The sequence below is a fragment of the Chiloscyllium punctatum genome, unplaced genomic scaffold, assembly GCF_047496795.1.
Source record: "Chiloscyllium punctatum isolate Juve2018m unplaced genomic scaffold, sChiPun1.3 scaffold_405, whole genome shotgun sequence".
NCBI classification, from domain to species: domain Eukaryota; kingdom Metazoa; phylum Chordata; class Chondrichthyes; order Orectolobiformes; family Hemiscylliidae; genus Chiloscyllium; species Chiloscyllium punctatum.
The window spans coordinates 42,791-114,879 of record NW_027310139.1 but is presented as its reverse complement, the minus strand read 5'-3'; positions in this window follow the sequence as shown (position 1 = coordinate 114,879).

The following is a 72,089-nucleotide window of genomic DNA, read 5'->3' as shown; positions in this document are numbered from 1 at the left end:
GCTGCACTCCCTCCACACTGACCCTCTGACAATGCTGCACTCCCTCCTCACTGATCCTCTGACAATGCTGCTCTCCCTCCACACTGACCCTCTGACAATTGTGTTCCCCCTCCACACAGACCCTCTGACAATGCTGCACTCCCTGCACACTGATCCTCTGACAATGCTGCACTCCGTCCACACTGATCCACTGACAATTCTGCACTCCCTCCACACAGATCCTCTGACAATGCTGCAATCCCTCCACAGTGATCCTCTGAGAATGCTGCACTCCTTCCACACTGATCCTCTGAAAAGGCTGCACTACCTACACACTGACCCTCTGACAATTCTGCACTCCATCCACACTGATCCTCTGACAATGCTGCACTCCCCTCATACTGATCCTGTGACAATGCTGCACTCCCTCCACAATGACCTTCTGACAAAGCTGCACTCCCTCCACACTGATCCTCTGACCATGCTGCACCCCCTCCATACTGAACCTTTGACAATGCTGCACTCCCTCCACACTGATCCTCTGACCATGCTGCACCCCCTCCATTCTGACCCTCTGACAATGCTGCACACCCTCCACACTGATCCTCTGACAATGCTGCACTCCCTCCACAGTGATCCTCTGACAATGCTGCACTCCGTCCACACTGATCCTCTGACAATGCTGCACTTCCTCCACTGTGATCCTCTGAGAATGCTGCACTCCCTCCACAGTGAACCTCTGACAATGCTGCACTCCCTCCAGACTGATCCTCTGACAATGCAACACTTCCTCGACACTGACCCTCTGACAACGCTGCACTCCCTCCACACTGATCCTCTGAAAATGCTGCTCTCCCTCCACACTGACTCTCTGACAATTCTGCACTCCCTCCACACTGATCCTCTGACAATGCTTTACTTCCTCGACACTGACCCGCTGACAAAGGTGCACTCCCTCCATACAGATCCTCTGACAATGCTGCACTCCCTCCAGACTGATCCTCTGACAATGCAGCACTTCCTCGACACTGACCCTCTGACAACGCTGCACTCCCTCTACACTGATCCTCTGACAATTCTGCACTCCCTCCATACTGACCCTCTGACAATGCTGCACTCTTTCCACAATGACCCTCTGACAATTCTGCACTCCCTCCATACTGATCCTCTGACAATGCTGCACCCCCTCCACACTGATCCTCTGACAATGCTGCACTCCCTGCACACTGTACCACTGTCAATGCTGCACTCCCTCCATACTGACTCTCTGACAATGCTGCACTCCCTACACACTGATCCTCTGACAATGCTGCACTCTCTCCACACTGATCCTCTGACAATGCTGCACTCTCTCCACACTGATCCTCTGACAATGCTGCACTCTCTCCACACTGATCCTCTGACAATGCTGCACTCCCTCCACACTGATCCACTGACAATTCTGCACTCCCTCCACACTGATCCTCTGAAAATGTTGCACTCCCTCCACAGTGATCCTCTGACAATGCTGCACTCTCTCCACAGTGAACCTCTGACAATGCTGCACTCCCTCCACACTGACTCTCTGACAATGCTGAATTCCCTCCACACTGACCCTCTGATAATGCTGCAATACATCCACACTGTTCCTCTGACAATGCAGCACTCCCTCCACACTGATCCTCTGACAATGCTGCACTCTCTCCACACTGATCCTCTGACAATGCTGCACTCTCTCCACACTGATCCTCTGACAATGCTGCACTCACTCCACACTGATCCTCTGACAATGCTGCACTCCCTCAACAGTGAAACTCTGACAAGTCTGCACTCCCTCCACACTGACCCTCTGACAATGCTGCACTCTCTCCACACTGATCCTCTGACAATGCTGCACTCCCTCCTCACTGATCCTCTGACAATGCTGCTCTCCCTCCACACTGAGCCTCTGACAATTCTGTACCACCTCCACACTGACCCTCTGACAATGCTGCACTCCCTGCACACTGTACCACTGTCAATGCTGTACTCCCTCCATACTGACTCTCTGACAATGCTGCACTCCCTCCACACTGATCCTCTGACAATGCTGCACTCCCTCCACACTGATCCACTGACAATTCTGCACTCCCTCCACACTGATCCTCTGACAATGCTGCACTCCCTCCACACTGATCCTCTGAAAAGTCTGCACTACCTCCACACTGACCCTCTGACAATTCTGCACTCCATCCACACTGATCCTCTGACAATGCTGCACTCCCTCCACAATGACCTTCTGACAAAGCTGCACTCCCTCCACACTGACCCTCTGACAATGCTGCACTCTCTCAACACTGATCCTTTGAAAAGGCTGCACTCCCTCCACACTGACCCTCTGACAATGCTGCACCCCCTCCACACTGACTCTCTGACAATGCTGCACTCCCCTCATACTGATCCTGTGACAATGCTGCACTCCCTCCACACTGATCCTCTGACCATGCTGCACCCCCTCCATTTTGACCCTCTGACAATGCTGCACTCCCTCCACACTGATCCTCTGACAATGCTGCACTCCCTCAACAGTGAAACTCTGACAAGTCTGCACTCCCTCCACACTGACTCTCTGACAATGCTGAATTCCCTCCACACTGACCCTCTGATAATGCTGCAATACATCCACACTGATCCTCTGACAATGCTGCACTCTCTCCACACTGATCCTCTGACAATGCTGCACTCACTCCACACTGATCCTCTGACAATGCTGCACTCCCTCCACACTGATCCTCTGACAATGCTGCACTCCCTCCACACTGACCCTCTGACAATGCTGCACTCCCTCCTCACTGATCCTCTGACAATGCTGCTCTCCCTTCACACTGACCCTCTGACAATTCTGTACCCCCTCCACACAGACCCTCTGACAATGCTGCACTCCCTGCACACTGATCCTCTGACAATGCTGCACTCCGTCCACACTGATCCACTGACAATTCTGCACTCCCTCCACACTGATCCTCTGACAATGCTGCAATCCCTCCACAGTGATCCTCTGAGAATGCTGCACTCCTTCCACACTGATCCTCTGAAAAGGCTGCACTACCTACACACTGACCCTCTGACAATTCTGCACTCCATCCACACTGATCCTCTGACAATGCTGCACTTCCTCAACAGTGAAACTCTGACAAGTCTGCACTCCCTCCAAACTGACTCTCTGACAATGCTGAATTCCCTCCACACTGACCCTCTGATAATGCTGCAATACATCCACACTGATCCTCTGACAATGCTGCACTCTCTCCACACTGATCCTCTGACAATGCTGCACTCACTCCACACTGATCCTCTGACAATGCTGCACTCCCTCCACACTGATCCTCTGACAATGCTGCACTCCCTCCACACTGACCCTCTGACAATGCTGCACTCCCTCCTCACTGATCCTCTGACAATGCTGCTCTCCCTTCACACTGACCCTCTGACAATTCTGTACCCCCTCCACACAGACCCTCTGACAATGCTGCACTCCCTGCACACTGATCCTCTGACAATGCTGCACTCCGTCCACACTGATCCACTGACAATTCTGCACTCCCTCCACACTGATCCTCTGACAATGCTGCAATCCCTCCACAGTGATCCTCTGAGAATGCTGCACTCCTTCCACACTGATCCTCTGAAAAGGCTGCACTACCTACACACTGACCCTCTGACAATTCTGCACTCCATCCACACTGATCCTCTGACAATGCTGCACTCCCTCAACAGTGAAACTCTGACAAGTCTGCACTCCCTCCACACTGACTCTCTGACAATGCTGAATTCCCTCCACACTGACCCTCTGATAATGCTGCAATACATCCACACTGATCCTCTGACAATGCTGCACTCTCTCCACACTGATCCTCTGACAATGCTGCACTCTCTCCACACTGATCCTCTGACAATGCTGCACTCACTCCACACTGATCCTCTGACAATGCTGCACTCCCTCCACACTGATCCTCTGACAATGCTGCACTCCCTCCACACTGACCCTCTGACAATGCTGCACTCCCTCCTCACTGATCCTCTGACAATGCTGCACTCCCTCCACACTGATCCTCTGAAAAGGCTGCACTACCTACACACTGACCCTCTGACAATTCTGCACTCCATCCACACTGATCCTCTGACAATGCTGCACTCCCTCCACAATGACCTTCTGACAAAGCTGCACTCCCTCCACACTGATCCTCTGACCATGCTGCACCCCCTCCATACTGAACCTTTGACAATGCTGCACTCCCTCCACACTGATCCTCTGACAATTCTGCACTCCCTCCACACTGACCCTCTGACAATGCTGCACTCCCTCCACACTGATCCTCTGACCATGCTGCACCCCCTCCACACTGACCCTCTTACAATGCTGCACTCCCTCCACACTGATCCTCTGACAATGCGGCACTACCTCCATACCAATCCTCTCACAATGCTGTACTCCCTCCACACTGATCCTCTGACAATGCTGCACTCCCTCCACACTGACCCTCTGACAATGCTGCACTCCCCCAACACTGACCCTCTGACAATGCTGCACTCTCTCCTCACTGATCCTCTGACAATGCTGCACTCCCTCCACACTGATCCTCTGACAATGCAGCACCCCCTCCATACTGACCCTCTGACAATGCTGCACTCCCTCCAAACTGATCCTCTGACAATGCTGCACTCCCTCCACACTGACCCTCTGACAATGCTGCACTCCGTCCACACTGATCCTCCGACAATGCTGCACTTCCTCCACAGTGATCCTCTGGCAATGCTACACTCCGTCCACACTGATCCTCTGACAATGCTGCAATACCTCCACACTCTTCCTCTGACAATGCTGCACTCTCTCCACACAGACCCTCTGACAATGCTGCACTCCCTCCATACTGATCCGCTGACAATTCTGCATTCCCTCCATACTGACTCTCTGATAATGCTGCACTCCCTCCATACTGATCCTCTGACAATGCTAAACTCCCTCCAGACTGTTCCCCGGACAATGCAGCACTTCCTCGACACTGACCCTCTGACAATGCTGCACGCCCTCCACACTGATCCTCTGAAAATGCTGCTCTCCCTCCACACTGATCCTCTGTCAATTCTGCACTCCCTCCATACTGACCCACTGACAAAGCTGCACTCCCTCCACACTGATCCTCTGACAATTCTGCACTCCCTCCACACTGATCTTCTGACAATGCTGCACTCCCTCCACACTGACCCTCTGACAATGCTGCACTCCCTACATCCTGACCCTCTGACAATGCTGCAATACCTCCACACTGATCCTCTGACAATTCTACACTACCTCCACAGTGATCCTCTGAAAATGCTGCTCTCCCTCCACACTGATCCTCTGTCAATTCTGCACTCCCTCCACACTGATCCTCTGTCAATTCTGCACTCCCTCCATACTGACCCACTGACAAAGCTGCACTCCCTCCACACTGATCCTCTGACAATGCTGCACTCCCTCCATACTGACCCACTGACAAAGCTGCACTCCCTCCACACTGATCCTCTGACAATTCTGCACTCCCTCCACACTGATCTTCTGACAATGCTGCACTCCCTCCACACTGACCCTCTGACAAAGCTGCACTCCCTACATCCTGACCCTCTGACAATGCTGCACTCCCTCCACACTGATCCTCTGACAATGCTGCACTCCCTCCACACTGACTCTCTGACAATGCTGAATTCCCTCCACACTGACCCTCTGATAATGCTGCAATACATCCACACTGATCCTCTGACAATGCTGCACTCTCTCCACACTGATCCTCTGACAATGCTGCACTCACTCCTCACTGATCCTCTGACAATGCTGCTCTCCCACCACACTGACCCTCTGACAATTCTGTACCCCCTCCACACTGACCCTCTGACAATGCTGCACTCCCTGCACACTGTACCACTGTCAATGCTGCACTCCCTCCATACTGACTCTCTGACAATGCTGCACTCCCTCCACACTGATCCTCTGACAATGCTGCACTCCCTCAACAGTGAAACTCTGACAAGTCTGCACTCCCTCCACACTGACTCTCTGACAATGCTGAATTCCATCCACACTGACCCTCTGATAATGCTGAAATACATCCACACTGATCCTCTGACAATGCTGCACTCTCTCCACACTGATCCTCTGACAATGCTGCACTCCCTCCTTACTGATCCTCTGACAATGCTGCTCTCACTCCACACTGACCCTCTGACAATTCTGTACCCCCTCCACACTGACCCTCTGACAATGCTGCACTCCCTGCACACTGTACCACTGTCAATGCTGCACTCCCTCCATACTGACTCTCTGACAATGCTGCACTCCCTCCACACTGATCCTCTGACAATGCTGCACTCCCTGCACACTGTACGACTGTCAATGCTGCACTCCCTCCATACTGACTCTCTGACAATGCTGCACTCCCTCCACACTGATCCTCTGACAATGCTGCACTCCCTCAACAGTGAAACTCTGACAAGTCTGCACTCCCTCCACACTGACTCTCTGACAATGCTGAATTCCCTCCACACTGACCCTCTGATAATGCTGCAATACATCCACACTGATCCTCTGACAACGCTGCACTCTCTCCACACTGATCCTCTGACAATGCTGCACTCCCTCCTCACTGATCCTCTGACAATGCTGCTCTCCCTTAACACTGACGCTCTGACAATTCTGTACCCCCTCCACACTGACCCTCTGACAATGCTGCACTCCCTGCACACTGTACCACTGTCAATGCTGCACTCCCTCCATACTGACTCTCTGACAATGCTGCACTCCCTCCACACTGATCCTCTGACAATGCTGCACTCCCTCCACACTGATCCACTGACAATTCTGCACTCCCTCCACACTGATCCTCTGACAATGCTGCACTCCCTCCACAGTGATCCTCTGACAATGCTGCACTCCCTCCACAGTGAACCTCTGACAATGCTGCACTCCCTCCACACTGACTCTCTGACAATGCTGAATTCCCTCCACACAGACCCTCTGATAATGCTGCAATACATCCACACTGATCCTCTGACAATGCAGCACTCCCTCCACACTGATCCTCTGACAATGCTGCACTCTCTCCACACTGATCCTCTGACAATGCTGCACTCACTCCACACTGATCCTCTGACAATGCTGCACTCCCTCCACACTGATCCTCTGACAATGCCGCACTCCCTCAACAGTGAAACTCTGACAAGTCTGCACTCCCTCCACACTGACTCTCTGACAATGCTGAATTCCCTCCACACTGACCCTCTGATAATGCTGCAATACATCCACACTGATCCTCTGACAATGCTGCACTCTCTCCACACTGATCCTCCGACAATGCTGCAGTCCCTCCTCACTGATCCTCTGACAATGCTGCTCTCCCTCCACAATGACCCTCTGACAATTCTGTACCCCCTCCACACTGACCCTCTGACAATGCTGCACTCCCTGCACACTGTACCACTGTCAATGCTGCACTCCCTCCAAACTGACTCTCTGACAATGCTGCAGTCCATCCACACTGATCCTCTGACAATGCTGCACTCCCTCCACACTGATCCACTGACAATTCTGCACTCCCTCCACACTGATCCTCTGAAAATGTTGCACACCCTCCACAGTGATCCTCTGACAATGCTGCACTCCCTCCACAGTGAACCTCTGACAATGCTGCACTCCCTCCACACTGACTCTCTGACAATGCTGAATTCCCTCCACACTGACCCTCTGATAATGCTGCAATACATCCACACTGATCCTCTGACAATGCAGCACTCCCTCCACACTGATCCTCTGACAATGCTGCACTCTCTCCACACTGATCCTCTGGCAATGCTGCACTCTCTCCACACTGATCATCTGACAATGCTGCACTCACTCCACACTGATCCTCTGATAATGCTGCACTCCCTCCACACTGATCCTCTGACAATGCTGCACTCCCTGCACACTGTACCACTGTCAATGCTGCACTCCCTCCATACTGACTCTCTGACAATGCTGCACTCCCTCCACACTGATCCTCCTACAATGCTGCACTCTCTCCACACTGATCCTCTGACAATGCTGCACTCTCTCCACACTGATCCTCTGACAATGCTGCACTCCCTCCACACTGATCCACTGACAATTCTGCACTCCCTCCACACTGATCCTCTGAAAATGTTGCACTCCCTCCACAGTGATCCTCTGAGAATGCTGCACTCCCTCCACAGTGAACCTCTGACAATGCTGCACTCCCTCCACACTGATCCTCTGACAATGCTGCACTCCCTCAACAGTGAAACTCTGACAAGTCTGCACTCCCTCCACACTGACCCTCTGACAATGCTGCACTCTCTCCACACTGATCCTCTGACAATGCTGCACTCCCTCCTCACTGATCCTCTGACAATGCTGCTCTCCCTCCACACTGAGCCTCTGACAATTCTGTACCCCCTCCACACTGACCCTCTGACAATGCTGCACTCCCTGCACACTGTACCACTGTCAATGCTGCACTCCCTCCATACTGACTCTCTGACAATGCTGCACTCCCTCCACACTGATCCTCTGACAATGCTGCACTCCCTCCACACTGACCCACTGACAATTCTGCACTCCCTCCACACTGATCCTCTGACAATGCTGCACTCCCTCCACACTGATCCTCTAAAAAGTCTGCACTACCTCCACACTGACCCTCTCACAATTCTGCACTCCATCCACACTGATCCTCTGACAATGCTGCACTCCCTCCACACTGACCCTCTGACAATGCTGCACTCTCTCAACACTGATCCTTTGAAAAGGCTGCACTCCCTCCACACTGACCCTCAGACAATGCTGCACCCCCTCCACACTGACTCTCTGACAATGCTGCACTCCCCTCATACTGATCCTGTGACAATGCTGCACTCCCTCCACACTGATCCTCTGAACATGCTGCACCCCCTCAATTCTGACCCTCTGACAATGCTGCACTCCCTCCACACTGATCCTCTGACAATGCTGCACTCCCTCAACAGTGAAACTCTGACAAGTCTGCACTCCCTCCACACTGACTCTCTGACAATGCTGAATTCCCTCCACACTGACCCTCTGATAATGCTGCAATACATCCACACTGATCCTCTGACAATGCTGCACTCTCTCCACACTGATCCTCTGACAATGCTAAACTCCCTCCAGACTGTTCCCCGGACAATGCAGCACTTCCTCGACACTGACCCTCTGACAATGCTGCACGCCCTCCACACTGATCCTCTGAAAATGCTGCTCTCCCTCCACACTGATCCTCTGTCAATTCTGCACTCCCTCCATACTGACCCACTGACAAAGCTGCACTCCCTCCACACTGATCCTCTGACAATTCTGCACTCCCTCCACACTGATCTTCTGACAATGCTGCACTCCCTCCACACTGACCCTCTGACAATGCTGCACTCCCTACATCCTGACCCTCTGACAATGCTGCAATACCTCCACACTGATCCTCTGACAATTCTACACTACCTCCACAGTGATCCTCTGAAAATGCTGCTCTCCCTCCACACTGATCCTCTGTCAATTCTGCACTCCCTCCACACTGATCCTCTGTCAATTCTGCACTCCCTCCATACTGACCCACTGACAAAGCTGCACTCCCTCCACACTGATCCTCTGACAATGCTGCACTCCCTCCATACTGACCCACTGACAAAGCTGCACTCCCTCCACACTGATCCTCTGACAATTCTGCACTCCCTCCACACTGATCTTCTGACAATGCTGCACTCCCTCCACACTGACCCTCTGACAATGCTGCACTCCCTACATCCTGACCCTCTGACAATGCTGCACTCTCTCCACACTGATCCTCTGACAATGCTGAATTCCCTCCACACTGACCCTCTGATAATGCTGCAATACATCCACACTGATCCTCTGACAATGCTGCACTCTCTCCACACTGATCCTCTGACAATGCTGCACTCACTCCTCACTGATCCTCTGACAATGCTGCTCTCCCACCACACTGACCCTCTGACAATTCTGTACCCCCTCCACACTGACCCTCTGACAATGCTGCACTCCCTGCACACTGTACCACTGTCAATGCTGCACTCCCTCCATACTGACTCTCTGACAATGCTGCACTCCCTCCTCACTGATCCTCTGACAATGCTGCACTCCCTGCACACTGTACGACTGTCAATGCTGCACTCCCTCCATACTGACTCTCTGACAATGCTGCACTCCCTCCACACTGATCCTCTGACAATGCTGCACTCCCTCAACAGTGAAACTCTGACAAGTCTGCACTCCCTCCACACTGACTCTCTGACAATGCTGAATTCCCTCCACACTGACCCTCTGATAATGCTGCAATACATCCACACTGATCCTCTGACAACGCTGCACTCCCTCCATACTGACTCTCTGACAATGCTGCACTCCCTCCACACTGATCCTCTGACAATGCTGCACTCCCTCCACAGTGATCCTCTGACAATGCTGCACTCCCTCCACAGTGAACCTCTGACAATGCTGCACTCCCTCCACACTGACTCTCTGACAATGCTGAATTCCCTCCACACAGACCCTCTGATAATGCTGCAATACATCCACACTGATCCTCTGACAATGCAGCACTCCCTCCACACTGATCCTCTGACAATGCTGCACTCTCTCCACACTGATCCTCTGACAATGCTGCACTCACTCCACACTGATCCTCTGACAATGCTGCACTCCCTCCACACTGATCCTCTGACAATGCCGCACTCCCTCAACAGTGAAACTCTGACAAGTCTGCACTCCCTCCACACTGACTCTCTGACAATGCTGAATTCCCTCCACACTGACCCTCTGATAATGCTGCAATACATCCACACTGATCCTCTGACAATGCTGCACTCTCTCCACACTGATCCTCCGACAATGCTGCAGTCCCTCCTCACTGATCCTCTGACAATGCTGCTCTCCCTCCACACTGACCCTCTGACAATTCTGTACCCCCTCCACACTGACCCTCTGACAATGCTGCACTCCCTGCACACTGTACCACTGTCAATGCTGCACTCCCTCCATACTAACTCTCTGACAATGCTGCACTCCCTCCACACTGATCCTCTGACAATGCTGCACTCCCTCCACACTGATCCACTGACAATTCTGCACTCCCTCCACACTGATCCTCTGAAAATGTTGCACACCCTCCACAGTGATCCTCTGACAATGCTGCACTCCCTCCACAGTGAACCTCTGACAATGCTGCACTCCCTCCACACTGACTCTCTGACAATGCTGAATTCCCTCCACACTGACCCTCTGATAATGCTGCAATACATCCACACTGATCCTCTGACAATGCAGCACTCCCTCCACACTGATCCTCTGACAATGCTGCACTCTCTCCACACTGATCCTCTGGCAATGCTGCACTCTCTCCACACTGATCATCTGACAATGCTGCACTCACTCCACACAGATCCTCTGATAATGCTGCACTCCCTCCACACTGATCCTCTGACAATGCTGCACTCTCTGCACACTGTACCACTGTCAATGCTGCACTCCCTCCATACTGACTCTCTGACAATGCTGCACTCCCTCCACACTGATCCTCCTACAATGCTGCACTCTCTCCACACTGATCCTCTGACAATGCTGCACTCTCTCCACACTGATCCTCTGACAATGCTGCACTCCCTCCACACTGATCCACTGACAATTCTGCACTCCCTCCACACTGATCCTCTGAAAATGTTGCACTCCCTCCACAGTGATCCTCTGAGAATGCTGCACTCCCTCCACAGTGAACCTCTGACAATGCTGCACTCCCTCCACACTGATCCTCTGACAATGCTGCACTCCCTCAACAGTGAAACTCTGACAAGTCTGCACTCCCTCCACACTGACCCTCTGACAATGCTGCACTCTCTCCACACTGATCCTCTGACAATGCTGCACTCCCTCCTCACTGATCCTCTGACAATGCTGCTCTCCCTCCACACTGAGCCTCTGACAATTCTGTACCCCCTCCACACTGACCCTCTGACAATGCTGCACTCCCTGCACACTGTACCACTGTCAATGCTGCACTCCCTCCATACTGACTCTCTGACAATGCTGCACTCCCTCCACACTGATCCTCTGACAATGCTGCACTCCCTCCACACTGACCCACTGACAATTCTGCACTCACTCCACACTGATCCTCTGACAATGCTGCACTCCCTCCACACTGATCCTCTAAAAAGTCTGCACTACCTCCACACTGACCCTCTCACAATTCTGCACTCCATCCACACTGATCCTCTGACAATGCTGCACTCCCTCCACACTGACCCTCTGACAATGCTGCACTCTCTCAACACTGATCCTTTGAAAAGGCTGCACTCCCTCCACACTGACCCTCAGACAATGCTGCACCCCCTCCACACTGACTCTCTGACAATGCTGCACTCCCCTCATACTGATCCTGTGACAATGCTGCATTCCCTCCACACTGATCCTCTGACCATGCTGCACCCCCTCCATTCTGACCCTCTGACAATGCTGCACTCCCTCCACACTGATCCTCTGACAATGCTGCACTCCCTCAACAGTGAAACTCTGACATGTCTGCACTCCCTCCACACTGACTCTCTGACAATGCTGAATTCCCTCCACACTGACCCTCTGATAATGCTGCAATACATCCACACTGATCCTCTGACAATGCTGCACTCTCTCCACACTGATCCTCTGACAATGCTGCACTCTCTCCACACTGATCCTCTGACAATGCTGCACTCACTCCACACTGATCCTCTGACAATGCTGCACTCCCTCCACACTGATCCTCTGACAATGCTGCACTCCCTCCACACTGACCCTCTGACAATGCTGTACTCCCTCCTCACTGATCCTCTGACAATGCTGCTCTCCCTCCACACTGACCCTCTGACAATTCTGTACCCCATCCACACTGACCCTCTGACAATGCTGCACTCCCTGCACACTGATCCTCTGACAATGCTGCACTCCGTCCACACTGATCCACTGACAATTCTGCACTCCCTCCACACTGATCCTTTGACAATGCTGCAATCCCTCCACAGTGATCCTCTGACAATTCTACACTCCCTCCACACTGACTCTCTGACAATGCTGCAATACATCCACACTGATCCTCTGACAATGCTGCACTGTCTCCACACTGATCCTCTGACAATGCTGCACTCACTCCGCACTGATCCTCTGACAATGCTGCTCTCCCACCACACTGACCCTCTGACAATTCTGTACCCCCTCCACACTGACCCTCTGACAATGCTGCACTCCCTGCACACTGTACGACTGTCAATGCTGCACTCCCTCCATACTGACTCTCTGACAATGCTGCACTCCCTCCACACTGATCCTCTGACAATGCTGCACTCCCTCAACAGTGAAACTCTGACAAGTCTGCACTCCCTCCACACTGACTCTCTGACAATGCTGAATTCCCTCCACACTGACCCTCTGATAATGCTGCAATACATCCACACTGATCCTCTGACAATGCTGCACTCTCTCCACACTGATCCTCTGACAATGCTGCACTCCCTCCTTACTGATCCTCTGACAATGCTGCTCTCCCTCCACACTGACCCTCTGACAATTCTGTACCCCCTCCACACTGACCCTCTGACAATGCTGCACTCCCTGCACACTGTACGACTGTCAATGCTGCACTCCCTCCATACTGACTCTCTGACAATGCTGCACTCCCTCCACACTGATCCTCTGACAATGCTGCACTCCCTCAACAGTGAAACTCTGACAAGTCTGCACTCCCTCCACACTGACTCTCTGACAATGCTGAATTCCCTCCACACTGACCCTCTGATAATGCTGCAATACATCCACACTGATCCTCTGACAACGCTGCACTCTCTCCACACTGATCCTCTGACAATGCTGCACTCCCTCCTCACTGATCCTCTGACAATGCTGCTCTCCCTCCACACTGACGCTCTGACAATTCTGTACCCACTCCACACTGACCCTCTGACAATGCTGCACTCCCTCCACACTGATCCACTGACAATTCTGCACTCCCTCCACACTGATCCTCTGAAAATGTTGCACACCCTCCACAGTGATCCTCTGACAATGCTGCACTCCCTCCTCACTGATCCTCTGACAATGCTGCTCTCCCTCCACACTGACGCTCTGACAATTCTGTACCCCCTCCACACTGACCCTCTGACAATGCTGCACTCCCTCCACACTGATCCACTGACAATTCTGCACTCCCTCCACACTGATCCTCTGAAAATGTTGCACACCCTCCACAGTGATCCTCTGACAATGCTGCACTCCCTCCACAGTGAACCTCTGACAATGCTGCACTCCCTCCACACTGACTCTCTGACAATGCTGAATTCCCTCCACACTGACCCTCTGATAATGCTGCAATACATCCACACTGATCCTCTGACAATGCAGCACTCCCTCCACACTGATCCTCTGACAATGCTGCACTCTCTCCACACTGATCCTCTGGCAATGCTGCACTCTCTCCACACTGATCATCTGACAATGCTGCACTCACTCCACACTGATCCTCTGATAATGCTGCACTCCCTCCACACTGATCCTCTGACAATGCTGCACTCTCTGCACACTGTACCACTGTCAATGCTGCACTCCCTCCATACTGACTCTCTGACAATGCTGCACTCCCTCCACACTGATCCTCCTACAATGCTGCACTCTCTCCACACTGATCCTCTGACAATGCTGCACTCTCTCCACACTGATCCTCTGACAATGCTGCACTCCCTCCACACTGATCCACTGACAATTCTGCACTCCCTCCACACTGATCCTCTGAAAATGTTGCACTCCCTCCACAGTGATCCTCTGACAATGCTGCACTCCCTCCACAGTGAACCTCTGACAATGCTGCACTCCCTCCACACTGATCCTCTGACAATGCTGCACTCCCTCAACAGTGAAACTCTGACAAGTCTGCACTCCCTCCACACTGACCCTCTGACAATGCTGCACTCTCTCCACACTGATCCTCTGACAATGCTGCACTCCCTCCTCACTGATCCTCTGACAATGCTGCTCTCCCTCCACACTGAGCCTCTGACAATTCTGTACCCCCTCCACACTGACCCTCTGACAATGCTGCACTCCCTGCACACTGTACCACTGTCAATGCTGCACTCCCTCCATACTGACTCTCTGACAATGCTGCACTCCCTCCACACTGATCCTCTGACAATGCTGCACTCCCTCCAAACTGATCCACTGACAATTCTGCACTCCCTCCACACTGATCCTCTGACAATGCTGCACTCCCTCCACACTGATCCTCTAAAAAGTCTGCACTACCTCCACACTGACCCTCTCACAATTCTGCACTCCATCCACACTGATCCTCTGACAATGCTGCACTCCCTCCACACTGACCCTCTGACAATGCTGCACTCTCTCAACACTGATCCTTTGAAAAGGCTGCACTCCCTCCACACTGACCCTCAGACAATGCTGCACCCCCTCCACACTGACTCTCTGACAATGCTGCACTCCCCTCATACTGATCCTGTGACAATGCTGCACTCCCTCCACACTGATCCTCTGACCATGCTGCACCCCCTCCATTCTGACCCTCTGACAATGCTGCACTCCCTCCACACTGATCCTCTGACAATGCTGCACTCCCTCAACAGTGAAACTCTGACAAGTCTGCACTCCCTCCACACTGACTCTCTGACAATGCTGAATTCCCTCCACACTGACCCTCTGATAATGCTGCAATACATCCACACTGATCCTCTGACAATGCTGCACTCTCTCCACACTGATCCTCTGACAATGCTGCACTCTCTCCACACTGATCCTCTGACAATGCTGCACTCACTCCACACTGATCCTCTGACAATGCTGCACTCCCTCCACACTGATCCTCTGACAATGCTGCACTCCCTCCACACTGACCCTCTGACAATGCTGCACTCCCTCCTCACTGATCCTCTGACAATGCTGCTCTCCCTCCACACTGACCCTCTGACAATTCTGTACCCCATCCACACTGACCCTCTGACAATGCTGCACTCCCTGCACACTGATCCTCTGACAATGCTGCACTCCGTCCACACTGATCCACTGACAATTCTGCACTCCCTCCACACTGATCCTTTGACAATGCTGCACTCCCTCCACAGTGAACCTCTGACAATGCTGCACTCCCTCAACAGTGAAACTCTGACAAGTCTGCACTCCCTCCACACTGACTCTCTGACAATGCTGAATTCCCTCCACACTGACCCTCTGATAATGCTGCAATACATCCACACTGATCCTCTGACAATGCTGCACTCTCTCCACACTGATCCTCCGACAATGCTGCAGTCCCTCCTCACTGATCCTCTGACAATGCTGCTCTCCCTCCACACTGACCCTCTGACAATTCTGTACCCCCTCCACACTGACCCTCTGACAATGCTGCACTCCCTGCACACTGTACCACTGTCAATGCTGCACTCCCTCCATACTAACTCTCTGACAATGCTGCACTCCCTCCACACTGATCCTCTGACAATGCTGCACTCCCTCCACACTGATCCACTGACAATTCTGCACTCCCTCCACACTGATCCTCTGAAAATGTTGCACACCCTCCACAGTGATCCTCTGACAATGCTGCACTCCCTCCACAGTGAACCTCTGACAATGCTGCACTCCCTCCACACTGACTCTCTGACAATGCTGAATTCCCTCCACACTGACCCTCTGATAATGCTGCAATACATCCACACTGATCCTCTGACAATGCAGCACTCCCTCCACACTGATCCTCTGACAATGCTGCACTCTCTCCACACTGATCCTCTGGCAATGCTGCACTCTCTCCACACTGATCATCTGACAATGCTGCACTCACTCCACACTGATCCTCTGATAATGCTGCACTCCCTCCACACTGATCCTCTGACAATGCTGCACTCCCTGCACACTGTACCACTGTCAATGCTGCACTCCCTCCATACTGACTCTCTGACAATGCTGCACTCCCTCCACACTGATCCTCCTACAATGCTGCACTCTCTCCACACTGATCCTCTGACAATGCTGCACTCTCTCCACACTGATCCTCTGACAATGCTGCACTCCCTCCACACTGATCCACTGACAATTCTGCACTCCCTCCACACTGATCCTCTGAAAATGTTGCACTCCCTCCACAGTGATCCTCTGAGAATGCTGCACTCCCTCCACAGTGAACCTCTGACAATGCTGCACTCCCTCCACACTGATCCTCTGACAATGCTGCACTCCCTCAACAGTGAAACTCTGACAAGTCTGCACTCCCTCCACACTGACCCTCTGACAATGCTGCACTCTCTCCACACTGATCCTCTGACAATGCTGCACTCCCTCCTCACTGATCCTCTGACAATGCTGCTCTCCCTCCACACTGAGCCTCTGACAATTCTGTACCCCCTCCACACTGACCCTCTGACAATGCTGCACTCCCTGCACACTGTACCACTGTCAATGCTGCACTCCCTCCATACTGACTCTCTGACAATGCTGCACTCCCTCCACACTGATCCTCTGACAATGCTGCACTCCCTCCACACTGACCCACTGACAATTCTGCACTCCCTCCACACTGATCCTCTGACAATGCTGCACTCCCTCCACACTGATCCTCTAAAAAGTCTGCACTACCTCCACACTGACCCTCTCACAATTCTGCACTCCATCCACACTGATCCTCTGACAATGCTGCACTCCCTCCACACTGACCCTCTGACAATGCTGCACTCTCTCAACACTGATCCTTTGAAAAGGCTGCACTCCCTCCACACTGACCCTCAGACAATGCTGCACCCCCTCCACACTGACTCTCTGACAATGCTGCAATCCCCTCATACTGATCCTGTGACAATGCTGCATTCCCTCCACACTGATCCTCTGACCATGCTGCAACCCCTCCATTCTGACCCTCTGACAATGCTGCACTCCCTCCACACTGATCCTCTGACAATGCTGCACTCCCTCAACAGTGAAACTCTGACAAGTCTGCACTCCCTCCACACTGACTCTCTGACAATGCTGAATTCCCTCCACACTGACCCTCTGATAATGCTGCAATACATCCACACTGATCCTCTGACAATGCTGCACTCTCTCCACACTGATCCTCTGACAATGCTGCACTCTCTCCACACTGATCCTCTGACAATGCTGCACTCACTCCACACTGATCCTCTGACAATGCTGCACTCCCTCCACACTGATCCTCTGACAATGCTGCACTCCCTCCACACTGACCCTCTGACAATGCTGTACTCCCTCCTCACTGATCCTCTGACAATGCTGCTCTCCCTCCACACTGACCCTCTGACAATTCTGTACCCCATCCACACTGACCCTCTGACAATGCTGCACTCCCTGCACACTGATCCTCTGACAATGCTGCACTCCGTCCACACTGATCCACTGACAATTCTGCACTCCCTCCACACTGATCCTTTGACAATGCTGCAATCCCTCCACAGTGATCCTCTGACAATTCTACACTCCCTCCACACTGACTCTCTGACAATGCTGCAATACATCCACACTGATCCTCTGACAATGCTGCACTGTCTCCACACTGATCCTCTGACAATGCTGCACTCACTCCGCACTGATCCTCTGACAATGCTGCTCTCCCACCACACTGACCCTCTGACAATTCTGTACCCCCTCCACACTGACCCTCTGACAATGCTGCACTCCCTGCACACTGTACGACTGTCAATGCTGCACTCCCTCCATACTGACTCTCTGACAATGCTGCACTCCCTCCACACTGATCCTCTGACAATGCTGCACTCCCTCAACAGTGAAACTCTGACAAGTCTGCACTCCCTCCACACTGACTCTCTGACAATGCTGAATTCCCTCCACACTGACCCTCTGATAATGCTGCAATACATCCACACTGATCCTCTGACAATGCTGCACTCTCTCCACACTGATCCTCTGACAATGCTGCACTCCCTCCTTACTGATCCTCTGACAATGCTGCTCTCCCTCCACACTGACCCTCTGACAATTCTGTACCCCCTCCACACTGACCCTCTGACAATGCTGCACTCCCTGCACACTGTACCACTGTCAATGCTGCACTCCCTCCATACTGACTCTCTGACAATGCTGCACTCCCTCCACACTGATCCTCTGACAATGCTGCACTCCCTGCACACTGTACGACTGTCAATGCTGCACTCCCTCCATACTGACTCTCTGACAATGCTGCACTCCCTCCACACTGATCCTCTGACAATGCTGCACTCCCTCAACAGTGAAACTCTGACAAGTCTGCACTCCCTCCACACTGACTCTCTGACAATGCTGAATTCCCTCCACACTGACCCTCTGATAATGCTGCAATACATCCACACTGATCCTCTGACAACGCTGCACTCTCTCCACACTGATCCTCTGACAATGCTGCACTCCCTCCTCACTGATCCTCTGACAATGCTGCTCTCCCTCCACACTGACGCTCTGACAATTCTGTACCCCCTCCACAATGACCTTCTGACAATGCTGCACTCCCTCCACACTGATCCACTGACAATTCTGCACTCCCTCCACACTGATCCTCTGAAAATGTTGCACACCCTCCACAGTGATCCTCTGACAATGCTGCACTCCCTCCTCACTGATCCTCTGACAATGCTGCTCTCCCTCCACACTGACGCTCTGACAATTCTGTACCCCCTCCACACTGACCCTCTGACAATGCTGCACTCCCTCCACACTGATCCACTGACAATTCTGCACTCCCTCCACACTGATCCTCTGAAAATGTTGCACACCCTCCACAGTGATCCTCTGACAATGCTGCACTCCCTCCACAGTGAACCTCTGACAATGCTGCACTCCCTCCACACTGACTCTCTGACAATGCTGAATTCCCTCCACACTGACCCTCTGATAATGCTGCAATACATCCACACTGATCCTCTGACAATGCAGCACTCCCTCCACACTGATCCTCTGACAATGCTGCACTCTCTCCACACTGATTCTCTGGCAATGCTGCACTCTCTCCACACTGATCATCTGACAATGCTGCACTCACTCCACACTGATCCTCTGATAATGCTGCACTCCCTCCACACTGATCCTCTGACAATGCTGCACTCTCTGCACACTGTACCACTGTCAATGCTGCACTCCCTCCATACTGACTCTCTGACAATGCTGCACTCCCTCCACACTGATCCTCCTACAATGCTGCACTCTCTCCACACTGATCCTCTGACAATTCTGCACTCCCTCCACACTGATCCTCTGAAAATGTTGCACTCCCTCCACAGTGATCCTCTGACAATGCTGCACTCCCTCCACAGTGAACCTCTGACAATGCTGCACTCCCTCCACACTGATCCTCTGACAATGCTGCACTCCCTCAACAGTGAAACTCTGACAAGTCTGCACTCCCTCCACACTGACCCTCTGACAATGCTGCACTCTCTCCACACTGATCCTCTGACAATGCTGCACTCCCTCCTCACTGATCCTCTGACAATGCTGCTCTCCCTCCACACTGAGCCTCTGACAATTCTGTACCCCCTCCACACTGACCCTCTGACAATGCTGCACTCCCTGCACACTGTACCACTGTCAATGCTGCACTCCCTCCATACTGACTCTGACAATGCTGCACTCCCTCCACACTGATCCTCTGACAATGCTGCACTCCCTCCACACTGATCCACTGACAATTCTGCACTCCCTCCACACTGATCCTCTGACAATGCTGCACTCCCTCCACACTGATCCTCTAAAAAGTCTGCACTACCTCCACACTGACCCTCTCACAATTCTGCACTCCATCCACACTGATCCTCTGACAATGCTGCACTCCCTCCACACTGACCCTCTGACAATGCTGCACTCTCTCAACACTGATCCTTTGAAAAGGCTGCACTCCCTCCACACTGACCCTCAGACAATGCTGCACCCCCTCCACACTGACTCTCTGACAATGCTGCACTCCCCTCATACTGATCCTGTGACAATGCTGCACTCCCTCCACACTGATCCTCTGACCATGCTGCACCCCCTCCATTCTGACCCTCTGACAATGCTGCACTCCCTCCACACTGATCCTCTGACAATGCTGCACTCCCTCAACAGTGAAACTCTGACAAGTCTGCACTCCCTCCACACTGACTCTCTGACAATGCTGAATTCCCTCCACACTGACCCTCTGATAATGCTGCAATACATCCACACTGATCCTCTGACAATGCTGCACTCTCTCCACACTGATCCTCTGACAATGCTGCACTCTCTCCACACTGATCCTCTGACAATGCTGCACTCACTCCACACTGATCCTCTGACAATGCTGCACTCCCTCCACACTGATCCTCTGACAATGCTGCACTCCCTCCACACTGACCCTCTGACAATGCTGCACTCCCTCCTCACTGATCCTCTGACAATGCTGCTCTCCCTCCACACTGACCCTCTGACAATTCTGTACCCCATCCACACTGACCCTCTGACAATGCTGCACTCCCTGCACACTGATCCTCTGACAATGCTGCACTCCGTCCACACTGATCCACTGACAATTCTGCACTCCCTCCACACTGATCCTTTGACAATGCTGCACTCCCTCCACAGTGAACCTCTGACAATGCTGCACTCCCTCAACAGTGAAACTCTGACAAGTCTGCACTCCCTCCACACTGACTCTCTGACAATGCTGAATTCCCTCCACACTGACCCTCTGATAATGCTGCAATACATCCACACTGATCCTCTGACAATGCTGCACTCTCTCCACACTGATCCTCTGACAATGCTGCACTCACTCCTCACTGATCCTCTGACAATGCTGCTCTTCCTCCACACTGACGCTCTGACAATTCTGTACCCCCTCCACACTGACCCTCTGACAATGCTGCACTCCCTGCACACTGTACGACTGTCAATGCTGCACTCCCTCCATACTGACTCTCTGACAATGCTGCACTCCCTCCACAGTGATCCTCTGACAATGCTGCACTCCCTCAACAGTGAAACTCTGACAAGTCTGCACTCCCTCCACACTGACTCTCTGACAATGCTGAATTCCCTCCACACTGACCCTCTGATAATGCTGCAATACATCCACACTGATCCTCTGACAATGCTGCACTCTCTCCACACTGATCCTCTGACAATGCTGCACTCCCTCCACACTGACCCTCTGACAATGCTGCACTCCCTCCTCACTGATCCTCTGACAATGCTGCTCTCCCTCCACACTGACCCTCTGACAATGCTGCACTCCCTGCACACTGTACCACTGTCAATGCTGCACTCCCTCCATACTGACTCTCTGACAATGCTGCACTCCCTCCACACTGATCCTCTGACAATGCTGCACTCCCTGCACACTGTACGACTGTCAATGCTGCACTCCCTCCATACTGACTCTCTGACAATGCTGCACTCCCTCCACACTGATCCTCTGACAATGCTGAACTCCCTCAACAGTGAAACTCTGACAAGTCTGCACTCCCTCCACACTGACTCTCTGACAATGCTGAATTCCCTCCACACTGACCCTCTGATAATGCTGCAATACATCCACACTGATCCTCTGACAACGCTGCACTCTCTCCACACTGATCCTCTGACAATGCTGCACTCCCTCCTCACTGATCCTCTGACAATGCTGCTCTCCCTCCACACTGACGCTCTGACAATTCTGTACCCCCTCCACACTGACCCTCTGACAATGCTGCACTCCCTGCACACTGTACCACTGTCAATGCTGCACTCCCTCCATACTGACTCTCTGACAATGCTGCACTCCCTCCACACTGATCCTCTGACAATGCTGCACTCCCTCCACACTGATCCACTGACAATTCTGCACTCCCTCCACACTGATCCTCTGACAATGCTGCACTCCCTCCACAGTGATCCTCTGACAATGCTGCACTCCCTCCACAGTGAACCTCTGACAATGCTGCACTCCCTCCACACTGACTCTCTGACAATGCTGAATTCCCTCCACACTGACCCTCTGATAATGCTGCAATACATCCACACTGATCCTCTGACAATGCAGCACTCCCTCCACACTGATCCTCTGACAATGCTGCACTCTCTCCACACTGATCCTCTGACAATGCTGCACTCACTCCACACTGATCCTCTGACAATGCTGCACTCCCTCCACACTGATCCTCTGACATTGCCGCACTCCCTCAACAGTGAAACTCTGACAAGTCTGCACTCCCTCCACACTGACTCTCTGACAATGCTGAATTCACTCCACACTGACCCTCTGATAATGCTGCAATACATCCACACTGATCCTCTGACAATGCTGCACTCTCTCCACACTGATCCTCTGACAATGCTGCAGTCCCTCCTCACTGATCCTCTGACAATGCTGCTCTCCCTCCACACTGACCCTCTGACAATTCTGTACCCCCTCCACACTGACCCTCTGACAATGCTGCACTCCCTGCACACTGTACCACTGTCAATGCTGCACTCCCTCCATACTGACTCTCTGACAATGCTGCACTCCCTCCACACTGATCCTCTGACAATGCTGCACTCCCTCCACACTGATCCACTGACAATTCTGCACTCCCTCCACACTGATCCTCTGAAAATTTTGCACACCCTCCACAGTGATCCTCTGACAATGCTGCACTCCCTCCACAGTGAACCTCTGACAATGCTGCACTCCCTCCACACTGACTCTCTGACAATGCTGAATTCCCTCCACACTGACCCACTGATAATGCTGCAATACATCCACACTGATCCTCTGACAATGCAGCACTCCCTCCACACTGATCCTCTGAAAATGCTGCACTCTCTCCACACTGATCCTCTGGCAATGCTGCACTCTCTCCACACTGATCATCTGACAATGCTGCACTCACTCCACACTGATCCTCTGATAATGCTGCACTCCCTCCACACTGATCCTCTGACAATGCTGCACTCCCTGCACACTGTACCACTGTCAATGCTGCACTCCCTCCATACTGACTCTCTGACAATGCTGCATTCCCTCCACACTGATCCTCCTACAATGCTGCACTCTCTCCACACTGATCCTCTGACAATGCTGCACTCTCTCCACACTGATCCTCTGACAATGCTGCACTCCCTCCACACTGATCCACTGACAATTCTGCACTCCCTCCACACTGATCCTCTGAAAATGTTGCACTCCCTCCACACTGATCCTCTGACAATGCTGCACTCCCTCCACAGTGAACCTCTGACAATGCTGCACTCCCTCCACACTGATGCTCTGACAATGCTGCACTCCCTCAACAGTGAAACTCTGACAAGTCTGCACTCCCTCCACACTGACCCTCTGACAATGCTGCACTCTCTCCACACTGATCCTCTGACAATGCTGCACTCCCTCCTCACTGATCCTCTGACAATGCTGCTCTCCCTCCACACTGACCCTCTGACAATTCTGTACCCCCTCCACACTGACCCTCTGACAATGCTGCACTCCCTGCACACTGTACCACTGTCAATGCTGCACTCCCTCCATACTGACTCTCTGACAATGCTGCACTCCCTCCACACTGATCCTCTGACAATGCTGAACTCCCTCCACACTGATCCACTGACAATTCTGCACTCCCTCCACACTGATCCTCTGACAATGCTGCACTCCCTCCACACTGATCCTCTAAAAAGTCTGCACTACCTCCACACTGACCCTCTCACAATTCTGCACTCCATCCACACTGATCCTCTGACAATCCTGAACTCCCTCCACAATGACCTTCTGACAAAGCTGCACTCCCTCCACACTGACCCTCTGACAATGCTGCACTCTCTCAACACTGATCCTTTGAAAAGGCTGCACTCCCTCCACACTGACCCTCAGACAATGCTGCACCCCCTCCACACTGACTCTCTGACAATGCTGCACTCCCCTCATACTGATCCTGTGACAATGCTGCACTCCCTCCACACTGATCCTCTGACCATGCTGCACCCCCTCCATTCTGACCCTCTGACAATGCTGCACTCCCTCCACACTGATCCTCTGACAATGCTGCACTCCCTCAACAGTGAAACTCTGACAAGTCTGCACTCCCTCCACACTGACTCTCTGACAATGCTGAATTCCCTCCACACTGACCCTCTGATAATGCTGCAATACATCCACACTGATCCTCTGACAATGCTGCACTCTCTCCACACTGATCCTCTGACAATGCTGCACTCTCTCCACACTGATCCTCTGACAATGCTGCACTCACTCCACACTGATCCTCTGACAATGCTGCACTCCCTCCACACTGATCCTCTGACAATGCTGCACTCCCTCCACACTGACCCTCTGACAATGCTGCACTCCCTCCTCACTGATCCTCTGACAATGCTGCTCTCCCTCCACACTGACCCTCTGACAATTCTGTACCCCATCCACACTGACCCTCTGACAATGCTGCACTCCCTGCACACTGATCCTCTGACAATGCTGCACTCCGTCCACACTGATCCACTGACAATTCTGCACTTCCTCCACACTGATCCTCTGACAATGCTGCAATCCCTCCACAGTGATCCTCTGAGAATGCTGCACTCCTTCCACACTGATCCTCTGAAAAGGCTGCACTACCTACACACTGACCCTCTGACAATTCTGCACTCAATCCACACTGATCCTCTGACAATGCTGCACTTCCTCCACAATGACCTTCTGACAAAGCTGCACGCTCTCCACACTGATTCTCTGACCATGCTGCACCCCCTCCATACTGAACCTTTGACAATGCTGCACTCCCTCCACACTGATCCTCTGACAATTCTGCACTCCCTCCACACTGACCCTCTGACAATGCTGCACTCCCTCCACACTGATCCTCTGACCATGCTGCACCCCCTCCACACTGACCCTCTTACAATGCTGCACTCCCTCCACACTGATCCTCTGACAATGCGGCACTACCTCCATACCGATCCTCTCACAATGGTGTACTCCCTCCACACTGATCCTCTGACAATGCTGCACTCCCTCCACACTGACCCTCTGACAATGCTGCACTCCCCCAACACTGACCATCTGACAATGCTGCACTCCCTCCACACTGATCCTCTGACAATGCAGCACCCCCTCCATACTGACCCTCTGACAATGCTGCACTCCCTCCATACTGATCCTCTGACAATGCTGCACTCCCTCCACACTGACCCTCTGACAATGCTGCACTCCGTCCACACTGATCCTCCGACAATGCTGCACTTTCTACACAGTGATCCTCTAGCAATGCTACATTCCGTCCACACTGATCCTCTGACAATGCTGCAATACCTCCACACTCTTCCTCTGACAATGCTGCACTCTCTCCACACAGACCCTCTGACAATGCTGCACTCCCTCCATACTGATCCTCTGACAATTCTGCATTCCCTCCATACTGACTCTCTGACAATGCTGCACTCCCTCCATACTGATCCTCTGACAATGCTAAACTCCCTCCAGACTGATCCCCGGACAATGCAGCATTTCCTCGACACTGACCCTCTGACAAAGCTGCACTCCCTCCACACTGATCTTCTGAAAATGCTGCTCTCCCTCCACACTGATCCTCTGTCAATTCTGCACTCCCTCCATACTGACCGACTGACAATGCTGCACTCTCTCCACACTGACCCTCTGACAATTCAGCACTCCCTCCGTACTGATCCTCTGACAATTCTGCACTCCCTCCACACTGATCCTCTGACAAAGCTGCACTCCCTCCACACTGACCCTCTGACAATGCTGCACTCCCTACATCCTGACCCTCTGACAATGCTGCAATACCTCCACACTGATCCTCTGACAATTCTACACTTCCTCCACAGTGATCCTCTGACAATGCTGCACTCCCTCCACAGTGAACCTCTGACACAGCTGCACTCCCTCCACACTGACCCACTGACAATGCTGCACTCCCTGCACACTGTACCACTGTCAATTCTGCACTCCCTCCATACTGACTCTCTGACAATGCTGCACTCCCTCCACACTGATCCTCTGACAATGCTGCACTCCCTCCACACTGATCCACTGCCAATTCTGCACTCCCTCCACACTGATCCTCTGACCATGCTGCACCCCCTCCACACTGACCCTCTTACAATGCTGCATTCCCTCCACACTGATCCTCTGACAATGCGGCACTCCCTCCATACCGATCCTCTGACAATGCTGTACTCCCTCCACACTGATCCTCTGACAATGCTGCACTCCCTCCACACTGACCCTCTGACAATGCTGCACTCCCCCAACACTGACCCTCTGACAATGCTGCACTCTCTCCTCACTGATCCTCTGACAATGCTGCACTCCCTCCACACTGATCCTCTGACAATGCAGCACCCCCTCCATACTGACCCTCTGACAATGCTGCACTCCCTCCATACTGATCCTCTGACAATGCTGCACTCCCTCCACACTCTTCCTCTGACAATGCTGCACTCTCTTCACACTGACCCTCTGACAATGCTGCACTCCCTCCATACTGATCCTCTGACAATGCTAAACTCCCTCCAGACTGATCCTCGGACAATGCAGCACTTCCTCGACACTGACCCTCTGACAATGCTGCACTCCCTCCACACTGAACCTCTGAAAATGCTGCTCTCCCTCCACACTGATCCTCTGCCAATTCTGCACTCCCTCCATACTGACCCACTGACAATGCTGCACTCTCTCCACACTGACCCTCTGACAATTCAGCACTCTCTGCACACTGTACCACTGTCAATGCTGCACTCCCTCCATACTGACTCTCTGACAATGCTGCACTCCCTCCACACTGATCCTCCTACAATGCTGCACTCTCTCCACACTGATCCTCTGACAATGCTGCACTCTCTCCACACTGATCCTCTGACAATGCTGCACTCCCTCCACACTGATCCACTGACAATTCTGCACTCCCTCCACACTGATCCTCTGAAAATGTTGCACTCCCTCCACAGTGATCCTCTGACAATGCTGCACTCCCTCCACAGTGAACCTCTGACAATGCTGCACTCCCTCCACACTGATCCTCTGACAATGCTGCACTCCCTCAACAGTGAAACTCTGACAAGTCTGCACTCCCTCCGCACTGACCCTCTGACAATGCTGCACTCTCTCCACACTGATCCTCTGACAATGCTGCACTCCCTCCTCACTGATCCTCTGACAATGCTGCTCTCCCTCCACACTGAGCCTCTGACAATTCTGTACCCCCTCCACACTGACCCTCTGACAATGCTGCACTCCCTGCACACTGTACCACTGTCAATGCTGCACTCCCTCCATACTGACTCTCTGACAATGCTGCACTCCCTCCACACTGATCCTCTGACAATGCTGCACTCCCTCCACACTGATCCACTGACAATTCTGCACTCCCTCCACACTGATCCTCTGACAATGCTGCACTCCCTCCACACTGATCCTCTAAAAAGTCTGCACTACCTCCACACTGACCCTCTCACAATTCTGCACTCCATCCACACTGATCCTCTGACAATGCTGCACTCCCTCCACACTGACCCTCTGACAATGCTGCACTCTCTCAACACTGATCCTTTGAAAAGGCTGCACTCCCTCCACACTGACCCTCAGACAATGCTGCACCCCCTCCACACTGACTCTCTGACAATGCTGCACTCCCCTCATACTGATCCTGTGACAATGCTGCACTCCCTCCACACTGATCCTCTGACCATGCTGCACCCCCTCCATTCTGACCCTCTAACAATGCTGCACTACCTCCACACTGATCCTCTGACAATGCTGCACTCCCTCAACAGTGAAACTCTGACAAGTCTGCACTCCCTCCACACTGACTCTCTGACAATGCTGAATTCCCTCCACACTGACCCTCTGATAATGCTGCAATACATCCACACTGATCCTCTGACAATGCTGCACTCTCTCCACACTGATCCTCTGACAATGCTGCACTCTCTCCACACTGATCCTCTGACAATGCTGCACTCACTGCACACTGATCCTCTGACAATGCTGCACTCCCTCCACACTGATCCTCTGACAATGCTGCACTCCCTCCACACTGACCCTCTGACAATGCTGCACTCCCTCCTCACTGATCTTCTGACAATGCTGCACTCCCTCCACACTGACCCTCTGACAATTCTGTACCCCATCCACACTGACCCTCTGACAATGCTGCACTCCCTGCACACTGATCCTCTGACAATGCTGCACTCCGTCCACACTGATCCACTGACAATTCTGCACTCCCTCCACACTGATCCTCTGACAATGCTGCACTCCCTCCACAGTGAACCTCTGACAATGCTGCACTCTCTCCACACTGATCCTCTGACAATGCTGCACTCACTCCTCACTGATCCTCTGACAATGCTGTTCTCCCACCACACTGACCCTCTGACAATTCTGTACCCCCTCCACACTGACCCTCTGACAATGCTGCACTCCCTGCACACTGTACGACTGTCAATGCTGCACTCCCTCCATACTGACTCTCTGACAATGCTGCACTCCCTCCACACTGATCCTCTGACAATGCTGCACTCCCTCAACAGTGAAACTCTGACAAGTCTGCACTCCCTCCACACTGACTCTCTGACAATGCTGAATTCCCTCCACACTGACCCTCTGATAATGCTGCAATACATCCACACTGATCCTCTGACAATGCTGCACTCTCTCCACACTGATCCTCTGACAATGCTGCACTCCCTCCTTACTGATCCTCTGACAATGCTGCTCTCCCTCCACACTGACCCTCTGACAATTCTGTACCCCCTCCACACTGACCCTCTGACAATGCTGCACTCCCTGCACACTGTACCACTGTCAATGCTGCACTCCCTCCATACTGACTCTCTGACAATGCTGCACTCCCTCCACACTGATCCTCTGACAATGCTGCACTCCCTGCACACTGTACGACTGTCAATGCTGCACTCCCTCCATACTGACTCTCTGACAATGCTGCACTCCCTCCACACTGATCCTCTGACAATGCTGAACTCCCTCAACAGTGAAACTCTGACAAGTCTGCACTCCCTCCACACTGACTCTCTGACAATGCTGAATTCCCTCCACACTGACCCTCTGATAATGCTGCAATACATCCACACTGATCCTCTGACAACGCTGCACTCTCTCCACACTGATCCTCTGACAATGCTGCACTCCCTCCTCACTGATCCTCTGACAATGCTGCTCTCCCTCCACACTGACGCTCTGACAATTCTGTACCCCCTCCACACTGACCCTCTGACAATGCTGCACTCCCTGCACACTGTACCACTGTCAATGCTGCACTCCCTCCATACTGACTCTCTGACAATGCTGCACTCCCTCCACAGTGATCCTCTGACAATGCTGCACTCCCTCCACACTGATCCACTGACAATTCTAAACTCCCTCCACACTGACTCTCTGACAATGCTGAATTCCCTCCTCACTGATCCTCTGACAATGCTGCTCTCCCTCCACACTGACGCTCTGACAATTCTGTACCCCCTCCACACTGATCCTCTGACAATGCAGCACTCCCTCCACACTGATCCTCTGACAATGCTGCACTCTCTCCACACTGATCCTCTGACAATGCTGCACTCACTCCACACTGATCCTCTGACAATGCTGCACTCCCTCCACACTGATCCTCTGACATTGCCGCACTCCCTCAACAGTGAAACTCTGACAAGTCTGCACTCCCTCCACACTGACTCTCTGACAATGCTGAATTCACTCCACACTGACCCTCTGATAATGCTGCAATACATCCACACTGATCCTCTGACAATGCTGCACTCTCTCCACACTGATCCTCTGACAATGCTGCAGTCCCTCCTCACTGATCCTCTGACAATGCTGCTCTCCCTCCACACTGACCCTCTGACAATTCTGTACCCCCTCCACACTGACCCTCTGACAATGCTGCACTCCCTGCACACTGTACCACTGTCAATGCTGCACTCCCTCCATACTGACTCTCTGACAATGCTGCACTCCCTCCACACTGATCCTCTGACAATGCTGCACTCCCTCCACACTGATCCACTGACAATTCTGCACTCCCTCCACACTGATCCTCTGAAAATTTTGCACACCCTCCACAGTGATCCTCTGACAATGCTGCACTCCCTCCACAGTGAACCTCTGACAATGCTGCACTCCCTCCACACTGACTCTCTGACAATGCTGAATTCCCTCCACACTGACCCACTGATAATGCTGCAATACATCCACACTGATCCTCTGACAATGCAGCACTCCCTCCACACTGATCCTCTGACAATGCTGCACTCTCTCCACACTGATCCTCTGGCAATGCTGCACTCTCTCCACACTGATCATCTGACAATGCTGCACTCACTCCACACTGATCCTCTGATAATGCTGCACTCCCTCCACACTGATCCTCTGACAATGCTGCACTCCCTGCACACTGTACCACTGTCAATGCTGCACTCCCTCCATACTGACTCTCTGACCATGCTGCATTCCCTCCACACTGATCCTCCTACAATGCTGCACTCTCTCCACACTGATCCTCTGACAATGCTGCACTCTCTCCACACTGATCCTCTGACAATGCTGCACTCCCTCCACACTGATCCACTGACAATTCTGCACTCCCTCCACACTGATCCTCTGAAAATGTTGCACTCCCTCCACACTGATCCTCTGACAATGCTGCACTCCCTCCACAGTGAACCTCTGACAATGCTGCACTTCCTCCACACTGATGCTCTGACAATGCTGCACTCCCTCAACAGTGAAACTCTGACAAGTCTGCACTCCCTCCACACTGACCCTCTGACAATGCTGCACTCTCTCCACACTGATCCTCTGACAATGCTGCACTCCCTCCTCACTGATCCTCTGACAATGCTGCTCTCCCTCCACACTGAGCCTCTGACAATTCTGTACCCCCTCCACACTGACCCTCTGACAATGCTGCACTCCCTGCACACTGTACCACTGTCAATGCTGCACTCCCTCCATACTGACTCTCTGACAATGCTGCACTCCCTCCACACTGATCCTCTGACAATGCTGCACTCCCTCCACACTGATCCACTGACAATTCTGCACTCCCTCCACACTGATCCTCTGACAATGCTGCACTCCCTCCACACTGATCCTCTAAAAAGTCTGCACTACCTCCACACTGACCCTCTCACAATTCTGCACTCCATCCACACTGATCCTCTGACAATCCTGCACTCCCTCCACAATGACATTCTGACAAAGCTGCACTCCCTCCACACTGACCCTCTGACAATGCTGCACTCTCTCAACACTGATCCTTTGAAAAGGCTGCACTCCCTCCACACTGACCCTCAGACAATGCAGCACCCCCTCCACACTGACTCTCTGACAATGCTGCACTCCCCTCATACTGATCCTGTGACAATGCTGCACTCCCTCCACACTGATCCTCTGACCATGCTGCACCCCCTCCATTCTGACCCTCTGACAATGCTGCACTCCCTCCACACTGATCCTCTGACAATGCTGCACTCCCTCAACAGTGAAACTCTGACAAGTCTGCACTCCCTCCACACTGACTCTCTGACAATGCTGAATTCCCTCCACACTGACCCTCTGATAATGCTGCAATACATCCACACTGATCCTCTGACAATGCTGCACTCTCTCCACACTGATCCTCTGACAATGCTGCACTCTCTCCACACTGATCCTCTGACAATGCTGCACTCACTCCACACTGATCCTCTGACAATGCTGCACTCCCTCCACACTGATCCTCTGACAATTCTGCACTGCCTCCACACTGACCCTCTGACAATGCTGCACTCCCTCCTCACTGATCCTCTGACAATGCTGCTCTCCCTCCACACTGACCCTCTGACAATTCTGTACCCCATCCACACTGACCCTCTGACAATGCTGCACTCCCTGCACACTGATCCTCTGACAATGCTGCACTCCGTCCACACTGATCCACTGACAATTCTGCACTTCCTCCACACTGATCCTCTGACAATGCTGCAATCCCTCCACAGTGATCCTCTGAGAATGCTGCACTCCTTCCACACTGATCCTCTGAAAAGGCTGCACTACCTACACACTGACCCTCTGACAATTCTGCACTCAATCCACACTGATCCTCTGACAATGCTGCACTTCCTCCACAATGACCTTCTGACAAAGCTGCACGCTCTCCACACTGATCCTCTGACCATGCTGCACCCCCTCCATACTGAACCTTTGACAATGCTGCACTCCCTCCACACTGATCCTCTGACAATTCTGCACTCCCTCCACACTGACCCTCTGACAATGCTGCACTCCCTCCACACTGATCCTCTGACCATGCTGCACCCCCTCCACACTGACCCTCTTACAATGCTGCACTCCCTCCACACTGATCCTCTGACAATGCGGCACTACCTCCATACCGATCCTCTCACAATGGTGTACTCCCTCCACACTGATCCTCTGACAATGCTGCACTCCCTCCACACTGACCCTCTGACAATGCTGCACTCCCCCAACACTGACCATCTGACAATGCTGCACTCCCTCCACACTGATCCTCTGACAATGCAGCACCCCCTCCATACTGACCCTCTGACAATGCTGCACTCCCTCCATACTGATCCTCTGACAATGCTGCACTCCCTCCACACTGACCCTCTGACAATGCTGCACTCCGTCCACACTGATCCTCCGACAATGCTGCACTTTCTACACAGTGATCCTCTGGCAATGCTACATTCCGTCCACACTGATCCTCTGACAATGCTGCAATACCTCCACACTCTTCCTCTGACAATGCTGCACTCTCTCCACACAGACCCTCTGACAATGCTGCACTCCCTCCATACTGATCCTCTGACAATTCTGCATTCCCTCCATACTGACTCTCTGACAATGCTGCACTCCCTCCATACTGATCCTCTGACAATGCTAAACTCCCTCCAGACTGATCCCCGGACAATGCAGCATTTCCTCGACACTGACCCTCTGACAAAGCTGCACTCCCTCCACACTGATCTTCTGAAAATGCTGCTCTCCCTCCACACTGATCCTCTGTCAATTCTGCACTCCCTCCATACTGACCCACTGACAATGCTGCACTCTCTCCACACTGACCCTCTGACAATTCAGCACTCCCTCCGTACTGATCCTCTGACAATTCTGCACTCCCTCCACACTGATCCTCTGACAAAGCTGCACTCCCTCCACACTGACCCTCTGACAATGCTGCACTCCCTACATCCTGACCCTCTGACAATGCTGCAATACCTCCACACTGATCCTCTGACAATTCTACACTTCCTCCACAGTGATCCTCTGACAATGCTGCACTCCCTCCACAGTGAACCTCTGACACAGCTGCACTCCCTCCACACTGACCCACTGACAATGCTGCACTCCCTGCACACTGTACCACTGTCAATTCTGCACTCCCTCCATACTGACTCTCTGACAATGCTGCACTCCCTCCACACTGATCCTCTGACAATGCTGCACTCCCTCCACACTGATCCACTGCCAATTCTGCACTCCCTCCACACTGATCCTCTGACCATGCTGCACCCCCTCCACACTGACCCTCTTACAATGCTGCATTCCCTCCACACTGATCCTCTGACAATGCGGCACTCCCTCCATACCGATCCTCTGACAATGCTGTACTCCCTCCACACTGATCCTCTGACAATGCTGCACTCCCTCCACACTGACCCTCTGACAATGCTGCACTCCCCCAACACTGACCCTCTGACAATGCTGCACTCTCTCCTCACTGATCCTCTGACAATGCTGCACACCCTCCACACTGATCCTCTGACAATGCAGCACCCCCTCCATACTGACCCTCTGACAATGCTGCACTCCCTCCATACTGATCCTCTGACAATGCTGCACTCCCTCCACACTCTTCCTCTGACAATGCTGCACTCTCTTCACACTGACCCTCTGACAAGGCTGCACTCCCTCCATACTGATCCTCTGACAATGCTAAACTCCCTCCAGACTGATCCTCGGACAATGCAGCACTTCCTCGACACTGACCCTCTGACAATGCTGCACTCCCTCCACACTGAACCTCTGAAAATGCTGCTCTCCCTCCACACTGATCCTCTGCCAATTCTGCACTCCCTCCATACTGACCCACTGACAATGCTGCACTCTCTCCACACTGACCCTCTGACAATTCAGCACTCCCTCCGTACTGATCCTCTGACAATGCTGCACTCCCTCCACACTGACCCTCTGACAATGCTGCAATACCTCCACACTGATCCTCTGACAATTCTGCACTTCCTCCACAGTGATCCTCTGACAATGCTGCACTCCCTCCACAGTGAACCTCTGACACAGCTGCACTCCCTCCACACTGACCCTCTGACAATGCTGCACTCCCTCAACAGTGAAACTCTGACAAGTCTGCACTCCCTCCACACTGACTCTCTGACAATGCTGAATTCCCTCCACACTGACCCTCTGATAATGCTGCAATACATCCACACTGATCCTCTGACAACGCTGCACTCTCTCCACACTGATCCTCTGACAATGCTGCACTCACTCCTCACTGATCCTCTGACAATGCAGCTCTCCCACCACACTGACCCTCTGACAATTCTGTACCCCCTCCACACTGACCCTCTGACAATGCTGCACTACCTGCACACTGTACGACTGTCAATGCTGCACTCCCTCCATACTGACTCTCTGACAATGCTGCACTCCCTCCACACTGATCCTCTGACAATGCTGCACTCCCTCAACAGTGAAACTCTGACAAGTCTGCACTCCCTCCACACTGACTCTCTGACAATGCTGAATTCCCTCCACACTGACCCTCTGACAATGCTGCACTCCCTGCACACTGTACGACTGTCAATGCTGCACTCCCTCCATACTGACTCTCTGACAATGCTGCACTCCCTCCACACTGATCCTCTGACAATGCTGCACTCCCTCCACACTGATCCACTGACAATTCTGCACTCCCTCCACACTGATCCTCTGACAATGCTGCACTCCCTCCACAGTGATCCTCTGACAATGCTGCACTCCCTCCACAGTGAACCTCTGACAATGCTGCACTCCCTCCACACTGACTCTCTGACAATGCTGAATTCCCTCCACACTGACCCTCTGATAATGCTGCAATACATCCACACTGATCCTCTGACAATGCAGCACTCCCTCCACGCTGATCCTCTGACAATGCTGCACTCTCTCCACACTGATCCTCTGACAATGCTGCACTCACTCCACACTGATCCTCTGACAATGCTGCACTCCCTCCACACTGATCGTCTGACAATGCCGCACTCCCTCAGCAGTGAAACTCTGACAAGTGTGCACTCCCTCCACACTGACTCTCTGACAATGCTGAATTCCCTCCACACTGACCCTCTGATAATGCTGCAATACATCCACACTGATCCTCTGACAATGCTGCACTCTCTCCACACTGATCCTCTGACAATGCTGCAGTCCCTCCTCACTGATCCTCTGACAATGCTGCTCTCCCTCCACACTGACCCTCTGACAATACTGTACCCCCTCCACACTGACCCTCTGACAATGCTGCACTCCCTGCACACTGTACCACTGTCAATGCTGCAATCCCTCCATACTGACTCTCTGACAATGCTGCACTCCCTCCACACTGATCCTCTGACAATGCTGCACTCCCTCCACACTGATCCACTGACAATTCTACGCTCCCTCCACACTGATCCTCTGACAATGCTGCACTCCCTCCACAGTGATCCTCTGACAATGCTGCACTCCCTCCACAGTGATCCTCTGACAATGCTGCACTCCCTCAATAGTGAAACTCTGACAAGTCTGCACTCCCTCCACACTGACCCTCTGACAATGCTGAATTACCTCAAACACTGACCCTCTGATAATGCTGCAATACATCCACACTGATCCTCTGACAATGCAGCACTCCCTCCACACTGATCCTCTGACAATGCTGCACTCTCTCCACACTGATCCTCTGACAATGCTGCACTCTCTCCACACTGATCCTCTGACAATGCTGCACTCCCTCCACACTGACCCTCTGAAAATGCTTCACTCCCTCCACACTGACCCTCTGACAATGCTGCACTCCGTCCACACTGATCCACTGACAATTCTGCACTCCCTCCACACTGATCCTCTGAAAAGCCTGCACTCCCTCCACACTGACCCTCTGACAATGCTGCACCCCCTCCACACTGACTCTCTGACAATGCTGCCCTACCCCGATACTGATCCTGTGACAATGCTGCACTCCCTCCACACTAATCCTCTGACCATGCTGCACCCCCTCCATTCTGACCCTCTGACAATGCTGCACTCCCTCCACACTGATCCTCTGACATGCTGCACTCACTCAACAGTGAAACTCTGACAAGTCTACACTCCCTCCACACTGACTCTCTGACAATGCTGAATTCCCTCCACACTGACCCTTTGATAATGCTGCAATACATCCACACTGATCCTCTGACAATGCTGCACTCACTCCACACTGATCCTCTGACAATGCGGCACTCCCTCCACACTGATCCTCTGACAATGCTGCACACCCTCCACACTGACCCTCTGACAATGCTGCACTCCCTCCTCACTGATCCTCTGACAATGCTGCTCTCCCTCCACACTGACCCTCTGACAATTCTGTACCCCCTCCACACTGACCCTCTGACAATGCTGCACTCCCTGCACACTGATCCTCTGAAAATGCTGCACTCCCTCCACACTGACCCTCTGACAATGCTGCACTCCCTCCACACTGACCCTCTGACAATTCTGTACCCCCTCCACACTGACCCTCTGGCAATGCTGCACTCCCTCCACACTGACCCTCTGACAATGCTGCACCCCCTCCACACTGACTCTCTGACAATGCTGCACTGCCCCGATACTGATCCTGTGACAATGCTGCACTCCCTCCAGACTAATCCTCTGACCATGCTGCACCCCCTCCATTCTGACCCTCTGACAATGCTGCACTCCCTCCACACTGATCCTCTGACATGCTGCACTCACTCAACAGTGAAACTCTGGCAAGTCTACACTCCCTCCACACTGACTCTCTGACAATGCTGAATTCCCTCCACACTGACCCTTTGATAATTCTGCAATACATCCACACTGATCCTCTGACAATGCTGCACTCACTCCACACTGATCCTCTGACAATGCTGCACTCCCTCCACACTGATCCTCTGACAGTGCTGCACACCCTCCACACTGACCCTCTGACAATGCTGCACTCCCTCCTCACTGATCCTCTGACAATGCTGCTCTCCCTCCACACTGACCCTCTGACAATTCTGTACCCCCTCCACACTGACCCTCTGACAATGCTGCACTCCCTGCACACTGATCCTCTGAAAATGCTGCACTCCCTCCACACTCTTCCTCTGACAATGCTGCACTCCCTCCACACTGATCCTCTGACAATGCTGCACTCCCTCCACAGTGATCCTCTGAGAATGCTGCACTCCCTCCACACTGATCCTCTGAAAAGGCTGCACTACCTCCACACTGACCCTCTGACAATTCTGCACTCCCTCCACACTGATCCTCTGACAATGCTGCACTCCCTCCACAATGACCTTCTGACAAAGCTGCACTCCCTCCACACTGATCCTCTGACGTTGCTGCACCCCCTCCATACTGACACTTTGACAATGCTGCACTCCCTCCACACTGATTCACTGCCAATTCTGCACTCCCTCCACACTGACCCTCTGACAATGCTGCACTCCCTCCACACTGATCCTCTGACCATGCTGCACCCCCTCCACACTGACCCTCTTACAATGCTGCACTCCCTCCACACTGATCCTCTGACAATGCGGCACTCCCTCCATACCGATCCTCTGACAATGCTGTACTCCCTCCACACTGATCGTCTGACAATGCTGCAGTGCCTCCACACTGACCCTCTGACAATGCTGCACTCCCCCAACACTGACCCTCTGACAATGCTGCACTCTCTCCTCACTGATCCTCTGACAATGCTGCACTCCCTCCACACTGATCCTCTGACAATGCAGCACCCCCTCCATACTGACCCTCTGACAATGCTGCACTCCCTCCACACTGACCCTCTGCCAATGCTGCACTCCCCCCACACTGATCCTCTGACAATGCTGCACTCCCTCCAAACTGACCTTCTGACAATGCTGCACTCCGTCCACACTGATCCTCCGACAATGCTGCACTTCCTCCACAGTGATCCTCTGGCAATGCTACACTCCGTCCACACTGATCCTCTGACAATGCTGCAATACCTCCACACTCTTCCTCTGACAATGCTGCACTCTCTCCACACTGACCCTCTGACAATGCTGCACTCCCTCCAGACTGATCCTCTGACAATTCTTTACTCCCTCGACACTGACCCTCTGACAATGCTGCACTCTCTCCACACTGATCCTCTGACAATGCTGCACTCCCTCCAGACTGATCCTCTGACAATGCAGCACTTCCTCGACACTGACCCTCTGACAACGCTGCACTCCCTCCACACTGATCCTCTGAAAATTCTGCTCTCCCTCCACACTGATCCTCTGACAATTCTGCACTCCCTCCATACTGACCCTCTGACAATGCTGCACTCTTTCCACACTGACCCTCTGACAATGCTGCACACCCTCCTCACTGATCCTGTGACAAATCTGCACTCCCTCCATACTGATCCTCTGACAATTCTGCACTCGCTCCACACTCATCCTCTGACAATGCTGCACTCCCTCCACACTGACCCTCTGACAATGCTGCACTCTCTCGACACTGACCCTCTGACAATGCTGCACACCCGCCTCACTGATCCTCTGATAATGCTGCTCTCCCTCCACACTGATCCTCTGACAATGCTGCCCCCACCTCCACACTGAATCACTGACAATTCTGCACTCCCTCCACAATGACCCTCAGACAATGCTGCACTCTCTCAACACTGACTCTCTGACAATGCTGCACTCCCCCCATACTGATCCTGTGACAATGCTGCACTCCCTCCACACTGATCCTCTGACAATGCTGCACCCCCTCCACACTGACTCTCTGACAATGCTGCACTCCCCCCACACTGATCCTGTGACGATGCTGCACTCCCTCCACACTGATACTCTGACAATGCTGCACCCCCTCCACACTGACTCTCTGACAATGCTGCACTCCCCCCATACTGACCCTCTGACAATGCTGCACCCACTCCACACTGATCCTCTGACAATGCTGCACCCCCTCCACACTGACTCTCTGACAATGCTGCAATCCCTCCACACTGACCCTCTGACAATGCTGCACCCCCTCCACACTGATCCTCTGACAATGCTGCACTCTCTCCACAGTGATCCTCTGACAATGCTGCACTCCCTCCACAGTGATCCTCTGACAATGCTGCACTCCCTCCACACTGATCCTCTGACAATTCTGCACTTCCTCCACAGTGATCCTCTGACAATGCTGCACTCCCTCCACAGTGAACCTCTGACAATGCTGCACTCCGTCCACACTGATCCTCTGAGAATGCTGCACTCCCTCAACAGTGAAACTCTGACAAGTCTGCACTTCCTCCACACTGACTCTCTGACAATGCTGATTTCCCTCCACACTGACCCTCTGATAATGCTGCAATACATCCACACTGATCCTCTGACAATGCTGCACTCTCTCCACACTGATCCTCTGACAATGCTGCACTCTCTCCACACTGATCCTCTGACAATGCTGCACTCCCTCCACACTGATCCTCTGACAATGCTGCACTCCCTCCACACTGACTCTCTGACAATGCTGCACTCCCTCCTCACTGATCCTCTGACAATTCTGTACCCCCTCCACACTGATCCTCTGAGAATGCTGCACTCTCTCCACACTATCCTCTGACAATGCTGCACTCCCTCCAAAGTGACCGTCTGACAATTCTGCACTCCCTCCACACTGATCCTCTGACAATGCTGCACTCTCTCCACACTAATCTCTGACAATGCAGCACTCCCTCTACACTGATCCTCTGACAATGCTGCACTCCCTCCAAACTGACCCTCTGACAATGCTGCACCCCCTCCACACTGATCCTCTGACAATGCTGCACTCTCTCCACAGTGATCCTCTGACAATGCGGTTCTCCCTCCACAGTGATCCTCTGGCAATGCTGCACTCCGTCCACAGTGATCCTCTGACAATGCTGCAATAACTCCACACTGATCCTCGGACAATGCTTTACTCCCTCGACACTGACCCGCTGACAAAGGTGCACTCCCTCCATACTGATCCTCTGACAATGCAGCACTTCCTCGACACTGACCCTCTGACAATGCTGCACTCCCTCCATACTGATCCTCTGACAATGCTGCACTCCCTCCAGACTGATCCTCTGACAATGCAGCACTTCCTCGACACTGACCCTCTGACAACGCTGCACTCCCTCCACACTGACCATCTGACAATGCTGCACTCCCTCCACACTGATCCTCTGACAATGCTGCACTCCCTCCACACTGATCCTCTGACAATGCTTTACTCCCTCGACACTGACCCGCTGACAAAGGTGCACTCCCTCCATACTGATCCTCTGACAATGCAGCACTTCCTCGACACTGACCCTCTGACAATGCTGCACTCCCTCCATACTGATCCTCTGACAATGCTGCACTCCCTCCAGACTGATCCTCTGACAATGCAGCACTTCCTCGACACTGACCCTCTGACAACGCTGCACTCCCTCCACACTGATCCTCTGAAAATGCTGCTCTCCCTCCACACTGATCCTCTGACAATTCTGCACTCCCTCCATACTGACCCTCTGAAAATGCTGCACTCTTTCCACACTGACCCTCTGACAATTCTGCACTCCCTCCATACTGATCCTCTGACAATTCTGCACTCTCTCCACACTGATCCTCTGACAATGCTGCACTCCCTCCAGACTGATCCTCTTGCAATGCTGCACTCCCTCCACAGTGACCCTCTGACAATGCTGCACTCTCTCGACACTGACCCTCTGACAATGCTGCACACCCTCCTCACTGATCCTGTGACAAATCTGCACTCCCTCCATACTGATCCTCTGACAATTCTGCACTCCCTCCACACTGATCCTCTGACAATGCTGCACTCCCTCCACACGGACCCTCTCACAATGCTGCACTCTCTCGACACTGATCCTCTGACAATGCTGCACACCCGCCTCACTGATCCTCTGATAATGCTGCTCTCCCTCCACACTGATCCTCTGACAATGCTGCCCCCACCTCCACACTGAATCACTGACAATTCTGCACTCCCTCCACAATGACCCTCTGACAATGCTGCACTCTCTCAACACTGACTCTCTGACAATGCTGCACTCCCCCCATACTGATCCTGTGACAATGCTGCACTCCCCCCATACTGACCCTCTGACAATGCTGCACCCACTCCACACTGATCCTCTGACAATGCTGCACCCCCTCCACACTGACTCTCTGACAATGCTGCACTCCCTCCACACTGACTCTCTGACAATGCTGCACTCCCCCCATACTGATCCTGTGACAATGCTGCACTCCCTCCACACTGATCCTCTGACAATGCTGCACCCCCTCCACACTGACTCTCTGACAATGCTGCACTCCCCCCATACTGATCCTGTGACAATGCTGCACTCCCCCCATACTGACCCTCTGACAATGCTGCACCCACTCCACACTGATCCTCTGACAATGCTGCACCCCCTCCACACTGATCCTCTGACAATGCTGCACTCTCTCCACAGTGATCCTCTGACAATGCTGCACTCCCTCCACAGTGATCCTCTGACAATGCTGCACTCCCTCCACACTGATACTCTGACAATGCTGCAACACCTCCACACTGATCCTCTGACAATTCTGCACTTCCTCCACAGTGATCCTCTGACAATGCTGCACTCCCTCCACAGTGAACCTCTGACAATGCTGCACACCCTCAACAGTGAAACTCTGACAAGTCTGCACTCCCTCCACACTGACTCTCTGACAATGCTGAATTCCCTCCACACTGACCCTCTGATAATGCTGCAATACATCCACACTGATCCTCTGACAATGCTGCACTCTCTCCACACTGATCCTCTGACAATGCTGCACTCTCTCCACACTGATCCTCTGACAATGCTGCACTCACTCCACACTGATCCTCTGACAATGCTGCACTCCCTCCACACTAATCCTCTGACAATGCTGCACTCCCTCCACACTGACCCTCTGACAATGCTGCACTCCCTCTCACTGATCCTCTGACAATGCTGCTCTCCCTCCACACTGACCCTCTGACAATTCTGTACCCCCTCCACACTGATCCTCTGACAATGCTGCACTCTCTCCACACTATCCTCTGACAATGCTGCACTCCTTCCAAAGTGACCGTCTGACAATTCTGCACTCCCTCCACACTGATCCTCTGACAATGCTGCACTTTCTCCACAGTGATCCTCTGACAATGCTGCACTCCCTCCACAGTGATCCTCTGACAATGCTGCACTCCGTCCACAGTGATCCTCTGACAATGCTGCACTACCTCCATACTGATCCTCTGACAATGCAGCACTTCCTCGACACTGACCCTCTGACAACGCTGCACTCCCTCCACAGTGATCCTCTGAAAATGCTGCTCACCCTCCACACTGATCCTCTGACAATTCTGCACTCCCTCCATACTGACCCTCTGACAATGCTGCACTCTTTCCACACTGACCCTCTGAAAATTCTGCACTCCCTCCATACTGATCCACTGACAATTCTGCACTCTCTCCACACTGATCCTCTGACAATGCTGCACTCCCTCCAGATTGATCCTCTTGCAATGCTGCATCACTCCACACTGACCCTCTGACAATGCTGCACTCTCTCGACACTGACCCTCTGACAATGCTGCACACCCTCCTCACTGATCCTGTGACAATGCTGCACTCCCTCCACACTGATCCTCTGACAATGCCGCACTCCCTCCTCACTGATCCTCTGACAATGCCGCACTCCCTGCACACTGATCCTCTAACAAGGCTGCACTCTCTCCACATGGATCCTCTGACAATGCTGCACTCCCTCCACAGTGAACCTCTGACAATGCTGCACTCCGTCCACACTGATCATCTGACAATGCTGCACTCCCTCCACACTGACTCTCCGACAATGCTGCACTTCCTCCACACTGACCCTCTGACAATGCTGCACACCCTCCTCACTTATCCACTGACAATGTTGCACCCTCTCCACACTGAACCTCTGACAAAGCTGCACTCTCTCAACACTGATCCTCTGAAAAGGCTGCACTCCCTCCACACTGACCCTCTGACAATGCTGCACTCCCTCCATCCTGACGCTCTGACAGTGCTATACTCCCCCCATACTGATCCTGTGACAATGCTGCACTCCCTCCACACTGATCCTCTGACCATGCTGCACCCCCTCCATACTGACCCTCTGACAATGGTGCACTCCCTCCCCACTGACGCTCTGACAATGCTGCACCCTCTCCACACTGAACCTCTGACAATGCTGCACTCTCTCCACGCTATCCTCTGACAATGCAGCAGTCCCTCCATACTGATCCTCTGACAATGCTGCACTCCCTCCAAACTGACCCCCTGACAATTCTGCACTCCCTCCACACTGATAATCTGACAATGCTGCACTCTCTCCACACTATCCTCTGACAATGCTGCACTCCCTCCAAACTGACCCTCTGAAAATGCTGAAGTCCCTCCAAACTGACCCTCTGACAATGCTGCACTCCCTCCACACTGATCCTCTGACAATGCTGCACCCCCTCCACACTGACCCTCTGACAATGCTGCACTATCCTCTGAAATAGGAAAGGTGCAGTCACCTTGTTGGGTGTTTATTATAGGCCCCCCAATAGCAGCAAAGATGTGGAGAAACAGATTGGGAAACAGATTTTGGAAAGGTGCAGAAGCCACAGGGTCGTAGTCATGGGCGACTTCAACTTCCCAAATATTGATTGGAAGCTCTTTAGATCAAGTAGATTGGATGGGGCGGTGTTTGTGCAGTGTGTCCAGGAAGCTTTTCTAACGCAGTATGTAGATTGTCCAACCAGAGGGGAGGCCATATTGGATTTGGTACTCGGTAACGAACCGGGACAAGTGGTGGGCTTGTTAGTGGGTGAACATTTTGGTGATGGCGACCACAATTCTGTCACTTTCACCTTGGTTATGGAGAGGGATAGGTGCACACAACAAGGAAGTTTTTACAATTGGGGGAAGGGAAATTACGATGCTGTAAGACAGGATTTGAGGAGCATACGTTGGGAGCATAGGCTGTCAGGGAAGGATGTGGTGGAAATGTGGGACTTTTTCAAGGAGCAGATACGACGTGTCCTTGATATGTATGTACCGATCAGGCAGGAAAGAAATGGTCGTGTGAGGGAGCCTTGGTTGACGAGGGAGGTTGAATGTCTAGTAAAGAGGAAGAAGGAGGCTTACATAAGGTTGAGGAAACAAGGTTCAGACAGAGCAGTGGAGGGATACAGGATAGCCAGAAGGGACCTGAAGAAAGGGATTAGGAGAGCTAAGAGAGGGCATGAAAAATCCCTGGCGGATAGGATCAAGGATAACCCCAAGGCATTCTATGCGTATGTGAGAAACCTGAGAATGACGAGAACGAGGGTAGGTCCGATCAAGGACAGTGGTGGGAGACTGTGTATTGAGTCGGAAGAGATAGGAGAGGTCTTGAACAAGTACTTCTCTTCAGTATTTACGAACGAGAGGGACTGTATTGTTGAAGAGGAGAGTGTGAAACGGACTGATAAGCTAGAAGAGATATCTGTTAGGAAGGAAGATGTGTTGGACATTTTGAACAACTTGAGGATAGACAAGTCCCCCGGGCCTGACGGGATATATCCTAGGATTATGTGGGAAGCAAGAGAGGAAATTGCAGTACCGTTGGCAATGATCTTCTCGTCTTCACTGGCAACGGGGGTGGTACCAGGGGACTGGAGAGTAGCGAATGTTGTGCCCCTGTTCAAAAAAGGGAATAGGGATAACCCCGGGAATTACAGGCCAGTTAGTCTTACTTCTGTGGTAGGCAAAGTAATGGAAAGGGTACTGAGGGATAGGATTTACGAGTATCTGGAACGGCACTGCTTGATTAGGGACAGCCAGCACGGATTTGTGAAGGGTAGGTCTTGCCTTACAAGTCTTATTGAATTCTTCGAGGAGGTGACCAAGCATGTGGATGAGGGTAGAGCAGTGGATGTAGTGTACATGGATTTTAGTAAGGCATTTGATAAGGTTCCCCATGGTAGGCTTATGCGGAAAGTCAGGAGGCATGGGATAGAGGGAAATTTGGCCAATTGGATAGAAAACTGGCTAACCGGTCGAAGTCAGAGAGTGGTGGTAGATGGTAAATATTCAGCATGGAGTCCAGTTACAAGTGGAGTTCCGCAGGGATCAGTTCTGGGCCCTCTGCTGTTTGTAATTTTTATTAATGACTTAGATGAGGGAGTCGAAGGGTGGGTCAGTAAATTTGCAGATGATACAAAGATAGGTGGAGTTGTGGACAGTGAGGAGGGCTGTTGTCGGCTGCAGAGGGACTTAGATATGATGCAGAGCTGGGCTGAGGAGTGGCAGATGGAGTTCAACCCTGCCAAGTGTGAAGTTGTCCATTTTGGAAGAACAAATAAGAATGCGGAATACAGGGTTAATGGTAGGGTTCTTGGTCAGGTGGAGGAACAGAGGGATCTTGGGGTCTATGTACACAGATCTTTGAAGGTTGCCACTCAGGTGGATAGAGTTTGTAAGAAGGCCTATGGAGTATTATCGTTCATTAGCAGAGGGATTGAATTCAAGAGTCGTGAGGTGATGTTGCAGCTGTACAGGACTTTGGTTAGGCCACATTTGGAGTACTGTGTGCAGTTCTGGTCGCCTCACTTTAGGAAAGATGTGGAAGCTTTGGAGAGGGTGCAGAGAAGATTTACCAGGATGTTGCCTGGAATGGAGAGTAGGTCATACGAGGATAGGTTGAGAGTTCTCGGCCTTTTCTCGTTGGAACGGCGAAGGATGAGGGGTGACTTGATAGAGGTTTATAAGATGATCAGAGGAATAGATAGAGTAGACAGTCAGAAACTTTTTCCACGGGTACAACAGAGTGTTACAAGGGGACATAAATTTAAGGTGAAGGGTGGAAGGTATAGGGGAGATGTCAGGGGTGGGTTCTTCACCCAGAGAGTGGTGGGGGCATGGAATGCGCTGCCCGTGGGAGTGGTAGAGTCAGATTCATTGGCGACCTTTAAGCGGCATTTGGATAGGTACATGGATGGGTGCTTAATCTAGGATAGAAGTTCGGCACAACATCGTGGGCCGAAGGGCCTGTTCTGTGCTGTATTGTTCTATGTTCTATGTTCTAATGCTGCACTCTCTCCAAAGTGACCGTCTGACAATTCTGCACTCCCTCCACACTGATCCTCTGACAATGCTGCACTCTCTCCACAGTGATCCTCTGACAATGCTGCACTCCCTCCACAGTGATCCTCTGACAATGCTGCACTCCGTCCACAGTGATCCTCTGACAATGCTGCAATACCTCCACACTGATCCTCTGACAATGCTGCACTCCCTCCTCAGTGATCATCTGACAATGCTGCACTCCCTCCACAGTGAAACTCTGACAATGCTGCACTCCGTCCACACTGATCCTCTGACAATGCTGCACTCCCTCCACACTGATCCTCTGACAAATGCTGCAATACCTCCACACTGATCCTCTGACAATGCTGCACTCTCTCCACACTGACCGTCTGACAATGCTGCACTCCCTCCATACTGATCCTCTGACAATGCTGCACTCTCTCCACACTGACCGTCTGACAATGCTGCACTCCCTCCATACTGATCCTCTGACAATTCTGAATTCCCTCCATACTGATCCTCTGACAATGCAGCACTTCCTCGACAATGACCCTCGAACAATGCTGCTCTCCCTCCACACTGATCCTCTGACAATTCTACACTCCCTCCATAATGACCCTCTGACAATGCTGCACTCTCTCCACATTGACCCTCTGACAAATCTGCACTCCCTCCATACTGATCCTCTGACAATGCTGCACTCCCTCCACACTGATCCTCTGACAATGCTGCACTCCCTCCACACTGACCCTCTGACAATGCTGCACTCTCTCGACACTGACCCTCTGACAATGCTGCACACCCGCCTCACTGATCCTCTGACAATGCTGCCCCCACCTCCACACTGAATCACTGACAATTCTGCACTCCCTCCACAATGACCCTCAGACAATGCAGCACCCCCTCCACACTGACTCACTGACAATGCTGCACTCCCCCCATACTGATCCTGTGACAATGCTGCACTCCCTCCACACTGAACCTCTGATAATGCTGCACCCCCTCCACACTGACTCTCTGACAATGCTGCACTCCCCCCATACTGATCCTCTGACAATTCTACACTCCTTCCATACTGACCCTCTGACAATGCTGCACTCACTCCACACTGACCCTCTGACAATGCTGAACTCTCTCGACACTGACCCTCTGACAATGCTGCACACCCTCCTCACTGATCCTCTGATAATGCTACTCTCCCTCCACACTGATCCTCTGACAATGCTGCACTACCTCCACACTGACCCTCTGACAATGCTGCACTCTCTCAACACTGATATTCTGAAAAGTCTGCACTCCCTCCACACTGACCCTCTGACAATGCTGCACCCCCTCCACACTGACTCTCTGACAATGCTGCAATCCCCCCATACTGATACTGTGACAATGCTGCACTCCCTCCACACTGATCCTCTGAAAATGCTGCACACCCTCCACACTGACTCTCTGACAATGCTGCACTCCCCCCATACTGATCCTCTGACAATGCTGCATCCCTTCCATACTGACCCTTGACAATGCTGCACTCCCTCCACTGTGAACCTCTGACAATGCTGCACTCCGTCCACACTGATCCTCTGACAATGCTGCACTCCCTCCGCAGTGATCCACTGACAATGCTGCACTCCCTCCACACTGATCCTCTGACAATTCTGCACTTCCTCCACAGCGATCCTCTGTCAATGCTGCACTCCCTCCACAGTGAACCTCTGACAATGCTGCACTCCGTCCACACTGATCCTCTGACAATGCTGCAATACCTCCACACTGATCCTCTGACAATGCTGCACTCTCTCCACACTGACCCTCTGACAATGCTGCACTCGCTCCATACTGATCCTCTGACAATTCTGCATTCCCTCCATACTGATCCTCTGACAATGCAGCACTTCCTCGACACTAATCCTCTGACAATGCTGCACTCCCTCCACACTGAATCTCTGACAATGCAGCATCCCCTCCACACTGAATCACTGACAATTCTGCACTCCCTCCACAATGACCCTCTGACAATGCTGCACTACCTCCACACTGACCCTCTGACAATGCTGCACTCTCTCAACACTGATCCTCTGAAAAGGCTGCACTCCCTCCACACTGACCCTCTGACAATGCTGCACCCCCTCCACACTGACTCTCTGACAATGCTGCACTCCCTCCTTACTGATCCTCTGACAATGCTGCACCCCCTCCACACTGACTCTCTGACAATGCTGCACTCCCCCCATACTGATCCTGTGACAATGCTGCACTCCCTCCACACTGATCCTCTGACAATGCTGCACCCCCTCCACACTGACTCTCTGACAATGCTGCACTCCCCCCATACTGATCCTCTGACAATGCTGCACTCCCCCCATACTGATCCTCTGACAATGCTGCATCCCCTCCATACTGACCCTTGACAATGCTGCACTCCCTCCACAGTGATCCTCAGACAATGCTGCACTCCGTCCACACTGATACTCTGACAATGCTGCACTCCCCCCATACTGATCCTCTGACAATGCTGCACCCCCTCCATACTGACCCTTGACAATGCTGCATTCCCTCCACTGTGAACCTCTGACAATGCTGCACTCACTCCACACTGATCCTCTGACAATGCTGCACTCCCTCCACAGTGATCCTCAGACAATGCTGCACTCCGTCCACACTGATCCTCTGACAATGCTGCACTTCCTCCACAGTGATCCTCTGACAATGCTGCACTCCCCCCACAGTGAACCTCTGACAATGCTGCACTCCCTCCACACTGAATCTCTGACAATGCAGCATCCCCTCCACACTGAATCACTGACAATTCTGCACTCCCTCCACAATGACCCTCTGACAATGCTGCACTACCTCCACACTGACCCTCTGACAATGCTGCACTCTCTCAACACTGATCCTCTGAAAAGGCTGCACTCCCTCCACACTGACCCTCTGACAATGCTGCACCCCCTCCACACTGACTCTCTGACAATGCTGCACTCCCTCCTTACTGATCCTCTGACAATGCTGCACCCCCTCCACACTGACTCTCTGACAATGCTGCACTCCCCCCATACTGATCCTGTGACAATGCTGCACTCCCTCCACACTGATCCTCTGACAATGCTGCACCCCCTCCACACTGACTCTCTGACAATGCTGCACTCCCCCCATACTGATCCTCTGACAATGCTGCACTCCCCCCATACTGATCCTCTGACAATGCTGCATCCCCTCCATACTGACCCTTGACAATGCTGCACTCCCTCCACAGTGATCCTCAGACAATACTGCACTCCGTCCACACTGATACTCTGACAATGCTGCACTCCCCCCATACTGATCCTCTGACAATGCTGCACCCCCTCCATACTGACCCTTGACAATGCTGCATTCCCTCCACTGTGAACCTCTGACAATGCTGCACTCACTCCACACTGATCCTCTGACAATGCTGCACTCCCTCCACAGTGATCCTCAGACAATGCTGCACTCCGTCCACACTGATCCTCTGACAATGCTGCACTTCCTCCACAGTGATCCTCTGACAATGCTGCACTCCCCCCACAGTGAACCTCTGACAATGCTGCACTCCCTCCACACTGACTCTCTGACAATTCTGCACTCCGTCCACACTGACCCTCTGATAATGCTGCAATACCTCCACACTGATCCTCTGACAATGCTGCACCTCCACACTGACTCTCTGACAATGCTGCACTCCCCCCATACTGATCCTCTGACAATGCTGCACTCCCCCCATACTGATCCTCTGACAATGCTGCATCCCCTCCATACTGACCCTTGACAATGCTGCACTCCGTCCACTGTGAACCTCTGACAATGCTGCACTCCCTCCACAGTGATCCTCAGACAATGCTGTACTCCGTCCACACTGATCCTCTGACAATGCTGCACTCCCCCCATACTGATCCTCTGACAATTCTGCACCCCCTCCATACTGACCCTTGACAATGCTGCATTCCCTCCACTGTGAACCTCTGACAATGCTGCACTCACTCCACACTGATCCTCTGACAATGCTGCACTCCCTCCACAGTGATCCTCAGACAATGCTGCACTCCGTCCACACTGATCCTCTGACAATGCTGCACTTCCTCGACAGTGATCCTCTGACATTGCTGCACTCCCCCCACAGTGAACCTCTGACAATGCTGCACTCCCTCCACACTGACTCTCTGACAATTCTGCACTCCGTCCACACTGACCCTCTGATAATGCTGCAATACCTCCATACTGATCCTCTGACAATGCTGCACTCTCTCGACACTGATCCTCTGACAATGCTGCACTCTCTCCACACTGATCCTCTGACAATGCTGCACTCTCTCGACACTGATCCTCTGACAGTGCTGCACTCACTCCACACTGACCCTCTGACAATGCTGCACTCCCTCCACACTGATCCTCTGACAATGCTGCACTCCCTCCACACTGACCCTCTGACAATGCTGCACTCCCTCCTCACTGACCCTCTGACAATGCTGCACTCTCCCCACACTATCCTCGGACAATGCTGCACTCCCTCCAAACTGACCCTCTGACAATGCTGCACTCCCTCCACATGTCCCTCTGACAAAGTTGCACTTCCTCCACACTGTCCCTCTGACAATGCTGCACTCCCTACACACTGATCCTCTGACAATGCTGCACTCTTTCCACACTATCCTCTGACAATGCAGCACTCCCTCCACACTGATCCTCTGACAATGCTGCACTCCCTCCAAACTGACCCTCTGACAATGCTGAAATCCCTCCAAACTGACCCTCTGACAATGCTGCACTCCCTCTACACTGATCCTCTGACAATGCTTCACCACCTCCACACTGACTCTCTGACAAAGCTGCACTCTCTCCAAAGTGACCGTCTGACAATTCTGCACTCCCTCCACACTGATCCTCTGACAATGCTGCACTCTCTCCACACTATCTTCGGACAATGCAGCACTCCCTCTACACTGATCCTCTGACAATGCTGCACTCCCTCCAAACTGACCCTCTGACAATGCTGCATCCCCTCCACACTGATCCTCTGGCAATGCTGCACTCTCTCCACAGTGATCCTCTGACATTGCTGCACTCCCTCCACAGTGATCCTCTGACAATGCTGCACTCCCTCCACAGTGATCCTTTGACAATGCTGCACTCCCTCCACAGTGAAACTCTGACAATGCTGCACTCCGTCCACACTGATCCTCTGACAATGCTGCACTCCCTCCACACTGATCCTCTGACAAATGCTGCAATAACTCCACACTGATCCTCTGACAATGCTGTACTCTCTCCACACTGACCCTCTGACAATGCTGCACTCCCTCCATACTGATCCTCTGACAATTCTGCATTCCCCCCACACTGATCCTCTGACAATGCTGCACTCCCTCCATACTGATCCTCCGACAATTCTGCATTCCCTCCATACTGACCCTCTGACAATTCTGCACTCCCCCCACACTGATCCTCTGACAATGCAGCACTTCCTCGACACTGACCCTCGAACATTGCTGCTCTCCCTCCACGCTGATCCTCTGACAATTCTACACTCCCTCCATACTGACCCTCTGACAATGCTGCACTCTCTCCACACTGACCCTCTGACAAATCTGCACTCCCTCCATACTGATCCTCTGACAATTCTGCACTCCCCCCACACCGATCCTCTGACAATGCTGCAGTCCCTCCACGCTGACCCTCTGACAATGCTGAACTCTCTCGACACTGACCCTCTGACAATGCTGCACACCCTCCTCACTGATCCTCTGATAATGCTGCTCTCCCTCCACACTGATCCTCTGACAATGCTGCACTACCTCCACACTGACCCTCTGACAATGCTGCACTCTCTCAACACTGATATTCTGAAAAGGCTGCACTCCCTCCACACTGACTCTCTGACAATGCTGCACTCCCCCCATACTGATCCTGTGACAATGCTGCACTCCCTCCACACTGATCCTCTGACCATGCTGCACTCCCCCCATACTGATCCTCTGACAATGCTGCACTCCCTCAACAGTGAAACTCTGACAAGTCTGCACTCCCTCCACACTGACTCTCTGACAATGCTGAAATCCCTCCACACTGACCCTCTGATAATGCTGCAATACATCCACACTGATCCACTGACAATTCTGCACTCCCTCCACACTGACCCTCTGACAATTCTGTACCACCTCCACACTGACCCTCTGACAATGCTGCACTCCCTGCACACTGATCCTCTGACAATGCTGCACTCCCTCCACACTGATCCACTGACAATTCTGCACTCCATCCACACTGACCCTCTGACAATGCTGCACTCCCTGCACACTGATGCTCTGACAATGCTGCACTCCCTCCACACTGATCCACTGACAATTCTGCACTCCCTCCACACTGATCCTCTGACAATGCTGCACTCCCTCCACAGTGATCCTCTGAGAATGCTGCACTCCCTCCACACTGATCCTCTGAAAAGGCTGCACTACCTCCACACTGACCCTCTGACAATTCTGCACTCCCTCCACACTGATCCTCTGACAATGCTGCACTCCCTCCACAATGACCTTCTGACAAAGCTGCACTCCCTCCACTCTGATCCTCTGACCATGCTGCACCCCCTCCATACTGACCCTTTGACAATGCTGCACTCCCTCCACACTGATCCTCTGACAATTCTGCACTCCCTCCACAATGACCCTCTGACAATGCTGCACTCCCTCCACACTGATCCTCTGACCATGCTGCACCCCCTCCACACTGACCCTCTGACAATGCTGCACTCCCCCAACACTGACCCTCTGACAATGCTGCACTCTCCCTCACTGATCCTCTGACAATGCTGCACTCCCTCCACACTGATCCTCTGACAATGCAGCACCCCCTCCATACTGACCCTCTGACAATGCTGCACTCCCTCCACAGTGATCCTCTGACAATGCTGCACTCCGTCCACAGTGATCCTCTGACAATGCTGCAATACCTCCACACTGATCCTCTGACAATGATGCACTCCCTCCACAGTGATCATCTGACAATGCTGCACTCCCTCCACAGTGAAACTCTGACAATGCTGCACTCCGTCCACACTGATCCTCTGACATTGCTGCACTCCCTCCACACTGATCCTCTGACAAATGCTGCAATAACTCCACACTGATCCTCTGACAATGCTGTACTCTCTCCACACTGACCCTCTGACAATGCTGCTCTCCCTCCATACTGATCCTCTGACAATTCTGCATTCCCTCCACACTGATCCTCTGACAATGCAGCACTTCGTCGACACTGACCCTCGAACATTGCTGCTCTCCCTCCACGCTGATCCTCTGACAATTCTACACTCCCTCCATACTGATCCTCTGACAATTCTGCACTCCCTCCATACTGACCCTCTGACAATGCTGCAGGCCCTCCACGCTGACCCTCTGACAATGCTGAACTCTCTCGACACTGACCCTCTGACAATGCTGCACACCCTCCTCACTGATCCTCTGATAATGCTGCTCTCCCTCCACACTGATCCTCTGACAATGCTGCACTCCCTCCACACTGACCCTCTGACAATGCTGCACTCTCTCAACACTGATATTCTGAAAAGGCTGCACTCCCTCCACACTGACTCTCTGACAATGCTGCACTCCCCCCATACTGATCCTGTGACAATGCTGCACTCCCTCCACACTGATCCTCTGAAAATGCTGCACCCCCTCCACACTGACTCTCTGACAATGCTGCACTCCCCCCATACTGATCCTCTGACAATTCTGCACTCCCTCCACTGTGAACCTCTGACAATGCTGCACTCCCTCCGCAGTGATCCACTGACAATGCTGCACTCGCTCCACAGTGAACCGCTGACAATGCTGCACTCCGTCCACACTGATCCTCTGACAATGCTGCACTCCCTCAACAGTGAAACTCTGACAAGTCTGCACTCCCTCCACACTGTCTCTCTGACAATGCTGAATTCCCTCCACACTGACCCTCTGATAATGCTGCAATACATCCACACTGATCCACTGACAATTCTGCACTCCCTCCACACTGACCCTCTGACAATTCTGTACCACCTCCACACTGACCCTCTGACAATGCTGCACTCCCTGCACACTGATCCTCTGACAATGCTGCACTCCCTCCACACTGATCCACTGACAATTCTGCACTCCCTCCACACTGATCCTCTGACAATGCTGCACTCCCTCCACACTGATCCTCTGAGAATGCTGCACTCCTTCCACACTGATCCTCTGAAAAGGCTGCACTACCTCCACACTGACCCTCTGACAATTCTGCACTCCATCCACACTGATCGTCTGACAATGCTGCACTCCCTCCACAATGACCTTCTGACAAAGCTGCACTCCCTCCACACTGATCCTCTGACCATGCTGCACCCCCTCCATACTGACCCTTTGACAATGCTGCACTCCCTCCACACTGATCCTCTGACAATTCTGCACTCCCTCCACACTGACTCTCTGACAATGCTGCACTCCCCCCATACTGATCCTGTGACAATGCTGCACTCCCTCCACACTGATCCTCTGAAAATGCTGCACCCCCTCCACACTGACTCTCTGACAATGCTGCACTCCCCCCATACTGATCCTCTGACAATGCTGCACTCCCTCCACTGTGAACCTCTGACAATGCGGCACTCCCTCCGCAGTGATCCACTGACAATGCTGCACTCGCTCCACAGTGAACCGCTGACAATGCTGCACTCCGTCCACACTGATCCTCTGACAATGCTGCACTCCCTCAACAGTGAAACTCTGACAAGTCTGCACTCCCTCCACACTGTCTCTCTGACAATGCTGAATTCCCTCCACACTGACCCTCTGATAATGCTGCAATACATCCACACTGATCCACTGACAATTCTGCACTCCCTCCACACTGACCCTCTGACAATTCTGTACCACCTCCACACTGACCCTCTGACAATGCTGCACTCCCTGCACACTGATCCTCTGACAATGCTGCACTCCCTCCACACTGATCCACTGACAATTCTGCACTCCCTCCACACTGATCCTCTGACAATGCTGCACTCCCTCCACACTGATCCTCTGAGAATGCTGCACTCCTTCCACACTGATCCTCTGAAAAGGCTGCACTACCTCCACACTGACCCTCTGACAATTCTGCACTCCATCCACACTGATCGTCTGACAATGCTGCACTCCCTCCACAATGACCTTCTGACAAAGCTGCACTCCCTCCACACTGATCCTCTGACCATGCTGCACCCCCTCCATACTGACCCTTTGACAATGCTGCACTCCCTCCACACTGATCCTCTGACAATTCTGCACTCCCTCCACACTGACCCTCTGACAATGCTGCACTCCCTCCACACTGATCCCCTGACCATGCTGCACCCCCTCCACACTGACCCTCTGACAATGCTGCACTCCCCCAACACTGACCCTCTGACAATGCTGCACTCTCTCCTCACTGATCCTCTGACAATGCTGCACTCCCTCCACATTGATCCTCTGACAATGCAGCACCCCCTCCATACTGACCCTCTGACAATGCTGCACTCCCTCCACACTGACCCTCTGACAATGCTGCACTCCCTCCACACTGATCCTCTGACAAAGCTGCACTCCATCCACACTGATCCTCTGAAAATGCTGCTCTCCGTCCACACTGATCCTCTGACAATGCTGCACTCCCTCCACACTGACCCTCTGACAATGCTGCACTCCCTCCAAACTGATCCCCTGACAATTCTGCACTCCCTCCATATTGACCCTCCGACAATTCTGCACTCCTTCCACACTGATCCTCCGACAATGCTGCACTCCCTACATCCTGAGCCTCTGACAATGCTGCACTCCCTACATCCTGACCCTCTGACAATGCTGCACTCCGTCCACACTGATCCTCCGACAATGCTGCACTTCCTCCACACTGACCCTCTGACAATGCTGCACTCCCTCCTCACTGATCCTCTGACAATGCTGCACTCCCTGCACACTGTACCACTGTCAATGCTGCACTCCCTCCATACTGACTCTCTGTCAATGCTGCACTCCTTCCACACTGATCCTCTGACAATGCTGCACTCCCTCCACACTGATCCACTGACAATTCTGCACTCCCTCCACACTGACCCTCTGACAATGCTGCACCCCCTCCACACTGACCCTCTGACAATGCTGCACTCCCTCCATACCGATCTTATGACAATACTGCACTCCCTCCATACTGACCCTCTGACAATGCTGCTCTCCCTCCAAACTTATCCACTGACAATTCTGCACTCCATCCACACTGATCCTCTGACAATTCTGCACTGCCTCCATATTGACCCTCCGACAATGCTGCACTCCCTACATCCTGACCCTCTGACAATGCTGCACTCCCTACACCCTGACCCTCTGACAATTCTGCACTCCCTCCACACTGACACTCTGACAATTCTGCACTCCCTCCACACTGACCCTCTGACAATGCTGCACTCCCTACATCCTGACCCTCTGACAATGCTGCACTCCCTCCACACTGACCCTCTGACAATGCTGCACTCTCTCCACACTGACCCTCCGACAATGCTGCACTCCCTCCATACTGATCCTCTGACAATTCTGCATTCCCTCCATACTGATCCTCTGACAATGCAGCACTTCCTCGACACTGACCCTCGAACAATGCTGCTCTCCCTCCACACTGATCCTCTGACAATTCTACACTCCCTCCATACTGACCCTCTGACAATGCTGCACTCTCTCCACACTGATCCTCTAACAATGCTGCAATACCTCCACACTGATCCTCTGACAATGCTGCACTCCCTCCACAGTGATACTCTGACAATGCTGCACTCCCTCCACAGTGAACCTCTGACAATGCTGCACTCCCTCCACACAGATCCTCTGACAATGCTGCACTCCCTCCACACTGATCCTCTGACAATGCTGCAATACCTCCACACTGATCCTCTGACAATGCTGCACTCTCTCGACACTGACTATCGGACAATGCTGCACTCCCTCCACACTGATCCTCTGACAATTCTACACTCCCTCCATACTTATACTCTGACAATGCTGCACACCCTCCTCACTGATCCTCTGATAATGCTGCTCTCCCTCCACACTGATCCTCTGACAATGCTGCCCCCACCTCCACACTGAATCACTGACAATTCTGCACTCCCTCCACAATGACCCTCTGACAATGCTGCACTACCTCCACACTGACCCTCTGACAATGCTGCAATCTCTCAACACTGATCCTCTGAAAAGGCTGCACTCCCTCCACACTGACCCTCTGAGAATGCTGCACCCGCTCCACACTGTCTCTCTGACAATGCTGCACTCCCCCCACACTGATCCTCTGACAATGCTGCACACCCTCCACACTGACACTCTGACAATGCTGCACTCCCTCCTCACTGACCGTCTGACAAAACTGCACTCACCCCACACTATCCTCGGACAATGCTGCACTCCCTCCAAACTGACCCTCTGACAATGCTGCACTCCCTCCACATGTCCCTCTGACAACGTTGCACTTCCACCACACTGACCCTCTGACAATGCTGCACTCCCTACACACTGATCCTCTGACAATGCTGCACTCTCTCCACACTATCCTCTGACAATGCAGCACTCCCTCCACACTGATCCTCTGACAATGCTGCACTCCCTCCAAACTGACCCTCTGACAATGCTGAAGTCCCTCCAAACTGACCCTCTGACAATGCTGCACTCCCTCCACACTGATCCTCTGACAATGCTTCACTACCTCCACACTGACTCTCTGACAAAGCTGCACTGCCTCCACACTGACCTTCTGACAATGCTGCACCCCGTCCACACTGTCCCTCTGACAATGCTGCACTCCCTCCACACTGATCCTCTGACAATGCTGCACTCCCTCCATACTGACCCACTGACCATGCTGCACTCCCTCCACACTGACCCTCTGACAATGCTGCATTCTCTCCACACTATCCTCTGACAATGCTGCACTCCCTCCAAAGTGACCGTCTGACAATTCTGCACTCCCTCCACACTGATCCTCTTACAATGCTGCACTCTCTGCACACTATCCTCTGACAATGCAGCACTCCCTCTACACTGATCCTCTGACAATGCTGCACTCCCTCCAAACTGACCCTCTGACAATGCTGCACCCCCTCCTCACTGATCCTCTGACAATGCTGCACTCTCTCCACAGTGATCCTCTGACAATGCTGCACTCCCTCCACAGTGATCCTCTGACAATGCTGCACTCCGTCCACAGTGATCCTCTGACAATGCTGCACTCCGTCCACAGTGATCCTCTGACAATGCTGCACTCCCTCCACACTGATCCTCTGACAATGCTGCAATACCTCCACACTGATCCTCTGACAATGATGCACTCCCTCCACAGTGATCCTCTGACAATGCTGCACTCCGTCCACACTGATCCTCTGACAAATGCTGCAATACCTACACACTGATCCTCTGACAATGCTAAACTCTCTCGACACTGACCCTCTGACAATGCTGCACTCCCTCGACACTGATCCTCTGACAATGCTGCACTCCCTCCACACTGATCCTCTGACAATGCAGCACTTCCTCGACACTGACCCTCGAACATTGCTGCTCTCCCTCCACACTGATCCTCTGACAATTCTACACTCCCTCCATACTGACCCTCTGACAATGCTGCACTCTCTCCACACTGACCCTCTGACAAATCTGCACTCCCTCCATACTGATTCTCTGACAATTCTGCACTCCCTCCATACTGATCCTCTGACAATGCTGCACTCCCTCCTCACTGATCCTCTGATAATGCTGCTCTCCCTCCACACTGATCCTCTGACAATGCTGCACTCCCTCCACAATGACCCTCTGACAATGCTGCACTACCTCCACACTGACCCTCTGAAAAGGCTGCACTCCCTCCACACTGACCCTCTGACAATGCTGCACCCCCTCCACACTGACTCTCTGACAATGCTGCACTCCCCACATACTGATCCTGTGACAATGCTGCACTCCCTCCACACTGATCCTCTGAAAATGCTGCACCCCCTACAAACTGACTCTCTGACAATGCTGCACTCCCCCCATACTGATCCTCTGACAATGCTGCATCCCCTCCATACTGACCCTTGACAATGCTGCACTCCCTCCACTGTGAACCTCTGACAATGCTGCACTCCGTCCACACTGATCCTCTGACAATGCTGCACTCCCTCCGCAGTGATCCACTGACAATGCTGCACTCCGTCCACACTGACCCTCTGACAATGCTGCAATACCTCCACACTGATCCTCTGACAATTCTGCACTTCCTCCACAGCGATCCTCTGACAATGCTGCACTCCCTCCACAGTGAACCTCTGGCAATGCTGCACTCCGTCCACACTGATCCTCTGACAATGCTGCACTCCCTCAACAGTGAAACTCTGACAAGTCTGCACTGCCTCCACACTGACTCTCTGACAATGCTGAATTCCGTCCACACTGACCCTCTGATAATGCTGCAATACATCCACACTGACCCTCTGACAATTCTGTACCCCCTCCACACTGAACCTCTGACAATGCTGCACTCCCTGCACCCTGATCCTCTGACAATGCTGCACTCCCTCCACAATGACCCTCTGACAATGCTGCACTACCTCCACACTGACCCTCTGAAAAGGCTGCACTCCCTCCACACTGACCCTCTGACAATGCTGCACCCCCTCCACACTGACTCTCTGACAATGCTGCACTCCCCACATACTGATCCTGTGACAATGCTGCACTCCCTCCACACTGATCCTCTGAAAATGCTGCACCCCCTACAAACTGACTCTCTGACAATGCTGCACTCCCCCCATACTGATCCTCTGACAATGCTGCATCCCCTCCATACTGACCCTTGACAATGCTGCACTCCCTCCACTGTGAACCTCTGACAATGCTGCACTCCGTCCACACTGATCCTCTGACAATGCTGCACTCCCTCCGCAGTGATCCACTGACAATGCTGCACTCCGTCCACACTGACCCTCTGACAATGCTGCAATACCTCCACACTGATCCTCTGACAATTCTGCACTTCCTCCACAGCGATCCTCTGACAATGCTGCACTCCCTCCACAGTGAACCTCTGGCAATGCTGCACTCCGTCCACACTGATCCTCTGACAATGCTGCACTCCCTCAACAGTGAAACTCTGACAAGTCTGCACTGCCTCCACACTGACTCTCTGACAATGCTGAATTCCGTCCACACTGACCCTCTGATAATGCTGCAATACATCCACACTGACCCTCTGACAATTCTGTACCCCCTCCACACTGAACCTCTGACAATGCTGCACTCCCTGCACCCTGATCCTCTGACAATGCTGCACTCCCTCCACACTGATCCACTGGCAATAATGCACTCCCTCCACACTGATCCTCTGACAATGCTGCTCTCCCTCCATACTGATCCTCTGACAATTCTGCATTCCCTCCACACTGATCCTCTGACAATGCAGCACTTCGTCGACACTGACCCTCGAACATTGCTGCTCTCCCTCCACGCTGATCCTCTGACAATTCTACACTCCCTCCATACTGATCCTCTGACAATTCTGCACTCCCTCCATACTGACCCTCTGACAATGCTGCAGGCCCTCCACGCTGACCCTCTGACAATGCTGAACTCTCTCGACACTGACCCTCTGACAATGCTGCACACCCTCCTCACTGATCCTCTGATAATGCTGCTCTCCCTCCACACTGATCCTCTGACAATGCTGCACTCCCTCCACACTGACCCTCTGACAATGCTGCACTCTCTCAACACTGATATTCTGAAAAGGCTGCACTCCCTCCACACTGACTCTCTGACAATGCTGCACTCCCCCCATACTGATCCTGTGACAATGCTGCACTCCCTCCACACTGATCCTCTGAAAATGCTGCACCCCCTCCACACTGACTCTCTGACAATGCTGCACTCCCCCCATACTGATCCTCTGACAATTCTGCACTCCCTCCACTGTGAACCTCTGACAATGCTGCACTCCCTCCGCAGTGATCCACTGACAATGCTGCACTCGCTCCACAGTGAACCGCTGACAATGCTGCACTCCGTCCACACTGATCCTCTGACAATGCTGCACTCCCTCAACAGTGAAACTCTGACAAGTCTGCACTCCCTCCACACTGTCTCTCTGACAATGCTGAATTCCCTCCACACTGACCCTCTGATAATGCTGCAATACATCCACACTGATCCACTGACAATTCTGCACTCCCTCCACACTGACCCTCTGACAATTCTGTACCACCTCCACACTGACCCTCTGACAATGCTGCACTCCCTGCACACTGATCCTCTGACAATGCTGCACTCCCTCCACACTGATCCACTGACAATTCTGCACTCCCTCCACACTGATCCTCTGACAATGCTGCACTCCCTCCACACTGATCCTCTGAGAATGCTGCACTCCTTCCACACTGATCCTCTGAAAAGGCTGCACTACCTCCACACTGACCCTCTGACAATTCTGCACTCCATCCACACTGATCGTCTGACAATGCTGCACTCCCTCCACAATGACCTTCTGACAAAGCTGCACTCCCTCCACACTGATCCTCTGACCATGCTGCACCCCCTCCATACTGACCCTTTGACAATGCTGCACTCCCTCCACACTGATCCTCTGACAATTCTGCACTCCCTCCACACTGACTCTCTGACAATGCTGCACTCCCCCCATACTGATCCTGTGACAATGCTGCACTCCCTCCACACTGATCCTCTGAAAATGCTGCACCCCCTCCACACTGACTCTCTGACAATGCTGCACTCCCCCCATACTGATCCTCTGACAATGCTGCACTCCCTCCACTGTGAACCTCTGACAATGCGGCACTCCCTCCGCAGTGATCCACTGACAATGCTGCACTCGCTCCACAGTGAACCGCTGACAATGCTGCACTCCGTCCACACTGATCCTCTGACAATGCTGCACTCCCTCAACAGTGAAACTCTGACAAGTCTGCACTCCCTCCACACTGTCTCTCTGACAATGCTGAATTCCCTCCACACTGACCCTCTGATAATGCTGCAATACATCCACACTGATCCACTGACAATTCTGCACTCCCTCCACACTGACCCTCTGACAATTCTGTACCACCTCCACACTGACCCTCTGACAATGCTGCACTCCCTGCACACTGATCCTCTGACAATGCTGCACTCCCTCCACACTGATCCACTGACAATTCTGCACTCCCTCCACACTGATCCTCTGACAATGCTGCACTCCCTCCACACTGATCCTCTGAGAATGCTGCACTCCTTCCACACTGATCCTCTGAAAAGGCTGCACTACCTCCACACTGACCCTCTGACAATTCTGCACTCCATCCACACTGATCGTCTGACAATGCTGCACTCCCTCCACAATGACCTTCTGACAAAGCTGCACTCCCTCCACACTGATCCTCTGACCATGCTGCACCCCCTCCATACTGACCCTTTGACAATGCTGCACTCCCTCCACACTGATCCTCTGACAATTCTGCACTCCCTCCACACTGACCCTCTGACAATGCTGCACTCCCTCCACACTGATCCCCTGACCATGCTGCACCCCCTCCACACTGACCCTCTGACAATGCTGCACTCCCCCAACACTGACCCTCTGACAATGCTGCACTCTCTCCTCACTGATCCTCTGACAATGCTGCACTCCCTCCACATTGATCCTCTGACAATGCAGCACCCCCTCCATACTGACCCTCTGACAATGCTGCACTCCCTCCACACTGACCCTCTGACAATGCTGCACTCCCTCCACACTGATCCTCTGACAAAGCTGCACTCCATCCACACTGATCCTCTGAAAATGCTGCTCTCCGTCCACACTGATCCTCTGACAATGCTGCACTCCCTCCACACTGACCCTCTGACAATGCTGCACTCCCTCCAAACTGATCCCCTGACAATTCTGCACTCCCTCCATATTGACCCTCCGACAATTCTGCACTCCTTCCACACTGATCCTCCGACAATGCTGCACTCCCTACATCCTGAGCCTCTGACAATGCTGCACTCCCTACATCCTGACCCTCTGACAATGCTGCACTCCGTCCACACTGATCCTCCGACAATGCTGCACTTCCTCCACACTGACCCTCTGACAATGCTGCACTCCCTCCTCACTGATCCTCTGACAATGCTGCACTCCCTGCACACTGTACCACTGTCAATGCTGCACTCCCTCCATACTGACTCTCTGTCAATGCTGCACTCCTTCCACACTGATCCTCTGACAATGCTGCACTCCCTCCACACTGATCCACTGACAATTCTGCACTCCCTCCACACTGACCCTCTGACAATGCTGCACCCCCTCCACACTGACCCTCTGACAATGCTGCACTCCCTCCATACCGATCTTATGACAATACTGCACTCCCTCCATACTGACCCTCTGACAATGCTGCTCTCCCTCCAAACTTATCCACTGACAATTCTGCACTCCATCCACACTGATCCTCTGACAATTCTGCACTGCCTCCATATTGACCCTCCGACAATGCTGCACTCCCTACATCCTGACCCTCTGACAATGCTGCACTCCCTACACCCTGACCCTCTGACAATTCTGCACTCCCTCCACACTGACACTCTGACAATTCTGCACTCCCTCCACACTGACCCTCTGACAATGCTGCACTCCCTACATCCTGACCCTCTGACAATGCTGCACTCCCTCCACACTGACCCTCTGACAATGCTGCACTCTCTCCACACTGACCCTCCGACAATGCTGCACTCCCTCCATACTGATCCTCTGACAATTCTGCATTCCCTCCATACTGATCCTCTGACAATGCAGCACTTCCTCGACACTGACCCTCGAACAATGCTGCTCTCCCTCCACACTGATCCTCTGACAATTCTACACTCCCTCCATACTGACCCTCTGACAATGCTGCACTCTCTCCACACTGATCCTCTAACAATGCTGCAATACCTCCACACTGATCCTCTGACAATGCTGCACTCCCTCCACAGTGATACTCTGACAATGCTGCACTCCCTCCACAGTGAACCTCTGACAATGCTGCACTCCCTCCACACAGATCCTCTGACAATGCTGCACTCCCTCCACACTGATCCTCTGACAATGCTGCAATACCTCCACACTGATCCTCTGACAATGCTGCACTCTCTCGACACTGACTATCGGACAATGCTGCACTCCCTCCACACTGATCCTCTGACAATTCTACACTCCCTCCATACTTATACTCTGACAATGCTGCACACCCTCCTCACTGATCCTCTGATAATGCTGCTCTCCCTCCACACTGATCCTCTGACAATGCTGCCCCCACCTCCACACTGAATCACTGACAATTCTGCACTCCCTCCACAATGACCCTCTGACAATGCTGCACTACCTCCACACTGACCCTCTGACAATGCTGCAATCTCTCAACACTGATCCTCTGAAAAGGCTGCACTCCCTCCACACTGACCCTCTGAGAATGCTGCACCCGCTCCACACTGTCTCTCTGACAATGCTGCACTCCCCCCACACTGATCCTCTGACAATGCTGCACACCCTCCACACTGACACTCTGACAATGCTGCACTCCCTCCTCACTGACCGTCTGACAAAACTGCACTCACCCCACACTATCCTCGGACAATGCTGCACTCCCTCCAAACTGACCCTCTGACAATGCTGCACTCCCTCCACATGTCCCTCTGACAACGTTGCACTTCCACCACACTGACCCTCTGACAATGCTGCACTCCCTACACACTGATCCTCTGACAATGCTGCACTCTCTCCACACTATCCTCTGACAATGCAGCACTCCCTCCACACTGATCCTCTGACAATGCTGCACTCCCTCCAAACTGACCCTCTGACAATGCTGAAGTCCCTCCAAACTGACCCTCTGACAATGCTGCACTCCCTCCACACTGATCCTCTGACAATGCTTCACTACCTCCACACTGACTCTCTGACAAAGCTGCACTGCCTCCACACTGACCTTCTGACAATGCTGCACCCCGTCCACACTGTCCCTCTGACAATGCTGCACTCCCTCCACACTGATCCTCTGACAATGCTGCACTCCCTCCATACTGACCCACTGACCATGCTGCACTCCCTCCACACTGACCCTCTGACAATGCTGCATTCTCTCCACACTATCCTCTGACAATGCTGCACTCCCTCCAAAGTGACCGTCTGACAATTCTGCACTCCCTCCACACTGATCCTCTTACAATGCTGCACTCTCTGCACACTATCCTCTGACAATGCAGCACTCCCTCTACACTGATCCTCTGACAATGCTGCACTCCCTCCAAACTGACCCTCTGACAATGCTGCACCCCCTCCTCACTGATCCTCTGACAATGCTGCACTCTCTCCACAGTGATCCTCTGACAATGCTGCACTCCCTCCACAGTGATCCTCTGACAATGCTGCACTCCGTCCACAGTGATCCTCTGACAATGCTGCACTCCGTCCACAGTGATCCTCTGACAATGCTGCACTCCCTCCACACTGATCCTCTGACAATGCTGCAATACCTCCACACTGATCCTCTGACAATGATGCACTCCCTCCACAGTGATCCTCTGACAATGCTGCACTCCGTCCACACTGATCCTCTGACAAATGCTGCAATACCTACACACTGATCCTCTGACAATGCTAAACTCTCTCGACACTGACCCTCTGACAATGCTGCACTCCCTCGACACTGATCCTCTGACAATGCTGCACTCCCTCCACACTGATCCTCTGACAATGCAGCACTTCCTCGACACTGACCCTCGAACATTGCTGCTCTCCCTCCACACTGATCCTCTGACAATTCTACACTCCCTCCATACTGACCCTCTGACAATGCTGCACTCTCTCCACACTGACCCTCTGACAAATCTGCACTCCCTCCATACTGATTCTCTGACAATTCTGCACTCCCTCCATACTGATCCTCTGACAATGCTGCACTCCCTCCTCACTGATCCTCTGATAATGCTGCTCTCCCTCCACACTGATCCTCTGACAATGCTGCACTCCCTCCACAATGACCCTCTGACAATGCTGCACTACCTCCACACTGACCCTCTGAAAAGGCTGCACTCCCTCCACACTGACCCTCTGACAATGCTGCACCCCCTCCACACTGACTCTCTGACAATGCTGCACTCCCCACATACTGATCCTGTGACAATGCTGCACTCCCTCCACACTGATCCTCTGAAAATGCTGCACCCCCTACAAACTGACTCTCTGACAATGCTGCACTCCCCCCATACTGATCCTCTGACAATGCTGCATCCCCTCCATACTGACCCTTGACAATGCTGCACTCCCTCCACTGTGAACCTCTGACAATGCTGCACTCCGTCCACACTGATCCTCTGACAATGCTGCACTCCCTCCGCAGTGATCCACTGACAATGCTGCACTCCGTCCACACTGACCCTCTGACAATGCTGCAATACCTCCACACTGATCCTCTGACAATTCTGCACTTCCTCCACAGCGATCCTCTGACAATGCTGCACTCCCTCCACAGTGAACCTCTGGCAATGCTGCACTCCGTCCACACTGATCCTCTGACAATGCTGCACTCCCTCAACAGTGAAACTCTGACAAGTCTGCACTGCCTCCACACTGACTCTCTGACAATGCTGAATTCCGTCCACACTGACCCTCTGATAATGCTGCAATACATCCACACTGACCCTCTGACAATTCTGTACCCCCTCCACACTGAACCTCTGACAATGCTGCACTCCCTGCACCCTGATCCTCTGACAATGCTGCACTCCCTCCACAATGACCCTCTGACAATGCTGCACTACCTCCACACTGACCCTCTGAAAAGGCTGCACTCCCTCCACACTGACCCTCTGACAATGCTGCACCCCCTCCACACTGACTCTCTGACAATGCTGCACTCCCCACATACTGATCCTGTGACAATGCTGCACTCCCTCCACACTGATCCTCTGAAAATGCTGCACCCCCTACAAACTGACTCTCTGACAATGCTGCACTCCCCCCATACTGATCCTCTGACAATGCTGCATCCCCTCCATACTGACCCTTGACAATGCTGCACTCCCTCCACTGTGAACCTCTGACAATGCTGCACTCCGTCCACACTGATCCTCTGACAATGCTGCACTCCCTCCGCAGTGATCCACTGACAATGCTGCACTCCGTCCACACTGACCCTCTGACAATGCTGCAATACCTCCACACTGATCCTCTGACAATTCTGCACTTCCTCCACAGCGATCCTCTGACAATGCTGCACTCCCTCCACAGTGAACCTCTGGCAATGCTGCACTCCGTCCACACTGATCCTCTGACAATGCTGCACTCCCTCAACAGTGAAACTCTGACAAGTCTGCACTGCCTCCACACTGACTCTCTGACAATGCTGAATTCCGTCCACACTGACCCTCTGATAATGCTGCAATACATCCACACTGACCCTCTGACAATTCTGTACCCCCTCCACACTGAACCTCTGACAATGCTGCACTCCCTGCACCCTGATCCTCTGACAATGCTGCACTCCCTCCACACTGATCCACTGGCAATAATGCACTCCCTCCACACTGATCCTCTGACAATGCTGCACTCCGTCCACAGTGATCCTCTGAGAATGCTGCACTCCCTCCACACTGATCCTCTGAAAAGGCTGCACTCCATCCACACTGACCCTCTGACAATTCTGCACTCCATCCACACTGATCCTCTGACAATGCTGCACACCCTCCACAATGACCTTCTGACAAAGCTGCACTCCCTCCACACTGATCCTCTGACCATGCAGCACCCCCTCCATACTGACCCTTTGACAATGCTGCACTCCCTCCACACTGATCCTCTGAACATGCTGCACTCCCTCCACACTGACCCTCTGACAATGCTGCACTCCCTCCACACTGATCCACTGACAATTCTGCACTCCCTCCACACTGATCCTCTGACAATTCTGCACTCCCTCCACACTGACCCTCTGACAATGCTGCACTCCCTCCACACTGATCCTCTGACCATGCTGCACCCCCTCCAGACTGACCCTCTGACAATGCTGCACTCCCCCAACACTGACCCTCTGACAATGCTGCACTCTCTCCTCACTGATCCTCTGACAATGCTGCACTCCCTCCACACTGATCCTCTGACAATGCAGCACCCCCTCCATACTGACCCTCTGACAATGCTGCACTCCCTCCATACTGATCCTCTGACAATGCTGCACTCACTCCACACTGACCCTCTGACAATGCTGCTCTCCCTCTAAACTGTTCACCTGACAATTCTGCACTCCCTCCATATTGACCCTCCGACAATCCTGCACTCCCTCCACACTGATCCTCTCACAATGCTGCACTCCGTCCACACTGATCCTCTGACAATGCTGCACTCCCTTCACTTTGTACCACTGTCAATGCTGCACTCCCTCCATACTGACTCTCTGACAATGCTGCACTCCCTCCACACTGATCCTCTGACAATGCTGCACTCCCTCCACACTGATCCACTGACAATTCTGCACTCCCTCCACACTGACCCTCTGACAATGCTGCACCCCCTCCACACTGATCCTCTGACAATTCTGCACTCCCTCCACACTGACCCTCTGACAATGCTGCACTCCCTCCACACTGATCCTCTGACAATGCTGCACCCCCTCCAGACTGACCCTCTGACAATGCTGCACTCCCCCAACACTGACCCTCTGACAATGCTGCACTCTCTCCTCACTGATCCTCTGACAATGCTGCACTCCCTCCACACTGATCCTCTGACAATGCAGCACCCCCTCCATACTGACCCTCTGACAATGCTGCACTCCCTCCATACTGATCCTCTGACAATGCTGCACTCCCTCCACACTGACCCTCTGACAATGCTGCTCTCCCTCTAAACTGTTCACCTGACAATTCTGCACTCCCTCCATATTGACCCTCCGACAATCCTGCACTCCCTCCACACTGATCCTCTGACAATGCTGCACTCCGTCCACACTGATCCTCTGACAATGCTGCACTCCCTTCACTTTGTACCACTGTCAATGCTGCACTCCCTCCATACTGACTCTCTGACAATGCTGCACTCCCTCCACACTGATCCTCTGACAATGCTGCACTCCCTCCACACTGATCCACTGACAATTCTGCACTCCCTCCACACTGACCCTCTGACAATGCTGCACCCCCTCCACACTGACCCTCTGACAATGCTGCACTCCCTCCATACCGATCTTCTGACAATGCTGTACTCCCTCCATACTGACCCTCTGACAATTCTGCACTCCATCCACACTGATCCTCTGACAATTCTGCACTCCCTCCATATTGACCCTCCGAAAATGCTGGACACCCTACATCCTGACCCTCTGACAATGCTGCACTCCCTCCACACTGATCCTCTGACAATTCTGCACTCCCTCCACACTGACCCTCTGACAATGCTGCACTCCCTACATCCTGATCCTCTGACAATTCTGCACTCCCTCCACAGTGACCCTTTGACAATGCTGCACTCCCTCCACACTGATCCTCTGACAATGCTGCACTCCATCCACACTGATCCTCTGACAATGCTGCACTCCCTCCACACTGATCCTCTGACAATTCTGCACTCCCTCCAAACTGACCCTCTGACAATGCTGCACTCCCTACATCCTGACCCTCTGACAATGCTGCACTCCCTCCACACTGATCCTCTGACAATTCTGCACTCCCTCCACAGTGACCCTTTGACAATGCTGCACTCCCTCCACACTGATCCTCTGACAATGCTGCACTCCGTCCACACTGATCCTCTGACAATGCTGCACTCCCTCCACACTGACCCTCCGACAATGCTGCACTCCCTACATCCTGACCCTCTGACAATGCTGCACTCCGTCCACACTGATCCTCTGACAATGCTGCAATATCTCCACACTGATCCTCTGACAATTCTACACTCCCTCCACACTGACCCTCTGACAATGCTGCACTTCCTCGACACTGACCCTCGAACAATGCTGCTCTCCCTCCACACTGATCCTCTGACAATTCTACACTCCCTCCATACTGACCCTCTGACAATGCTGCACTCCCTCAACAGTGAAACTCTGACAAGTCTGCACTCCCTCCACACTGACTCTCTGACAATGCTGCACTCGCTCCACACTGATCCTCTGACAAATGCTGCAATACCTCCACACTGACCCTCTGACAATGCTGCACTCCTTCCACACTGATCCTCTGACAATTCTGCATTCCCTCCACACTGATCCTCTGACAATGCAGCACTTCCTCGACACTGACCCTCGAACAATGCTGCTCTCCCTCCACACTGATCCTCTGACAATTCTACACTCCCTCCATACTGACCCTCTGACAATGCTGCACTCTCTCCACACTGATCCTCTGACAATGCTGCAATACCTCCACACTGATCCTCTGACAATGCTGCACTGCCTCCACACTGACTCTCTGACAATTCTGCACTCCCTCCACACTGACCCTCTGATAATGCTGCAATACCTCCACACTGACCCTCTGATAATGCTGCACTCTCTCCACACTGACCCTCTGACAAAACTGCACTCCCTCCATACTGATCCTCTGACAATGCTGCACTCCCTCCACACTGATCCTCTGACAATGCTGCACTCCCTCCACACTGATCCTCTGACAATGCTGCACCCCCTC